The 51,837-nt window shown below is 32.2% G+C and overlaps 2 protein-coding genes and 1 long non-coding RNA gene across 5 annotated transcripts; 1 reads left to right on the forward strand and 2 right to left on the reverse strand.

The window, feature by feature from the left end:
• Nucleotides 1-266: 266 nt before the first annotated feature.
• Nucleotides 267-9,211, reverse strand: LOC143073612 (uncharacterized). Its single transcript, XM_076249281.1, has 2 exons — nt 9,153-9,211; nt 267-2,756 (listed from the first exon to the last, which is right to left on the reverse strand). The coding sequence occupies exon 2, from the start codon at nt 2,232-2,234 to the stop codon at nt 819-821; it is 1,416 nt and encodes a 471-aa protein (XP_076105396.1). The 5' UTR covers nt 2,235-2,756; nt 9,153-9,211; the 3' UTR covers nt 267-818.
• Nucleotides 9,212-19,080: 9,869 nt separating this feature from the next.
• On the forward strand, nt 19,081-22,580 carry LOC143073613 (uncharacterized). The gene is made up of 2 exons (XR_012977554.1): nt 19,081-19,459; nt 21,897-22,580. It is a non-coding gene; the product is annotated as an uncharacterized LOC143073613 (long non-coding RNA).
• A 2,433-nt stretch (nt 22,581-25,013) lies between these two features.
• LOC143073614 (uncharacterized) lies at nt 25,014-47,901 on the reverse strand. 3 transcript variants are annotated; one of them, XM_076249285.1, is made up of 11 exons: nt 47,749-47,901; nt 34,762-34,878; nt 33,584-33,691; nt 32,585-32,687; nt 31,847-31,949; nt 31,204-31,277; nt 30,413-30,579; nt 27,818-28,505; nt 27,464-27,527; nt 26,147-26,200; nt 25,014-25,544 (listed from the first exon to the last, which is right to left on the reverse strand). In XM_076249285.1, the coding sequence occupies exons 2-11, from the start codon at nt 34,820-34,822 to the stop codon at nt 25,347-25,349; spliced, it is 1,620 nt and encodes a 539-aa protein (XP_076105400.1). In that variant the 5' UTR covers nt 34,823-34,878; nt 47,749-47,901; the 3' UTR covers nt 25,014-25,346. The 3 variants fall into 3 exon arrangements, with proteins under 3 accessions (XP_076105400.1, XP_076105398.1, XP_076105397.1); XM_076249283.1 differs by lacking the exon at nt 47,749-47,901 and adding an exon at nt 47,581-47,735; XM_076249282.1 differs by lacking the exon at nt 47,749-47,901 and adding an exon at nt 47,570-47,727.
• Between the last annotated feature and the right edge of the window lie 3,936 nt (nt 47,902-51,837).

The raw sequence follows: 51,837 nt of genomic DNA on the forward strand, positions 1-51,837 counted from the left end.
TGTGTAGATGGTGTATAAATGTACACTGTGTAGATGGTGTATAAATGTACACTGTGTAGATGGTGTATAAATGTACACAGTGTAGATGGTGTATAAATGTACACAGTGTAGATGGTGTATAAATGTACACTGTGTAGGTGGTGTATAAATGTACACTGTGTAGGTGGTGTATAAATGTACACTGTGTAGGTGGTGTAAACAAACACCAACATATACTCAACATCACCTACAAATACAATGTTTATAAGGATTTTAAAAAAACAAAGAAAATCTAAATAATTTATTTCATAATTGCACATAACACTGACTTTCTATTTCTAAAATCATTTTATAATGTTTACTTCCACAGTCAATGCTAACTTACTAAGCTATAAAGTATTTGAAAAAAAATGATTTCAATAATTATCATTTACAGCTTTTTAGGAACTAATATATATGTAATTAAGAACATTTAAAATATATGTATTATGATAAACTGATAAATTTGCATGGACTTTTTAACCTTAAATTACACCAGAGTACATGTACTACTTTAAATGTAAATCTGAAAAATAGTTGTTCATGCAATTGTAATGACAATTTTGATTCTACTTAATTTCACCATTTTATTTCATTTAAATTTTTTATATATAACATTTGTATATATACTAATCTATAAAGGCTGGTAACAATGGATAAGCACCTTCACTTTCTATTGTTTAATATTCTAGATAGTGAAAAAAAAATATTATTACAAAAGATATTATTATATCATGTATTTGACTAGTTGAATTGCAGGTTAATTGAAAGAAAATAAAGTTATTTTCTGAAATGTAAATTTAAGGGGGTTCAGTTTTTATCAGAAATTGTTCATTCTTTTGAATCAATTCTTTAATACTTTCTGTTAATTCATCATCTGCTGTAGTTTTAACATGTTTAACATTGCTTTTAACCTTTTTTAATCTTGGTGCCCGTGACCATGTTTTGGGTATAGATTTCTCATGATAAATAAGGGAATGTTTTTGGTAAGTTGCACCATGTACAAATTTGACACCACATATTTCACAAGTATATTTAGTTTCTTTCTTAGACACATTAGAATTGGGTTGAACAAAGTCATCTGATGTACGATTTGAGTCTGGCAGGTGTTGCCAGTCTGTTGGTACAGATGGATGAAATGTCCGCATGTGCTTCCGGAAACCTGAAGTCTGAACGAATCTACTACCACACACATCACATGCATATGGCTTCTCACCAGTGTGTTTTTTCATGTGCTGGTGTAAGTGATGATTACGACTAAAACATTTACTACACACCTCACACTTAAAACGTTTCACACCTGTATGTATAACTGAATGGTTGTGTAGTTCTCCGTTAGAAAAGAAAGCTTTATTACACACGGGACAGGGAAATGGCGCCTCTCCTGTGTGGATTCTCTGATGTCTCTTTAATGTGTTTCCGTACCTAAACTTCTTACCACAGAGATCACACTGATAGGGTCGCTGACCAGTGTGAATTAGAATATGTTTGGCCAGATTTCCTGCATCAAAGAATGGTTTATCACAATAATCACAGGAGTAGGGTTTTATACCAGAATGTAGTACCATGTGTTTTTTCAGATTACATTTCTCGGAAAACTGTCGTTTACAAATTTCACATTCATGCGGTTTCTCCCCAGTGTGACGTTTCATGTGATCTTTTAATGTACAAGCATGATTAAAACTTTTCCCACATATACCACACGTGTGTTTCTTCTCCCCGCCATGTGTATTGTGATGTCTCATCAGATTCCCCTTCTTGTTAAACTTTTTGTCACAAATATCACAAGAAAATGGCTGTTCTCCACTGTGTATTATCAAATGTTCTTTCAGACTGCTCTTACTTGAGAAATCTTTACTACAGAACTGACAAATATAGTCCAAATATTGAGTTGGTATCTTGACGAGGATTACATTCTGTTGGTTAGGCAACACAGTTTTGTTAGTTGCACTATCTTCTCTTATTTCTTTACAGGATTGGTCTTTCTGCAAGGGGAATTCCGTTCTTTCTATAGTTGTAAATTGACCGTCACCTGTGTAAATCTCTTGTGATTTTTTCATCATTTCATTCAAATGTTTTTCTACCATTTCATTTGATACTACACTTTCATCATTCTTTTCAATATTACTATTCGATATTGCATGGATTGCCATTTCCTTGACTGAATTTTCAGCTACACATACATGTTTGTCATTTATTTCAGGGTTGCAATCCATGACCGATATTAATCTAAGTTTGATTAACTATAAGATAATTTTGCTGACTTTTCAGAATCTGTATACAATTCTGTTGTCGTGGATACTTGTGAATCATTTGAATACTCAGGATTTAGCCGGGTTTAAAGTGTAATTGTCTGACGACGGTTCAGGATCTGCATTGTTTTGAAATATACCTGTTCTATAAGAGATAAAGTATCGTGTTCTCAACTGTCTGTGTCAAGAATGTTCAAAATCCAATATGTTTTTTAGTGTTCTTTTTTGTTGAGAAAGTTTTTAAATTTATCCCGTTGCAAATACATGTAGTCAGATTTCTTATCATAATTTTCTATTGATTCATTTTCTAATTATATTGCTGATATTTTTGGTCCTTTTCAGAAGGGCTTCACTAAATCCTAGTGTAGGTCATTGTATATTTATTTTGTGTGACTTTTACTTCCATTGTGCTGTATGTTAATCTATTATTGACTCATTAATGGTCAGACATGTCATATAACTGCAACATTCTCTTGACATCATGATCTATAAAAGAAAGAAGCAGCTAATTAATAACATTCAATTGTCAATTTCAATTAGTATACATTTATTTGATTTCAGTGAGGCATGGAAAACTTTTACACATTATTGTTTTTTCGAAATGAAAATTTGGTTTACTTAATTCCAATGTATTTCTGCTTTAAAAAGATAAGATTCGCTGTCAATAATGAATTTTTAAGTCTCAGTCTGTTCCAAATTGATCATCTATAATAAATGTTTTGGATATTTTATTTGATGTTTCCCTCAGTTTTAGTTTGTAACCAGGATTTGTTTTTTTCTTAATCGATTTATTAATTTAGAACAGCGGTAAACTACTGTTGAAGATTAATAAATGATACATGTTTAAAGATTGATAATTTGCCTATCATACATTGTACATTTATCAGGGACATGTAGTTCAAAAGATGTGCAACTGTAATTGTTGGCCATATATCTTTATTGATATATGTCATACAGCACTCTCATTATTTTTCCATGTTCTGACATATTCCTTCTCTTAAATTAACTTCTCATTTTTAGAATTTTTTAGTAATGTTTGAAATCTATTTTAAGCAAACAAAAGAATCTTCTAAAATAAAGAATGAATATATATATACTACAAAAAATAAAATTTTACATCAATATATTGAAAAGTCATGGAGCCAGAAAAAATACCTGTTAGAATATTTTTTGTGCCGGTTTTTGAAAAGTTTACAGCAATCTAGTGTTTTGATTTCATCTTCAAAACTATAAAAAGTGATAGAACTTAAAAATGTCTTATGTACACAAATTCACAATATACAAAAGTACCAAACATTTGTACATAGAATGAAATTCAAAACAGTGTGGCTGTGGCCATTGATTGACACATTAAATTCATCCATTGACTGGGACAATTTAGGTGAACGTTTGTATGTAACGACCACTGCTCACTATGTACTTCTTAAAGACACTTAAACTATGGGGTCACCAAAGGTTCTCAACACCTTAATAAAGTAATTCGAAAAATTAATCAGAAATAACACGATGTTTTGATTGATATCAATTATATAAATCAAAACATAAAGGTTATTCCTGATTAATTTTTCGAATTATTTTATAATTAAAGGCGTTAAGAAACCTTTGCTGACCCCACAGTTTAAATGTCTATCGTAGGTACGTCGTGAACAGTGGTCGTTACAGACAAATGTTCATGTAAATTGTCCCAGTCAATGGATGAATTTAATGTGTCAATCAATGGCCACAGCCACACTGTTTTAAATTTCATTCTACAATGTATGTCATCATGTACATCATTTAACTTTATATAATTAGAAATCATGGTAATGATTTAAAATTGCAATGCAATATATTGGCCTGTTTTGGTGTTTTTTTCTTATTAACTTTGTCATTCAGAATCTTTGTCATTCAGAATCTTTCTATAGATCTTTCTGGGAAGCAGAATGGTTGGTTTTGGATATTTACATACATTTGACATGAAGCCTTTTGTTCTAAAGATAAAAACATGCAAAAGGTGAAGTATGCTTTTTTTTTTAGTTTTAGATCATTTATATGTTTAAGAGTTTAGTATGACTTCTATTTTCACTGAATTAGTACTAGTGCACATTTTTGTTTAGGGGCCAGCGGAGGTCTTCTTCTGGGTGCAGGTTTTTCTTACTGTGTTGAAGACCCATTGGAGGCCTTTGGTTGTTTTTTTACTCTTTGGTCAAGTTGTTGTCTCTTTGACAGATTCAGCATTTCTATTCTCTATTTTTATTTTATCAGAATTTAAAATTCATATGGTCAAACAAGATTGATAGTAAGTTTATAAATTTTATTTCAAGTCAGCATAAATGAACACGTACAAAATTTAACACCCTGTTCCTGTATGTTCAGTTCATGTTTTTCATAATTAAGTTTTAGAATCTGCATAAACAACTTTATAAAAGTTCTTAAATGTAAGATAATAGCAAAAGTGTGTGACATAGGTAATTTATGGGAAAGTGCATGGAATTGAAAGTCATCTTAGTATACAATGAAAATAAAATTTTAAATATGTCATCCTCTTTCACAGGTATCATCTACCTCATTCATTTTGTCATTTTAGTTTGACAGTATTAAAAATGATATTTTGGTGCACAAATTTATATAACTAGATCCTTCCATTATTCAAAGAGCTGCAAGGGAACACTACAATCTGTATACACTCTGTATACACTCCCAATCCTGATTAATAGAGATGTGTCTCCAACTTATTTACTGTAAAATTTTAAAACAATGTTCACATGGGCAATGCACACCCAACACAAAATGAGTGCTAGATCACCAGCAAAAACAAAAACATTCAAATGCCCATAACAGGCAGAAACCCGGTTGAAATAGAACAAAAGAATCGAAGCTCTTTGTTAGAGAAATGCTTACCATGCTTACTGTAGTGTTTACTAAAGTAACAAAAAAATTAAAAGTTAAAGGGATAATTCGCGATTTTTCACTTTTCATCTTATTATGTTCATAATACCATAAAACACATATTCACCGAGTTTTATTTTGATATGAAATCTAATAAAGAAGAAAATTGGGAATTATTAATTTTATTTTTTGAAACTTCCTGACTTATGTGACGTAGTTTAAGTCTTTGATGCATGCCGGGAGTGAAAATATCTCATTTAAGTCTTGTTCGTTAACCATCTAATAACGCGATTTAAAGCGCATCGACGACTTTTGGTGTAGCTATTAACCAACGAAAAATAAGTGATAGCCATGCAACTTTTAAAATTAGATCGTGTGGATTTTTTAAAACGAATTTTAATAATAAAAGTAAATCATACAATAGAACATTTTTATGATTTGTTTTCTAAAAATACTTTAAACAAACATGAAACTGACATGATCGATAGTGTATTGAAAATACATGTTTGTATTCTGACCTTTTCGCTTCATTCCAGCAATCATTTTCACTTGCTTGTACGGTGGAAACAATAAAATGTGTATTGTTTTGTGACACCTAAAGAATGTGGAATGCGTAGTTTAACTCAAGGTAATCAAAAGATTAGCATTATGTAATTCTAATCTTTTGATCCTCATTCAGTGAAATCTAGGCGTCACGGTTCACTGGCATTTCAGGTGCGAACAACATTTCGTATCAATTGTAAACGGGAGTCAGACAAAATTTCAGACACATGAATGTAAAAAAAAAATAATTAAAATTAATTAACGGGAATAATTAGATCGCACAATAACTGGATAGCTGTTGTATATTTTTATATTTTGCATAAGATCACTTTTAATGAATTATGACTTTTGATTACTTTAGAAACGATAAAATACTGAATTATTTTAATTGAAGTATTTATAAATAAAAATAGCCTTCTAAACACGAGTTTATGAACTAAAAATTGTACTTTTTCAAATTAGGATCGGCAGCCTTAAATGTTTCAAACAGATCATTAACAATAGCAATTATATATTTTATTCCATCCAAAGTAAATCTCACAACACATGAATACTTCAGATATTTGAAAAAAAATGTTTTAAAAAATTGACAGGAAATTACAGGATCTAATTGGAATGGAATCGACAAATTACGAACAGATATGCTTTTCAAGTGTGAAAAACATCAACAAAATTTATACATAATCGGGAATGTCCTTCTTAAAATACTCTTCGTCTCACACCGTAACTTTATGTAATACTTTAGCTATTTGACCAACGATGTATAAAAAAAAGACAACGAATTTAATGTCATCTTTCCCTATTTTTTAATGTTATTATAAGTCTGTTTCAACTGGCAAGAATACCACTAAAGCGGACAAGCAGTTTCTTTAAATTGCTGTCATTGAATATCAAGAGAGAAAATAAATCCCGAAATTGATTTGAAACTTTGATACTCTATAGTTTTCCTGGAAAATATTCACATCCCTCGGTATAAGTGTACTTCCAGTTGCGTATATATTACATGCATGTCGGAACAATTGTGATGAAGACGAATTTCTTCCTTTTTTCGAGAACAATCTAATTGATATATAAATGTCCATAACTTCTGGTATACAATAGTCTATCGACATTTGATGATTACACACTGTTGGCATACGTGGACTTGTCATTTTACAAAACTTTTACCCCAATTTACGCAAAATGTATGTTTCTTTCTTATGTTCTATGTATACATGTATATATTTTAATTTGCGCTATAGTTCCATAACTTATAATCCAGGCGTATATACGAATGGTCGACAAGTGCGTACTTTTTTAAAATCAATATTTCTGGTATGTTCCAATCTGTCCTTCACCATTGACAACGAGTATATATTAGATTTTACCAAATTTACCCTTGAAAAAAATACGTATATAGATTTTTATTTCATCAGATCTGTTTGTTTGTTTTTTTTTGGTATTATTTATTTTTTTTATAAATAATTTTCTTTTCACCAGAAATGTTATTCGTAAACAAGCGTATGAGTTTAGTAATGACTATATATTACATCACTTTCGGACACTCAAGATAGAGATGTATATTATACACCTAAAGTAATAGTTTAAAATGGAAAGTTATAAGTTATCGGCCGTGTACACTTATCAATACACTAAGAAGTGAAACGATGCATGAATTTGCAAACTCGACAGGAAATCGCTTGAATACCTGGACGTGTCACCTCACACCCCCTACAATACCTTTGGGAGTAATACCTTTAGCCATGCGGGTGATCAGTGGAGCGAAGATCCTAATTTATTTGAATAAAGTTTATTACATAAAAGAATTATGAACTAATTAGATTTCCGAAAACAATTCAAGTTTCACGGAAGACTGTATGATTTGAAATTTTGACTTTTTCACTAATTCCTATATTATCAGTCTAAAAATAACTCATGGTAAAAAAAAAAAAGAAAATTTTCCGTATCAAGTTAACTAGTCGGATAAAACAACCGTACGATTGACGAGATATCGACACGCAATTACGACTACATCGGGTTACTGTAGTTCTGGTCCTTAGACATATCGTGAGTGCAAATCGGACAAGGTGACAAAATGGCTGACCGCAGAGAATTGATACTCTAAATTTAAAATCGATGGTGATCTCTTATCTAGCAGAATAAAACTTTAATATCTATGAATTTGAGCATTTTTATACAGAATAAACATAATATCAATTTTTGATTTTTTTGCGAAGTTTCCCTTTAATAGAAACAAATCAAATGACAATTTTCTTTTCAATAATGAAGTGTTCTGTTTTAAAAACGCCATTTGCATAAGGTTTCAATTTATCTATTACATAGTTAAGCAGAACAATTAGATATCAAGTGGACGACATGGGTATCTATCAAGTTGGATGTAGAAAATGCATAACCTCTGATTTTTTTTTTTTTAAATACCACGGACGGAAAACATATCAATCTATAAGTTCAGTAATTTTAGCATCTGCCCTTCCATTATGTGACTCGATCAAGAAAAAATTCTAAAAAATGGGTAACAATTGTATCGAAAAGAGAAAATAGAGTGCACCTTTTTATGTTAGAGCATGTTTGAGTTGAATATTTTGTCTTGAAAAAATACAAAGCAAGAATATTTGATACATCATCTCGCTTCAGATTCTATCATTTTTATATATCAAAGCTACAGGTTGACTTTAAATGTATAACGTAAAAAATATATGGGTCAAGTGAAATACCTATCTAATGAATCATAAAAACAGAGTAGGTGTGTTCGAATAGCTATTTTGTTTACTAAAAGTACTTGACGACAGTCTTTCAAGTTGGATGAAGAAAATGCATATCTTCGAAAATTAATAATTGTGTGTGTGTGATAACTAAGGTTTACAGTCTTCAACCACTAAAAAAATCTAGTCTGCCCTTCCACTATATTTAATTAGAATTTTTTAAAATATTTATGAATTTTCAAAAATTCCACATGACAACCGATTTAATAGACAATAATTTTAAGTTGAATCAATGCAAACAAGATCATTAACTGATGCTCATTAGCTAGTAGATACATTTGTCTTTTAAAATACAACTGACATAAAAGGATCGTAATGGCGCTAATTTAGATAAATTTGTCGGTTTCCATTTCTACGATTTTAAAAATTAACTGGCGTAATGGGGAGATAATTTTGACGAAGTAGAATCCTGACTGATAAGAGCTACATGGTTCCACACCAACTCTCAAAAATATGCACATATATAATCATATTATATTCAGAGGGCATCAGGGGATATTAGTATCGTACTAACTGATTTTACCCTCTTTAAATAAAGGATTTATTATTATTATTATTATATTTTTTTTTTTTAATTCTGAAATCTGTAGTCTAGAGCTTTTTACCGAAAGTTGTTCATTTGACTCTCTTAAACTTGAACTTGTGGCAAACTTGGCTAAAAGAAATGTGTGCTACTTGGGTATGACTTTACTGTGTTACGTTTTTATACCATGAAGCCATTTCTGTATGCTTTATTATGAACTTTTCTTGCATTGTTAGAAGTTTCCGGAAGTAGTTTAACGTATGTTAAAATATTCACGTACCGGTACGAGTGTGACCTATAATCCGCGCAGCACCTTCTCTATACTGACTGACGTCTATACTATTGGCTCGACTATTGGAGATTTTAAACTGCTGCATACGGCAGTTGAGGACGTTGAGTAATGGATCCTCATTTTTTCTAAATATTTTTGTTGGGGTTTTTTTTTTTCCTTTTTTTTCTGAATTCCTAAATATCGCTGATGAATTATGTATTTGCAAGTGAATAATTCGATCTCATTGTTGAATCCGTATTCATGTGACCTTTGATTTAACCCCTTAGCTGGACAGAGATGTATAGATAAGATTAGCTAAGAAAATTTATTTTAAGTCGGGTTACATGAAATACGACAAACATAAGCTCTGTAGAGCTTTTTGTCGACATTTATAACAATAACAACTGGTATACAATATTAAAGACATATACAACATATACAACACACACAATAGACAATATACAGGGACAGCTATATTGCATGAGTATAAGCAAAGTTCATATATATAAAAGCAAGCACAAGCAATTAAAGCACTAAACCAGATTATAAGCCCATGCAAAGCAGACAAATAAATAAGCTAAACTAGTTCTAAAAGTAGCATGAAAAACATAAAAAAAAAAAATCAAAATTCAAAAGCTTTAAGATTTGAAAGAGCCACATCTGCATGAGTTGTTGATCATACTTTTAAACTGGTTCAAGTTCGACTGCGCACGTATCGCGTCAGGCAACTGATTCCAGAGTGTAGCTCCAGCATACCTTAAGGAGTGAAGCCCAAATTGTGTTGTTCTCACCTGTGGTACTTCAACCGTCTATTGCTTTCTAAAAGAGTAAGGTACATTTTTAAAATAATTAATATCATGGAGATATACTGGTGACTCTTTGAGTAATATTTTAAAAACTTCTATTGCCATTATACGTAGACGTTTTGTTTTTACTAAGGTAAACCAGATTTGAACAAAAGAGTTTCATAGTCACTACTAACATCTTCATATATGAACCTCAGGCACGTTCTTGTATTTTTTCCATTTTTTTAGTGTTACCCTCCCCACAAAAATGCCAAACAACAGGACAATAGTTGAAATTTGACATAATATATGAATGATAAATAGTTAACCTTCCCAATTTAGATAGATGTTTCCCAATTCTTTTTAGTACATTTAACTGCCTTGATGCTTTTTTACAAATTTCAGAAATATCTATAATACTAAAATTACGAGGTCCAATTTGTCAGCCGTCATCACGTAAAAACGACGAATCAAAAAATTCAACTTTATATATAACTAATATAGTACAAAGGTGTAGATTAAAAATTACACCCCTCCAGGCCCTTTTGTTTTCCACGTAATTTAGTACTGCAACTGACATCGAAAAAGACGCTTAGTTAACGAGTTTAATGGTCCGGAATAACACACGGCTGAAAATTGTTTTAAATGATAGAATAATATCTATATTTTAATTTCCGTCGGGTCGTAAAAAGTTTCTATGGTCACATTTTTGTATTTTATCCCGTTAATGGGGGTACCCCTCAATTTACGGTTTTGGGTAGTTACCTTAAAATCCAAAAATATATTTTTTGGTTAAATTTCCCGCTATTTTCGTAAATATTTTCTATGCACATATCATCAAGGATCATCGGAATGATGAAGACATAAATATAATACCATCTCCAAGTAAAACTTTCAAACTTAAAGTTGGCTGATTTTTTAGATAGAAATTTAACGCGTTTTTCTTTGAAAACGAGAAAACATATGATTCAAAAACAGTATTTGACATTTTAGAGGACAAAACATATTATTGCGATACTGCATGCAAATTTTGTTGGGCAAATTCCAAACAATTTTGTCAAAAACTCAAAAATAAAAACATCATTTGTACCTTTTTTAATTACGGAAATTTCCTATCCGTCAATCAGCTCCACCATTTATTTTTTCCTTCACAATCAATTTGATAGTTTCGATGTGATTATGTAGATTTTGTAGAAGTTAATTTATTTTTGAGTGATTTGAATATATATAGTAGTTCTTTCGTGTATTTTCTGTAAAAAAGTTATATTTGTGTTAATAAAATTTTGACTTTATATGAAAGTTAACCAAATCCTTCGGATAAGAGGTTTTTCCAGATAATGACTATAGTTGACATTGTGTGAAAATACATTGTATGTCAATGTTTAACCTCAGAGCAATTAGTATGCATGCAAGTGGTCGGGGGAAAAGTACTATTGAAGTTTCTCAGAGATTTGGTGTGTGACAAGGTGATGCTAAAACCAACTTCTCTTGATATTCTGCGTTCCGTGGGCGAATCATCAGTGATGTTATGAGACTTGCACCAGAAGGCAAACTTGGTGTGCATCTTTAAATTAGATTGATTGATTGATTGATTGTTGGTTGCTTAACGTCCAGTGGCAAATATTTCATGCATGTTCAGGATGAGAACAAGTTAACAATAAAAACAATAGGTTGGTTTTGTCATAATAGACGCCATTCGGGATGATGATCGGGAAAATTTAGACTGCCAATGGAAAATGATGGTATATTGGATTGGGACAGAAATTGTCCATTGCAACATGCCACCTACGGACCCCTGAAAGAGTTGATGCAAGGGTTTTTAAAGTGCAAAGAACGTCCCCATTCTGACCGGACGTGACTGCGAACTTTATACATCACGCACCGCCCCACTTCGTTTTACTGCCGGTCGGGGGAAGACCAAGTGACCATATTTCGTTTCCCCAGTCACCCTTGGGGAACTTTAAATTAGAAACAACAGAAATCCATGTATGTGATCAAACTAATCGACATGTATCCTCACAACCTGACACTTTTATACGATCTCGCGCTCAGTTTCTTCCTTGTAGTTTGGATATGAAAACAGGGTTTTTGTGTAAAAGAAAAACCTTTAAAAAACAGAAAACTACGCAAAACTGAGTCCTTTAAACGTGTTGACAGTCTTTTAAGTTGTGCTTATTAATGTGAGTAATCATTTATCCATGCATAACCAAGTACTTATTGAAGTCAACACCTGTTCAATTAAGTAAAACAGTTACTGAAAAATTAGAATTTGAACTTGCTGTCAGTTCATTAATAACGATTGTTAGTGATGTGATTTGTTCTTCCATAAGAAAAAGCCTTTCTCATGTAGCACATCCTCTATATATACCGATCAATTTTATCCAAGATTGTCTCTGATGCTTACCAAACTGCCAAACTCCAGAACTAACTAGATATTGTGACACCTTATAATTCCGACACAGTGGGGCCAAGGGATATGAAATAGTTTAGCTCTGAACTCAATTTAGGGGATGCCATATCTGCTGCAGGAAAATTGAAGTCTATGTTAAGACTTTCAGAATTACACCAAGGTGTGTCTGAAAATATCAAGGATACATTAAAAGAAGAACAATTACTTCACCCTGCCACCAGTGCTCTTATGAGCTATGTCCTCGTTTTGGTATTTCTATGGAAATGATGCCCGCATACCTTGTTAATAAATATAGGAAGATGTGATATGAGTGCCAATGCTACCATTAAAGGTCACGGTCCGGTCTTCAACACGGAGCCTAGGCTCAAAAATTCATTTGTTAGTTAATTGATGAAAAATAACACAAAGGCGCTTCTGAACCGTATAATGTCCCTAAAGATAACAAAAATTCGTAAACGTATGGCTATTACAAACTCAATCGTTTCTGTAGCAACATTCGCCCCATTACATTTGGGATTGGCAGTGCAGATACATCATGCATATGCATATGGGAATATGGGTCACGAACATTGTTCGAAACTTTGTACTCACATTTCTTTTGTGTTTCCTATGCAAAGGTAAGACTATATCTGACGAGTTTGACCGAATCATGACGGTATTTACGCTCCAGATAGCATTTGTACTCAAAAACTGTGTTTGCTTTGAACAAACTCTGTCCTGCGCCTAACTTATAAAAAAGGGACCTCGCATTCGCCTCGGGTGACTATAGTATATTATGTGTTATAACTGCTCTGTCCAGACTTTGCAAAAACACAATATGTATTTATCTATATCTAGATACTAATTTTCACAAAATTCACAACCTTTAAGATGCAAAATTAAAAACACTGTTTCAGCGCTTGAATTTTGTTTTTTTCAAAGATAGAAAAAATATTGAAATAGTTTGATAAAGTGGTGTTTTAAACTTTAGAAAATAATTCTGTAATATACTATAGTGAAATACTATACACAATATGAAAGTTTATGGATGTGAAAAGGTCAAGGCCACTTCTTCGTTTGTTATGTCTTAAAAATGGAAAAAAATCAGAAGGTTCCAAATCAACGCCATTTTGTAATGACAGCTCTTCATATAAGTAGTTAAATTTGTCGTTTTAACATCGTTTATAGCATATGCTTATGATTGAATCGTTTTTGTAGCATTCTATTGAATAAATATCAGAATACTTCTCCTTTTTATCCTTGTGGTTGAAATATTGATATTTTTAGGTCTGACCTTTGACCTCAATTTCACAAAATTGTGACCACTCTGGATTTTTACGACCCAACTTTTCTTATTGTACACGTTTTCCTCTTTCCATCGATATATAATTTAGGTGTGTGTTCTTCCGGACCATTAAAGTTATAAAAAATGAACTCTGGTTGCAGTACTAATTAATATTGCCAATAATTAAGAAGTTCCGGGTCGAGTCCGATACCGATACCAATAGTATATTCACCTGCTACCGATTACCTTATCTGTACGTTTCGCATCTGACAGGCGCACCACCAAACGGTGTATTCAGGATTAATATGCTATATAGTATTACACGGGTCATAATCACTACTTAATTGTCAAATTGTTACCTATTGTAATATTTTAATCAGTTAGACTTTCTAAGATAATAATACGAATACTAAAAATCTGGACTAACATAAGGCGTATAGGTACAGTTTTCAATTTGTTAGCGGGCATGACGTAAAACAGCGAATCAAAGAATTCAATATTTATAACTAATATATGACAATGCTGTTGATTAAAAAATACTCCATTCCAGGACCTTTTGTTTTCCAAATAATTAATATTATCAATAATTGATAAGTTCCAGTTCGACAGGTTCAAACAGAAAGATTTGAAAGCAGAGAAAACTGTGTATCTTATAATCGGCATGACTTTATCAGATGACAATACTAATTACTAAAATAAGGCTTGCGCATAGTTATATACTTTAATTCAGTCACGGACCCGCGATATACGGGTGTGTTCTAGTGTGTTTTAAACTTGAGTTGAGAATCTATTGTCACTCTCAGGAGCTTTACCTCAGAGTCACATGAAATTTCATTCCCATCCAAATTGAATTTAATATCCCCACTTTTAGATTTATTGCCAATGGCAATAGCTTGAAGTTTATCCGGATCAGCTTTCATTTTGTTATTAGCAAACCAATCTATTAAAACTGCACTTTCCTTTTCCAAAGATTTAACTAATCCGTTTAGATCTGGTCCTGAGTGTGACAATGTATTGTCATCTGCATAGTTGTACAACTCATTTTCATCTGCATAGTTGTACAACACATTTTCATTTACAAAATTGAAAATGTCGTTTATAAAAATATTGAAAAGCACAGGATCCAATATTGAGCCCTGCGGTACACCTTTATAAATGTTTTGCCAGGTGCTAAAATATGCACCCACTTTAACACATTGTTTTCTGTTCGACAGATAGTTGTCGATAAGTTTAAGTGCCTCCTTTAACAGGCCATATGCCTTCAACTTTAATAACAGTAAGTTATGAGGTAGGCAGTCAAAGACCTTCGAAAGGTCCATAAGAACAGCCGCAAAATATAAATCTTTGTCGACTGCTTTTTTTCCAGTCCTCAATGGCTTTTAGAAGTGCTGTATTACAGCCATATCCAGGTCTAAAAGCTGACAAAGAAGGATGGAAAATCTTACTAAAATATTCTATAATTTGCTGGTGTATGGCCCTTTCGAAGAACTTTGGTAGTATGCTAACAGGTCTGTAGTTTCCTGCCTCTAGCTGACTATTTTTCTTATTCAATGGGACAACCTGTGCTTCCTTTGTATTACGAATGTAAGCTAAAAGGAAAAGAATGTCAATATTGAAAGTGAAACAAGGATGACCATTTGGTTGACTGATTCAATCTACAAAAAAAACATTCTTGTACAAAACGATGACAAACATATTTTTAACTGACAACATGAAATCAAACAGACCTATATTTTAGATGGTCACAATCTGTTTATGTTTATATGTATGTTTATATCGGGTTTTATGACCGTCGGCAGTCTTCGGAGGTCATCTCCATGTTAATTAGATGAGGCCTAGGTAAAAAAAAATTGTGTCTGTCTAACATGAATTTGACAGCTAATGCCCCTTTAACCTATTTTCACCTGGGAATAGCCTTTACTATTCCAATCATTTTCACAATGGATTTGTATTTAATTGTCTCATTTTACAAAGTAAAAGGTATAAAAAAAGGAGCTCTTTTAAAGAATTGGTGTCACTAATGTTCATATTTGACATCTAGGACTCTCTCCATCATTATAGGCGAAACAATAATTCATGGTATAAATATATGTTTTGTTGATCTTGTATTACAGATCATTTATTGTCTTTAGTTTCCCTCTATCTTCTTCAGTTTTTATTCGAAACACAAACGAGGGTTCATAAAATTATCATTAAAGGTAAATCAATTATATATATCAAAGAGTGACAGCCTACAAACTATACCATTTTTTATGGAAATATTCTTTATAAATCACAAAAATGTCAGTATTCACCTCAGAAACTAACGAAACCTTTAAATAGACTTATTAAGAAGGGGTATAGTTACGATAGTGACCCAGGGGCGTAGCTACCCGGAGGCACGACAGCACGTGCATCCACGTCGTTTTCACACACACACAAAAAAACAGAAGAGAAGAGAGAGAGATGAATTGGTCAATCGGAATCGGACAGCGTAATGCATGTATTATCTAAGACTATTATGATTATGATGTTTCACGTTGAAGACTGTTGGTGTCTTTTCCGTCCATCCCAGGTATTAGTTTGACAACCTAGTTACAAGTGTTGATGTAGCTGTTCGAGTCATGCAGAAAAAGATCGTAGTTCCCTATACGCTAACACGCAGTTGCGTGCACATTGATTCGGCATGCAAAAAAGAAATGGCAAAATAATAATTCATGAATTGAATGTTAAAGGAAACACCTATCTTGTCACTTTTTTAATTGATGAAATATCATTAAATAACGAAATTTGGTTTCAAAATAAAAAAAATATTGGAGATTATGACAAAATCGGAAGGTAACTTGTATCTTTTACAAGATTTGAATTTGTAATACTCAGTCTAAGACATGTAGTTTTGGAGCACATTTTACAGTGTACAGTTCATCAGTTTGGAATGAGATGTACCAATCGGCATTATAATTATCAGATCCCTTCGATATCGTTGAAAATATGCCAGGGCGATGTGTTCGATAGACTACGGGAGACAATCACCCTGCAACCACGCCAAAACAGTATTGGAAATCTCATTATTTTTTGCGTTCATAGACCAGATGATAAGGGAACTGGAGAGAGGAGTCGCGTCAGGTATTATCAGAAAATCGCTTCTTTGCAATGTATCTGCTTCATCGTGTTGTAGGAAATATCACAAACGAACAAATCTCAATATTGTCTGAGACATACGAAGTTGACATGGCATGTAATTTTGACGAATTCAATTGGGAGGTCGCTCGATGCTGAACCGACTGGTTTATAACATCTCGCGAGTGCTACCATGCCATGATGGAGATCTATCAGTAACGGTACTACGTATGTAATTGAAAACAAATGTACGATCAACAATGAACAACGACAGTTACATAGCATTACTGCATATTCATCGGGATTTCAGTGTGAATATTGACAAAGTAATAGAGAAGTTTGTTTCTGCCCAGACCCGAAGAGCAGATTTTGGACAATTTTGAGTAAATTCTGTATCACAAATATGTGTTGCTTATGTATTACTCTATTCAGAAGATTTATTAATAAGTTTTACATTCATAAATTGTTATCTCCTCTTTTAACCGTCCTCTGACCGAAAATCGAAAAAAAAAAAATTTCTGCATAATGGGATCCCAAAATTTTAAGTAGTTGCTTCCACATCGTTTCAGTCTAGCTACGCCCCCTGGATACTATTGTCAGGTCATTAAAGATTGCATATTTTGGCGTTAATATTGATTTACTTATAGGGTCTTTGCATCGGAACTAAACACATTTATTAAAAAAAAAACAGTTGTTGGCATGGCACGGGTTATGTTCTTCTCATATATGTTATGATGGTATGGTACTAAACCCCTAACGGGAAGGATTGTGCCTGATATTCATATGATGAAATCATAATCTTTCAATCAGTTTAATTGAAGTCTGGAGCTGGCATGTCAGTTAACTGCTAGAAGTCTGTTGTTATTTATGTATTATTGTCATTTTGTTTATTTTCTTTGGTTACATCTTCTGATATCCGACTCGGACTTCTCTTGAACACAATTTTAATGTGCGTATTGTTATGCGTTTACTTTTCTACATTGGCTAGAGGTATAGGGGGATGGTTGAGATCTCATAAACATGTTTAACCCCGCCGCATTTTTGCGCTTGTCCCAAGTCAGGAGCCTCTGACCTTTGTTAGTCTTGTATTATTTTAATTTTAGTTTCTTGAGTACAATTTGGAGTTTAGTATGGCGTTCATTATCACTGAACTAGTATATATTTGTTTAGGGGCCAGCTGAAGGACGCCTCCGGGTGCGGGAATTTCTCGCTACATTGAAGACCTGTTGGTGACCTTCTGCTGTTGTTTTTTCTATGGTCGGGTTGTTGTCTCTTTGACACATTCCCAATTTCCATTCTTAATTTTATACCGACAAAAATTGAACTTGTGACTGAGTAGATCTTGTCTTGCTGATATTTTTTTGAGCCATATACCGGTAATGTGTCTGTTTATCTTTGAGCCATATACCGGTAATGTGTCTGTTTATCTTTAAGTCATATACCGGTAATGTGTCTGTTTATCTTTGAGCCATATACCGGTAATGTGTCTGTTTATCTTTGAGCCATATACCGGTAATGTGTCTGTTTATCTTTGAGCCATATACCGGTAATGTGTCTGTTTATCTTTGAGCCATATACCGGTAATGTGTCTGTTTATCTATTATAGATTTTATAATTTAAGGCAAATAGCAACAACAAAAAAACACGGTAAAATCGCCTTTACAGGGCAACAATTTCCACCATACTGGATTTACGCAATTATAGCTAGAATCAATGTAATCATTAAATACCCATGAATTATTTGAAATTATCTTTCGCTTACACTTTAGATCTAATATTATACTATTTAAAGTGAATTTGATTAACAACAATTGGAACTTTAAAAGTTTTTATAGGCTCGGATAATCTTAAGAAATATTTCAAATATGTGTGTCCGTTTTAAATTGGTTCCATTTAAAGTTGATATTTATTTTATTTTAATTAATATCTGATTCAAAAATAGAATTGAATTTTTTAGAAAGTTGAATAAATAAGACATATTTACCGAAAAAGCCAATTCTTATAATACTTAACTACAAACTGCCAATAGTTTTCTGTTATATATGAAACAAACTTAAATACAAGCACCAATAGATTCCTTATATGTTAATCTCTTTCTACAAATTGTACACTTAGTTATTTAGCAACCTCTTTACGCCAATTAGCTGTATTGTAAAGTGACAGTTATCCCTCTAAGGTCACACCAAACAATACAAAACTGCTACTATTGTCACATTGAGATATGTTTCATTTATTACATATTATGGATATGTTTTATACTTGATTAAATGCCCAAATCTCTTATGTTTGTCTGTTGGCCTTTGCTTAATCTTTTATAAAAATATTTAACACGACAAGCCTTTGTGTTACTACAAAAGACTTTCAATTAAAGGGTATGATTACATAAAAATGGCGTAAACGATTCAATTGTTACCTTTTGTTAAACAGACAATGTCTGAATCAAACTGTAGAAATTAATTATTGCTGGATTTGTTTGAGATCGTAACGTTACGTAATCATAGGGATTAATAAATAAAGCTATGTTTTGGCCATTGACAAAATATCGGACCATTGACAACATTCGACATAACTTCACATTCGAGGTGTCCAGCATGAGAGTTTGACGAACAGAAATTTAATAAAACGGAGAAAATATTCTGCAAGGAAAAACAAACAGTATAAAAGGTAAGAAATTATATATATTTTTTATATATATATATAATTATATATATGTTTTTTTCTTTCTTAAGGAATTTACATGTATTTACATATACTTATCTCATGCAGGGATCTGTTTAGTAAATCTTACTATACAAACCTATGTCTCATGGTACAATAACCATTATTATTATTTTAATTATTCATTTGATATAAATAATTGTCAATGCGAGTTACGTTGTATAACATGTATACTATATTGATGACATAACATTTTAAGTCTATCGGCATAACAAAATGGAAAATATAGACAAGACATGAAATATGCAATCATGATTGAAATCGAGGATTTATATCATAAGACTTACTGTACAAATTTTTCTTGAATTCGATTAGTTTTCAAAACACAAATTCTTCAAGATACCACGGTACATCATGACAATTAAATATAAAACTGGTAAAATTTCTTTTAAATTTTTCCGAAATCGTAGATAATTTAATAATCCTTTCGAACATCTAGGAAACTTTTATATTCATCTTTATATAAAGACCTCAATAAAAAAGATTAAATAGAATACAAGATTTAGCAAACTGTCGAACTATAAAATTATGTAGTATTAATATATAGATAGGGTTAACGTTATTTCAGAAATATTGGCGCATATCGTCCTTAGTACATTTTTATAATGCACTTCTTCTTCAAGGGACATTACTGACATATATATATAGTCACGTATAACAATTTTATTCAATAGCAATGCTTGAATAATTATCAAAAGTACCAGGATTATAATTTTATACGCCAGACGCGCGTTTCGTCTACATAAGACTCATCAGTGACGCTCAGATCAAAATAGTTAAAAAAGCCAAATAAATACAAAGTTGAAGAGCATTGAGGACCCAAAATTCCAAAAAGTTGTGCCAAATACGGCTAAGGTAATCTACTCCTGGGGTAAGAAAATCCTTAGTTTTTCGAAAAATTCAAAGTTTTGGAAACAGAAAATTTATAAAAATGACCATATAATTGATATTCATGTCAACACCAAAGTGCTGACTACTGGGCTGGTGATACCCTCGGGGACGAAACGTCCACCAGCAGTGGCATCGACCCAGTGGTGTTGAAAACCTGATTAATAAAAAAAATGTTTCATATAATTAACCTCTCAATTTTAATTTTCTATAACCTTTAGTGTTTGCGAACTACACAGGCAAGTTTCACTCACATCAATTTTACGTGAAATTACATTCATGTAAATCTCACGTAAAATTCACCCCAAACGAGCTTATACGGGAAACCCACGTGAAATCAGTTTATGTGAGTTTCCCATGAATTTCATGTGATTTTAACTCATGTGATTTTTTGTTCAACTGAAATTCACATGAATTTATAAATTAAAGTAATTCAAACAACATCTTAATTTTCAAATTAAAGTAATTCAAACAACATCTTAATTTTCAAATTTATCATTAAAATCATGAAAAATACCAATTATGTTTTGGAAAATTTCACATGAATTCATGTGAAAGAATTCACGTGAGAATCCTGTGAATCTCTATTCATTTGAAATTCACATGAAAATTTGCACGTGAGTTTCATGTATAAGCTCGTTTGAGGTGAATCTCACGTGCAATTTTTCACGTGAATTTCATGCAGATTTATGCGAAATTCACGTGAGCAAATTTTGCCTGTGTAGGGATCTAGTGGCTATGACATTAGTCACTAAGAGACCTACTCAAAGTCAACACACGTGTATGTGGACGATTTTATTCTGCAATAACAGATTAACAGTTTTGCGCATACCCCGATCTTAAAATATGTTTTTAAAATATATTTTAATAATTTAGCAATTTGACTCATCTGCATTAAGTACAAGTAGGGACTTCCCTTTAAGCACCGACTCTTGGTGCTTTCTGCAGATAAGTCATATTAAATATCCTTTATTAAATATACTTGTTATTTGCAGTATACCTCATAGTCAAATTTGCGAGTGCTTAATTGTTTTTTTTTGTTGTTGTTATATTTTTTGTGTTTTTTATATTGAGATTTCTCAGCACAAACTACTAATGCCTCATGTTTGTCTTTTCAAAGTGAAAATGCACTTACCGGGTGCACTTGAGTCAATGTCAACATAGTATTCATTGAATAATAATACATTGCTACTATTTTGTTGAGTGTATTTTCTGTGGTATATTATTTTATTTTATTATTTTTATAACACTTGTTACATATCTTTTATTGTTTGTGTATTGCATATGTTATTGTTTATAATAATATTGTCTGTATGCTATATGCCCTCCTGGGGCCCTAATTTGGTGAATAAAAATATTCTATTCTATTCTATTCTGTATACGAGATTCGCCTATCTCTCTTTCTAAAGCTCACGCAGGTTAATGTAATACATTACTACATAGTACAAACATCATGTCATCCATATAGTTTATTAATTATCTGTATTAATTTCAGGTAGTCATGTCTTTCCTAAAGAATGTGTTTTCGTCAAAGCCAGAGATAAGTGCCTCCTCACCAACAGTATCAAAGAGTTCTAGGTTAAACGGAATTCTTCGCAAAGAAAGTACTTCGGATAGCAGTAGTTTAGCTGACACTTTCGATTCAAGATGTTCTATCTGTACAGAAACTCAAAGTGTTAACATATCAAATTCTGAAAACTCTAGTGACGATTCAGACTCTTGTATTGACTGTGGCAGTAAACTAGGAAAACATAACTCTAAAATCAACCCTAAGAGAGTGTCATTCAACGCACAAGTGAAAAGGCGGGTATTTCTGTCAGACGCCAGTGAAAGAACACGTGATAAAACAAATCAAAATGCAGTAAGACATTCAATGCATATCAATCCACACAACCATTCAATCCATGTCAATCCACAATACCATAGGCATTCAATCCATGTCAAACCAAATCATCACAGACATTCACTGCAGACATCAGGATATGTTATGTATGTTCCTGGTCATCCGGGTTCTTCGTACCAAATAACAAATAAAGGAACACTGTATTTCAGAATTATATGAACTTACCTTTTGAATTTGTACACCATGTCAATAAGTCTGTAGCAAAGTGCAATAACACGCAAATGTGTCAGAAATGATCAATTATTGTTGAGTTAATAAAAATATTTTGTTTTCAAATATGTACATTGTATACGTATTTTCATATAAATTAAGTATTTCTCTTTAGAAAAAATGCATACATTAGAATAGTAAAACGAAACTGTGCATGTCGCCATAGTTTAGCTTCAAAAGAAACACATTTCCATAAAACAATCCGTTTGAATGAGAAACCTATATATCTCATCAAATCTGTTAAGTTGTGATCAGTTGTGTTGGTATTCTGAGGCATGACAATAACTTCGGATTAGAACAATACAAACAATAATGTGTCTACAGTACACGCATGTCCCACTTGCACTATCATTACTACCACCTTTTATGTTCAGTTGACAGTGAAAATGGGGGCCCAAACCCATTAGAAACATGTGTACTAAGTTTCAAGTTCATTGAACTTCAACTTCATCAAAAACTACCTAGGCTAAAACGTTTTAACGTTAGCCTGAAGCGAAATAAGACAGACGGACGAACAAACGAACGCACAACCAGAAAAACATAATGCTCCTTAGTGCGGCATAACAATTGGATTTGACCCATTAAGAATTAAATAAATAGGAAACAAATGGCAATATAAAAAAAAACTAGCGCTGGGAGCTAACGAGCAATTATCTTTTTGAGTCTCACTGCTTATCATTATCAGTTTCAAAAATACAAGTAAGAAGTAGATGAAGCGTGTGTCCTATAGTTGCTTACATCCTGGAAATTTGATCTATTGGAGATGCTTGTTTTTTTTGGGAAATCATACCACACCATCCTACTTGTATAGAATCAAACCACACTATCTTACTTTTATAATAACATATCTATTTGACTTATAATCTTTTTACTGATGTTATTTGATAGCTAAGATATTAAGATTATGTATATCATCATTAGTATTAAATCTAAACAGTAGGATGGTCACTAAATCTAAACAGTATGATTGTTACTAAATAACACATATAAACACTAAACAAAACAAATATGTAACATCGACAAAAACATAGTTACGTTTTTATTTTTTAAGACTTGCGCCGATTTAGTATTTAATTTGTTACTTGTTTTTTTTTTCGTATTAAATAATAATAACACTCGACTATTTAAAACTTTTATGTTAATTCATTTAATTAGTGTTTTGTTTTTAATTTTCAACATCAATTTTCAGGTCTATCCTAAGTTCGTCAATATAGTCAGGATGTAGACTACAATTCACAAAACATTGATTTGGCGGCAATTACATTTACAGCGCTCTTTCGCTTTGATTTGTGTATGTAACCAACAGTTACAACTTTACGTGCGATGTTGTTTTGAAGTTTTATATCACTTTTCATGGTAAAACAAGTTTTTTGTCAAATTCATTTTATTACTCATACAAAATAAGAAAGACATAAGTTATAGAATGAAATTCAAAACAGTGTGGCTGTGGCTATTGATTGACACATTAAATTCATCCATTGACTGGGACAATTTAGGTGAACGTTTGTATGTAACGACCACTGTTCACGACGTACCTACGATAGAGATTTAAACTGTGGGGTCACCAAAGGTTTCTTAACGCCTTTAATTATAAAATAATTCGAAAAATTAATCAGGAATAACCTTTATGTTTTGATTTATATAATTGATATAAATCAAAACATCGTGTTATTTCTGATTAATTTTTCGAATTACTTTATTAAGGTGTTGAAAACCTTTGGTGACCCCATATTTTAAGTGCCTTTAAAAAGTACATAGTGAGCAGTGGTCGTTACATACAAACGTTCACCTAAATTGTCACAGTCAATGGATGAATGTAATGTGTCAATCAATTGCCACAGCCACACTGTTTTGAATTTCATTCTATCAATATACATTCACGACTTTTTCTTATATGCAACATATTGAAAAGCATTAGTAAAACTATAATGTACAGTATTACTTGCGAATCTAAAAAAAAGATATAAATATAAACAAACAAAAATTGAGTACAGTACTCAAGCGATTCTGGATTTCAATAAGCAATTCAATCATTTCAGTACGTAAAAATACTACAGAACTATTAAACAATCGAGATTTCCCAACTTGTGAATCTAATGAGAAAAAGTATACATTTAAAAAAAAGAAGATAAACGTTGATGAGTATATATATAGTACTCGAAGATTCTGGATAAATTCAATGAACGATTCACATACGATTCACATATGTCAGTATATAAAAAATACTACAGAACTATTAAACAATCTAGATTTCCCAACTTTTGAATCTAAATGAAATTAAGCATACTTAAAAAAAATGAAAAAAAAGTAGATAAAATATTTAGAAATATGTGGTATGAGTGCCAATGAGACAACTCTCCATCCAAGATAAGCATAGTATTATTTATTATTATTACAATTTTTCTATAGCGCTAAATCTAAAACAATATTACTCAAAGCGCTTTACATCACATATTAAACGAAACATACACACAGACAGTGATAAAAATATAAAACATGAACCCACAAAATACATAGTATTCGAGATTCTGGATAAATTAAACAGACTTTTAAATTATTTCGGAATGTAAAAATACAGCAGATTTACCGAACAATCAACATTACACAACTTGTGAATTTAATAAAAAATGTGTAACAATAAAAAAAAAAAAAAGGTTTATGAGAATAGAACTCGAGATTCTGGATAAATTCAATAAACTTTTCAATTATTTAAGTACATGTATGTAAGCGCTGAGACTACTATAACACATATAGTAGTCTCAGTGTTAACATACTGCAGGATTATCAAACAGTCAAGATTATCCCACTAATCATTGCATAGTACATTGTATATCACTTTTGTGATCGAACACTAAACAATGGTTGTCCAACGGGTTCGTAGTCGTCATCATCCGGTGCAGAACTTTGTTTGGCATTGTAACCCAGTCTTAAAGTCACACCTATATTTGGAAGGTTGTGTCTTTTATAATGCTCTAGAACTTCGTGAAGTGTACCGAACGTAACATTGGCTTCAATCATAAACTTTTCACCCTGAAATGGATAAAACAATACGTATCAAGATGTCACTTATATATATATATGTGATATTATGGGGAATACGTCATTAAATAAACACAACAGAATGGGTTATTAAGTAGTATTCTTATATATATGTGTAATATTATTGGGTAAATGTCAGTAAAAAGCACAACATGAGATTATCACATGTATTTTTACAAAACCAAATTTTTACAAGGCTAGACGAATTGCCAATGACACCAACAGAGACGAACAAAGGCATAGCTGAGGTGGAAAAGGGATAATAAATGACAAACCACTGACAATAACTGAGCAGTTTAAATATTCACTTATATATATATATATATATATAAGCCTCGACTGAATTTCATATTTATATATATATATATATAAAAAGAACGTCAATATTTGTAAACCAATACTTAATCATCGAAGTCCTTGTACACTGCGCATGGTCCATAACAAATCGTTTACAGATTATGAAGTCCTTGTACACTGCATGGTCCATAACAAATTGTTTACAGATTGGGGATTGTTTTGCCTTGTACAGAATTCAAAATGCAGCGGTTTTGTTAATAATAGTTGTTGCTACACCGAATTGACTAAACACTTACGTTTTTTTCTATTTTGTATGACTTAAGCCCAGCTTTGGTTTTCACGACTAAAACCTATAAAGAGAGAATAAATCAATTCTGAAATGAAATCAAATTGAGCAGACACCGAGCACATACTTTTGGTAATATAAGAAATTGATACTTCTAAAACACCATAAATATATAGTATACTAATTTACGATATCAACCACGAAATACAATATAGCAGTTTTACAAAATTGTTCAAATGTTAACTCCCAAGTCAGGAGCCTGTATATCCAGTGGTTGTCGTTTGTTTATGTGTTACATATTTGTTTTTCGTTCATTTTTTTACATAAATAAGGCCGTTATAGTTTTCTCGTTTGAATTGTTTTACATTGTCTTATCAGGGCCTTTTATAGCTGACTATGCGGTATGGGCTTTGCTCATTGTTGAAGGCCGTACGGTGACCTATAGTTGTTAATGTATGTGTCATTTTGGTCTTTTGTGGATAGTTGTCTCATTGGCAATCAAACGACATCTTCTTTTTTTATATTTTAGTTATATATTGGAAAGTATAATGCTTCTGCTACATAAATATGGGCTGTTTTTGACAATACAAATTAATGCACATGTATCGGGTAGAAGCATCATTAAGTCATACCAAATTTCTGAAATATTCACAACTTAATTTAGCATTTTAGTTAAATTTTAGACGGTTTCCCTCCTAGATGAAAGTGGCCGCATTTGTGTTCATTCTTTATATTGAAATGTTAGTTGTATTTGATAATAATATATAACACATATAAAGGTCGAGGATGAACACAAAAACGGCCACTTTCATTTTTGACAAAAACCAACTGAAAAGTGACATTTTTTGGCAAATTTGATAGATTTTTCAAGTTTAAGCTTGAATCGGAGCGTTTTTAATGAGTAAATCAGTTAAAACTGTTTAAAAAGTGTCCAAAATCTTTCGTCAGATGAACCTGAAATTTGAGGCAAAAATCGGCACTTACCGGACCTACTCCTTTGTATTTTCCGCTATTTTCTGATAATTAAAGGTCATATTTTGGGAGTTAAAGCAAAGACTGTTCAACTAAAGTTTCTGAAGTTATGACATATGTTTTTGTGGACGAGACCCCCGGGATCTATCACACTAAAAATCTGACTCGGTTGGTCTGCAAGATTTGTATGTATTCTGATATGATTTCTCAATCCACTCATCTGTACACTAGTCTCTTACATATAGGAAATCACACAGATTAAGAACTTGAACGTTCCAATAACTATAGTTCCTTTTTCCCGGAATCAGAAGAATGCATAGGCTATCAAAAAGAATGTTTCACGTATTGTAGTTACCTTTTTCCCTGGTTCAGAAGAATCTCTAACTAAAAAAGTTCGTTCTGCCAGCAATTCTAATTCCCTACAATATATTTAGATAAAATAAACAATTAAAAAGATTGTAGTTTTTCCGCCGACATCATTGTCGATAGATACATTGCATTTGGAATTATACGAGAATGGTCTATTCAACACATACATATGAAATACTTATTTCTTCTTGGCCAAATTCACTACAACTGAAGATAGATTACAGAAGTCTTTAAATAAACTGTTTAAAAACGCTATTATTTCGTTGAAATGTAATTTTAAACAACATTTATGTATTAATGAATATATTATTTTCAGTTTTCAGTTACTGTAGAATCTTACCGTGCACTGTCATCTCTGTTCCCGCCAAACAAATATTCTGACGCGGGATCAAGTCCGGGATCTGGCTGAACGTAGCCCGACTCTTCTGTCATATTTAGATAATTAGTACCTCCCGAATTGCTACGCTTTGCTAAAGACGGGGGTGATTTCCTTGGTGTTGGTAATTTTGGCTCTGGGGATCTCGACTGCTTATCACTTTCTTTGGATGACGGCCTAGAGCTTGAATCTGAAGATACTGGCAAGTTGAGTTCTGATGTTGGTGATTCGGTCCGTGAAGGAGATGGCAATGTGGAGCGTAAATTTGAGGCTGGTGAGTTTGTTCGTGAACGGGAGGCTGGTGCTGTCATTCGTAATTGCGATGTCGGTGATATTGTCCTTGGTTTAGATGATACAGGCGGATTTAATGAATTAATGTACATTTTTTGTTTTCCTGGTTTACCTGGTTTGGGTGCTACTTTTGGTTTTGGTTTTGTTTTAGTTTGCACTGAAGTAGAATCGACTGCGTCTACACTAGTATTTCCAGCATTAAAGTTCACGGTACCCTCAGAAAAACTCCTTTGTTTTGTGGTTTCATTCGGCGGCGAGGCAGCATCTTCATAAGTCTCTCGTTGTTCTGAAACGGATTTTTGTATTCTTTTAGATTTCGGCTCTTTTGGGATGGTGCCAGTTGTTGATACGCATTTCGTAGCTAGCAAGAGAAAAAAACTGAAAAATTATTATTTTCCCCCCAATTTTTGATAGGGGAATGTGGAAAAACTTTTCAAAATTTTTCATCTTTTGAACACAAGAGAAAATATACAAAAGATTCTATAGACAATAAAACATGGTGTATATTTTGGATTGAAAAATCAATTGCAATTTAAAATTCAGAAGTTATTTACATGAAATCGTTAATATACTAGTCTAATTAAAATGTTAAACAACATGTAGCACATAAATAAATGACCTAACAAGTAAACTTGGTGAAATACTGTGGCCAGCCGTTCTCGTCAAAACTATGTTTAAAACCTTTCTTATACTCGTCAAAGCATACATAACTATAAATGAGATTAGTTTTCCCATTTAAAAATAGCAACATATGTCCAACTTTAAACGTTCGACTGTTTTGCGGAAAGGAATATGGATAAAATTGCAAAATCGTGAAAAAAGTGGAAATGTTTTAAAAGTTTTTCTAACAAAAGATAAAAAGATAAAATGGCGGCCTTATTCATCAATACATGTAACTCAGTGGTTGTCATTTGTTGCTGTGTTGATTAATAGTTTTTCGTTTATTTTTTGTACATTAATTTGGCCGTTAGTGTTCTCGTTTGAACTGTTTTACATCTGTGATTTCGGAGCCTTTTATAGCTGACTATGCAATACGGGCTTTACTCATTGTTGAAGGATGTACGGTGACCTATAGTTGTAAATTTCTGTGTCATTTAATCTCTTGTCTAGAGTTGTCTCATTGGCAAAATATCACCGTTTTTTTTATCTGACGCATCATTTACTCACTTGGATCAGGCTCATATTTATTACTCTATCTGACGCATCATTTACTCACTTGGATCAGGCTCATATTTATTACTCTATCTGACGCATCATTTACTCACTTGGATCAGGCTCATATTTATTACTCTATCTGACGCATCATTTACTCACTTGGATCAGGCTCATATTTATACTTGGATCAGGCTCATATTTATTACTCTATCTGACGCATCATTTACTCACTTGGATCAGGCTCATATTTATTACTCTATCTGACGCATCATTTACTCACTTGGATCAGGCTCATATTTATTACTCTATCTGACGCATCATTTACTCACTTGGATCAGGCTCATATTTATTACTCTATCTGACGCATCATTTACTCACTTGGATCAGGCTCATATTTATTACTCTATCTGACGCATCATTTACTCACTTGGAATAGGCTCATATTTATTACTCTATCTGACGCATCATTTACTTACTTGGATCAGGCTCATATTTATTACTCTATCTGACGCATCATTTACTTACTTGGAATAGGCTCATATTTACTACTCTATCTGACGCATCATTTACTCACTTGGATCAGGCTCATATTTATTACTCTATCTGACGCATCATTTACTCACTTGGATCAGGCTCATATTTATTACTCTATCTGACGCATCATTTACTTACTTGGATCAGGCTCATATTTATTACTCTATCTGACGCATCATTTACTCACTTGGATCAGGGTCATATTTATTACTCTATCTGACGCATCATTTACTTACTTGGATCAGGCTCATATTTATTACTCTATCTGACGCATCATTTACTCACTTGGATCAGGCTCATATTCATTACTCTATCTGACGCATCATTTACTTACTTGGATCAGGCTCATATTTATTACTCTATCTGACGCATCATTTACTTACTTGGATCAGGCTCATATTTATAACTCTATCTGACGCATCATTTACTCACTTGGATCAGGCTCATATTTATTACTCTATCTGACGCATTATTTACTTACTTGGATCAGGCTCATATTTATAACTCTATCTGACGCATCATTTACTTACTTGGATCAGGCTCATATTTATAACTCTATCTGACGCATCATTTACTTACTTGGATCAGGCTCATATTTATTACTCTTCAACAGAGATTCATCAGGTTTGTCATAATTGTCATCTGACGACTCGTCATCGTCATCGTCTATCTCATAAAGCTTTGCTGCAGACGGAGAGGCACCGACGGTTGATTCCAGAAGATTATATTCATCGGATTTTTTAAGTCTGTTATAAAGATATCAATAATATTGAGAATGGAAATGGTATTATAGTTTGAATAAAGGTATGATTAATTCATTCATTAAACACCTAAACACATTCATCTTTTAAAATAATATGGAAAACCTCAATGAACCCCCGATTATTTTATTATTATTCATGATCAGAATCGAGATTTTACTCTGTCTCTACGTAAAAAAAACAACGAGTGCGTTTGCCAGAATTACATTTTTAATTACTTTTATAACTATATCTTTACATGTGCTGCAATTCTAAGAATTTGAACTATGCTTTTAATTTTCGAAGAGGGATGACACTAGTTTACACCTTTAGGAATAATCAAAGTACTGAATTACTGTTTACTCATATGACCTCTAGATCTTATGGCCGAATTTCAATCTCACAGTAAACCTGAGAAGACTAAATTGATATACCACTTATATTTATAATCCTTTTCCAATCTAGATTGCTGCTTAGTATTTTATCAATATTCTTATAACATTGTGGAATTACATAATAGGCAATTGTTCATTTTTATGTTTTCGTATTCTCTCGGTTAGTTTTCCTGTTTATCTATTTGTTTGTCTGTCTTTATACAGCTGTTGAGCACTTACCATACTTGCTACTTACTTTGTGTGTTCATCGTCTGGTAAGGATTCTTTATGAACAACAAGCATCGATACATATATAGCTCTCATCCATTCCTAACAAACAGACAATACACATAGATATCGTACAATAGATATAAGAACATGTGGTATGAGTGCCAGTGAGACTTCTCTCCATCCAAGTCACAATTTGTAAAAGTAAACCATTATAGATCAAAGTACGGTCTTCAACACGGAGCATTGGCTCACAGCGAACAACAAGCTATAAAGGCCCCCAAAAATGACTAATGTAAAACCCTTCGAACGGGAAAACCAACGGTCTAGTCTATTTTAAAAGAAATGAGAAACGAGAAACACTTATCTGAAACAATCGTGTAATATCACAACATAAAAAGACACACTTTCAAATATCAATTGAAATGGCTAACGCAATCAAAATACATAATAACACGTCTAGTGAACACACACTGAACGCATATATCTATTGGACATCTTATTCTTGGATATTTTGCACTTAAAATCTAACTAAAAGATATACGGGTTAGTTATAAGAGCTGCAAGATGTTCTTATTCAACAATATTCAAGTAAATTAAGAAAGCCATAAAGTATTTGGACATGAAATGCACCATTTCGTATTCTAAGAATTAATTTATGTGTTACATACCAGCCTCTCTGTATCTGTTGCACAACTGAATTTGTAGACTTTGCCCTCTGACGAACATGGAAAAATTTCAAAGCAGTGGGGTATACTAAAATTCCTTCGTAATCTAAAATACACAAATGTTTAATTGAGTTTATTAAAAGTTGTGTAAGAATTTCCTTTCGACTCTATTTTATTAAGTATTCAACGGTACAACGGATTTTTTTTTCGATTTTGAGTGAAGTAAGTCTTGTCTCAGTTAAATAAGCACCATCTTCCAAAACATTTTTGTCATAGCCATGAACTGCTTCATCAAATTATCAGAACGAGACTTGGTGCATTATGGTCTTATTTTAAACAATTAACTCGTTTGTTTAACTTTAAGGTGAAGAAACAGTTTTCATGACGCAGACAATCATCGTCTTAGATATTGCTTGGGTTACCTGTTGTTAAATGTAAGGATTTTCTATTCAATTTGCTTAGGGTTACGCATGGCACATGGAATCCTCTTGTTGTTGTTATTTAAAAAATAATCTGTTTGTGAGATATCAAGAGGCTATGATTTGTGCTCCTTACTTATTATCAATACGATATATCAGGACACTGAAAATCATCATATATGCCACTAATTCAAGATGACTTAAGTTGAAAGATACCGAATAATTTTCACTATATCTTAATAAGATACCCCAACTAAAAAAAAAGTTCTATGAAAGTTAAATGAGATACCATTAATGTGCAATACATAATTCGTATACTTACTTGTGATAATTCATAAGAGAGAAGTGAACTTTTGGAGATGCTGAATGATCATCATGAAAAACGTAAACACAACCTTGAGATAGCACAACAAAATATTGTCTCCCTGAAAAAATATATTAATGTCATTACGAGAATGGAATGTGGAATTTAACAGTCATGTCGAGTAACTTGCTTCCGAAGATTTCGAATCTTTTCTCACTCATCTGTTTATCCTCCGGAGAATTTGGTGTTGAAGGTATATCTTTCATGGACTATCTCTTAGATTTTTGTTAAATTTAGTGTTGATTGTATGTTGATTATTAATCTACTGTCGTTGTGTTGCTGTCTTATTGACATGCATCCAATATATTTTTTATTATATAAATAATAATTTATATAATAAATGTGAATTTATCAAAAGAAGACTTCCACTGAACACGTTTAACTGCAAACATAACAACTATTTCCAATCAACCAGTTGTGCCACAGAATTGGTTATAATAAGTTGCAGTTCTAGTCGAAATGTTTTCACAATTACTTTTTAAAATACTGTGCTCAAATAGGACAGTTCTTTCCAAATTTAAATGCAGAAACAAATTGAACAATTCTTTCTAAATTTAAATGCAGCTCTAGTTTAAAAGAACAGATGTATTGGGGTATTTTGTTTCGTCAGGTTGTGGTCGTCTTGATGCATACCCAACATTCCCTTTTCTTAATACCCTGCAAACCACAATATCAACTTTACAGTGAGGTCAATGCATTATGTAGTCGAGTATTCATATGACCCTAACAATGCTTGCAAGGAAATTTTGTAACTTTAAAGAGAGGACAATGGATAACCAGTCAGGACAGGCGCGGATCCCCAGTCTTAAAAGGGGGTTTCCAACACATGCAAGTCATATAAAAGGAGGGTCAAACCATATGTTCCCATACAAAAACAAAATTGTCAAAAAAGGGAGTCCCCCGCCCCTCCCTCTTTTTGGCTTTGTGCAAGTTATATATGTTGATAATTCTCCTTACACTGAAGACTTGCGAGGGGTCCAAGTTTCTTTAATCCACGTTCCAGTTGTCCCTCTTTCCTCACTAAACCTTTCCAGTTAGCCTCTACAGTAATAAGATCTTGAGCTCCTGTGTACAGATCAGATAAAACAGACTAGTATTTAAATCATATATTTCTGACATGCAAATATAATTCAATAATATTTTGCATACTTGAAAGCACAAGGAAGCGTTTTATCTATATAAAAACATAAACAACGTATGACCAATCGAGATATGCCCATTATATAATTGTATTGAACAATTCATAAGAATGTTCTTCCTTTTTATCCTACACTAAAATAAAAATCAAGTGGCCTAAGTAGGATAAGACAAAAGTAATGATAGTCCTTTAAATATGCAATGATTTATAATAGTTAAATAATATGTGCATATTTGCAATATATGATAAATGAACAAAATTCGTCAACATACACATTCGTCTTAAATATTTTTTACTATCTCCCAATTATGTCAATATATGACATGCCGATTTGAAATAAACATTACTGCTTTGAACAATCGATGTTACCTGCGTGCTAAATCGCAAAGTAAAAAAAAATATTGCGCGCTTGAGATATTTCAATCTAACTCAAAGTCTCCCAGTCTTTCTGCTTAACTAGATGCATTGTACTTTTTGGAAAAGACGATATTGAACGTAATGTACATGTGACAATAAAAAAAAACCAGTCCTATAACTATATTTACGAAATACACGTAATATAGAGCGAAAAACTATAATTTAAGTCAGTATTTGTGTTCTGTAAAGGCAGCAGTAGTATATCGGTGTTTAAAAAGTCATAAAATAATTGAGAGAAAGCAAATCTGGGTTACAAAATTGAAACTGAAGAAAATACATGTACAACAACTGTAAAAAAAACCCACCAACAATACAAAAGCCAACATACATATAAACGCCTGGACCAAGTTAGTCTAATGTGTTTTTAAAACATAATATTGGTTCATTTATATGTTTCGGGGTTTAGTGTTGCGTCTCGTTTGCTAAACAGTATACACTTTTGTTTAGGGGAACATCGCCTTGATTCAAAGTTACTTATTACTAAACTCTAAAGCAAATAATACTGCAGTTTCAAATATCTATTATAGTACGTAATATTAAAATATGTTGCTCTTTATTAACAAGTCATTAATTCACATACCTATATTAACAAAAGGGGTGTCTTTAACTTGTGAAGGCTTCAGATCTTTATAGCTGGACATGTCGGGTCATCTTTGATACCCTGTTTAAGTTGCTACACGTTCTTCTGAAAATCTATCTAAATATTAAAAAAAATCATTCTTGTATTTATATTAATATAGTAACTTGCCTAATTACATATCCTAATATTTATACAAATAAATAATTATGGATACAGTGAAATGTATTATGATACCATATACGTACTATAGAGATAGGCATTGGCCCTGCATAGCCTGCTATACAATGTGTGTTTTGCTGTTTTTGAAGGCCAAACAATGACATGTAAGTGGACATTTATTTGTGTTTTGTCCTTTAGTGGATATAGTTATCAAAGGTACCAGGATTATAATTTTATACACAGACGCGCGTTTCATCTTCGTAAGATTCATCAGTGACGCTCAGATCAAAACAGTTATAAAGTCAAACAGATGTCTTAATGGCGATAAATCTACATCTGTTTATTTCTATACTGACTTCAAACTTCAAACTGTTTAGTAAATGAAAAACCGATAAAATTATAAAAATACCGAACTCCAAGAGAAATTCAAAACGAGAAGTCCTTTCCGGCCCAGTAGTCAGCACTTTTTGTGCTGATATGAATTATCATTGATATGGTTACATTTATAAATTAACTGTTTACAAAATATTGAATTCTTGAAATACTAAGGCTTAAAATTTCTACCTCAGGCATAAATTACCTTAGCTGAATTTGGCAAAACTTTTAGGAATTTTGGTCCTTAATGCTCTTCAACTTCGTACTTTATTAGGGCCTTTTAACTTTTTTGGATTCGAGCGTCACTGATGAGTCTTTTGTAGACGAAACGCGCGTCTGGCGTATATACAAAATTTAGTCCTGGTATCTATGATGAGTTTATTTCCAAAATGGCTAAACAAAAATCTCTAACACATGCTCTTCATCCGTACTTTATTTGGCCTTTTTAACTTTTTGGGTTTCGAGTGTCACTGATAAATCTTTTGTAGACAAAACGCGCGTCGTCTGGCGCAAATATAAAATTTAATCCTGGTGTCTATAATGAGTTTATATCAAACGAATTGAAAACATCTGTCATATTCCTGACTTGGATTCAAGCATTTCCTGATGTATAAACAGGTGGATTAAACCTGGTTTTATTATAGCCATCTAAACCTCTCAATTGGATGACAAAATTGGGGAACAGCAGTCAACATTGTAATATAATCTTAATCGTTATATAAAAAAATAAGAATTAACAAAGAAAAATAAAATGGCACATAGAAAAAGAACATAAGCAAAAACTCAAAACTAACGACAGGATGATGGGTTGTATAAGCCACGCCAAAAGTATATCACAAAAACATGTACAAGGAAAAATAAAAAGAACACGTACACGTAATAAACAATGTCAGTACCTAGAATCTATACTTCAAGACCATCATGTATTATTTGTACCTAGAATCTATACTTCAAGACCATCATGTATTATTTGTACCTAGAATCTATACTTCAAGACCATCATGTATTATTTGTACCTAGAATCTATACTTCAAGACCATCATGTATTATTTGTACCTAGAATCTATACTTCAAGACCATCATGTATTATTTGTACCTAGAATCTATACTTCAAGACCATCATGTATTATTTGTACCTAGAATCTATACTTCAAGACCATCATGTATTATTTGTACCTAGAATCTATACTTCAAGACCATCATGTATTATTTGTACCTAGAATCTATACTTCAGGACCATCATGTATTATTTGTACCTAGAATCTATACTTCAAGACCATCATGTATTATTTGTACCTAGAATCTATACTTCAAGACCATCATGTATTATTTGTACCTAGAATCTATACTTCAAGACCATCATGTATTATTTGTACCTAGAATCTATACTTCAGGACCATCATGTATTATTTGTACCTAGAATCTATACTTCAGGACCATCATGTATTATTTGTACCTAGAATCTATACTTCAAGACCATCATGTATTATTTGTACCTAGAATCTATACTTCAAGACCATCATGTATTTTTTGTACCTAGAATCTATACTTCAAGACCATCATGTATTATTTGTACCTAGAATCTATACTTCAAGACCATCATGTATTATTTGTACCTAGAATCTATACTTCAAGACCATCATGTATTATTTGTACCTAGAATCTATACTTCAGGACCATCATGTATTATTTGTACCTAGAATCTATACTTCAGGACCATCATGTATTATTTGTACCTAGAATCTATACTTCAGGACCATCATGTATTATTTGTACCTAGAATCTATACTTCAAGACCATCATGTATTATTTGTACCTAGAATCTATACTTCAGGACCATCATGTATTATTTGTACCTAGAATCTATACTTCAGGACCATCATGTATTATTTGTACCTAGAATCTATACTTCAGGACCATCATGTATTATTTGTACCTAGAATCTATACTTCAAGACCATCATGTATTATTTGTACCTAGAATCTATACTTCAAGACCATCATGCATTATTTGTACCTATAATCTATACTTCAGGACCATCATGCATTATTTGTACCTAGAATCTATACTTCAGGACCATCATGTATTATTTGTACCTAGAATCTATACTTCAAGACCATCATGTATTATTTATACCTAGAATCTATACTTCAAGACCATCATGTATTATTTGTACCTAGAATCTATACTTCAGGACCATCATGTATTATTTGTACCTAGAATCTATACTTCAGGACCATCATGTATTATTTGTACCTAGAATCTATACTTCAGGACCATCATGTATTATTTGTACCTAGAATCTATACTTCAAGACCACCATGTATTATTTGTACCTAGAATCTATACTTCAAGACCACCATGTATTATTTGTACCTAGAATCTATACTTCAAGACCATCATGTATTATTTGTACCTAGAATCTATACTTCAAGACCATCATGTATTATTTGTACCTAGAATCTATACTTCAAGACCATCATGTATTATTTGTACCTAGAATCTATACTTCAAGACCATCATGTATTATTTGTACCTAGAATCTATACTTCAAGACCATCATGTATTATTTGTGATGTTGGTTTAAGTAATCTTGTCTTTAATATTTGCTGATATTCTTGGTCGTTTAAGAAACGAGAAACGAGAAACACTTATCTGAAACAATAGTGTAATATCACAACAAAAAAAGACACACTTTCAAATATCAATTGAAATGGCTAACGCAATCAAAATACATAATAACACGTCTAGTGAACACACACTGAACGAATACATTTGATCTATGATACAATGTAAATACAAAATCAATAAAATAAGGGGTGAATGAATAAAGGCAACAGTGTCAGTACCTATAATCTATACTTCAGGACCACCGTTTAAACACGTTATTAAGATGATAACAACGTCAGTATCCAGAATCTATACTTCAGGACCATCATGTATTATTTGTACCTAGAATCTACACTTCAGGACCATCATGTATTATTTGAACCTAGAATCTACACTTCAGGACCATCATGTATTATTTGTACCTAGAATCTACACTTCAGGACCATCATGTATTATTTGTACCTAGAATCTACACTTCAGGACCATCATGTATTATTTGTACCTAGAATCTACACTTCTGGACCATCATGTATTATTTGTACCTAGAATCTACACTTCAGGACCATCATGTATTATTTGTACCTAGAATCTACACTTCAGGACCATCATGTATTATTTGTACCTAGAATCTACACTTCAAGACCATCATGTATTATGTGTACCTAGAATCTACACTTCAGGACCATCATGTATTATTTGTACCTAGAATCTACACTTCAGGACCATCATGTATTATTTGTACCTAGAATCTATACTTCAGGACCATCATGTATTATTTGTACCTAGAATCTACACTTCAGGACCATCATGTATTATTTGTACCTAGAATCTATACTTCAAGACCATCATGTATTATTTGTACCTAGAATCTACACTTCAGGACCATCATGTATTATTTGTACCTAGAATCTATACTTCAAGACCATCATGTATTATTTGTACCTAGAATCTACACTTCAGGACCATCATGTATTATTTGTACCTAGAATCTACACTTCAGGACCATCATGTATTATTTGTACCTAGAATCTACACTTCAGGACCATCATGTATTATTTGTGATGTTGGTTTGAGTATTCTTGTCTTTAATGTTTGCTGATATTCTTGGTCTTTGTGCTATTTTGTTCTTCTTTGTTACATATAAAAAAGAAGATGTGGTATGATTGCTAATGAGACAACTCTCCACAAGAGACCAAAATGACACAGAAATTAACAACTATAGGTAACCGTACGGCCTTCATCAATGAACAAAGCTCATACCACATAGTCAGCTATAAAAGACCCCAAAATGATAATGTAAAACAATTCAAACGAGAAAACTAGCGGCCTTATTTAAGTACAAAAAATGACCAAGAAATTCCTGGCTACGGGCCTGAGCGGGATCCCAACCCCCCTCTTAACCTGGGACAGTGGTATAACAGTACGACATGAGAACGAACTATAAAAATCAGTTGAAAAAGGCTTAACTCATCAGATGGACAAAAATACAAGTGGAGGTTGCCGGGTACTTGTACACCCCAACAACAAAAAGACACTAGGTACAGATCAGAGAGTACTTGCAGTTAACTGACAGCTAGTTCAAAGCCACTAACAACTAATAAAAAATTCATGCATCTAAGACTAAATTATCAATCCATACACACCCAACATCTATTGGATTTAGTGTAAAGACATAAACAGTCAGAGAAAAACATGACCTTGCGCAATGCCAAGATACAGGTATCGACAAATTGTAGATCCATGAATGTGTATATGTATATAACATACTAGTAATATTTAGTTTGCTTTTAATTTACTGATAACAAAATCAATATTTATAACAATAAAAACAATATTCAATGATCTAATTACAGTTTTGAATACGTAACTTTTAAATTTGCTTTTCTTTTGTAGTGATTTAGTGATTTAGATAACAAAACAATTTTGACTGCTGTATCCCTATTTTTGACATTTTTACCTATTATGTCTCTTTGTTTTGTTCACATATCGTTGTCAATATAATTTGATGCGACTGTCATACAAGTGACAGGTTTATTTAGCTTTAAAACCAGGTTTAATCCACCATTTTTACACATAAAAAATGCCTGTACAAAGTCAGGAATAGCACAGTTGTTATCCATTCTTTAAATGTGTTTGAGCTTTCGATTTTGTTATTTAATAAGTGTCTTTCCTTTTTGAATTTTCCTCGGAGTTCAGTATTTTTGTGACTTTACCTTTTAGTACGGACTATTTATCTACAAGGTCTTGGTATCTTGAAATGAACTTTTTAAGAAAAGGGATGAGACGTTCTTTCACAAAACATTGGATACACAACTTTCTTCTAAGACACTGGTGACGTTTAATAAAGTCCGAGTAGCAGCTGCAAGCTGTTCAATACTGAATGAGTTGTGAAATTGCTTCTAAATGGGGAAAATTTATAATTCGAAAACTGAAATCGCCTCGCTTTACTGATTCTAGTACTAAGATGATCATTTATGTCAAATTCGAAGTATAGTAAACAAATGAGGCAGATAATGCCATATCTATGGCAAGCCGTTTTACTATTTATTCGAATTTCAAGATATCTCCTATAATATATAAGATATCTTATATACAATCATTCTTATAAGATATCTTATAAAAAATATAATTTTTATAAGATATCTCATATATTATAAGATATCTTTAATGTTATATGAGATATCTTTAATGTTATATAAGATATATTCAATGCTATATAAGATATCTCATATATTATATAAGATATCTTATATAATATAATTTTTATAAGATATCACATATATTATATAAGATATCTTTAATGTTATATGAGATATCTTTAATGTTATATAAGATATTTTTAATTCTATATAAGATATCTCATAAAGTTTATATGATATCTTATATAATTAATAAGATATTTTATAAAGTATATGAGATATCTTATAAACAATTGTTATCTAAGATATCTTATATATAATTAATAAGATATCTTATATAGTTTATAAAATATCTTATATAGTTTATAAACTATCTCATATAGTTTATAAAATATCTTATATAGTTTATGAGATATCTTATAAAGACAATTATAAAAGATATCTGATAAACTATATAAGATATCTTATAAACTTTAGGAGATATCTTATAAACTTTAAGAGATATCTTAAAAACTAAATAAGATATCTCCTATAATATATAAGATATCTCCTTATATATTCTATAATATATAAGATATCTCCTATAAAATATAAGATATCTTATATAATTTCATTTTTATGAGAAATCTTATATATTATATGAGATATCTTGTATAGTCTATAAGATATCTTATTAATATAGTTTAAAAGATATCTTATATAGTTTATGAGATATCTTAGAAAGACAATTATATAAGATATTTGAAACATTAAATGAGATATCTTATAAACTATACAAGATATCTTATAAACTATATGAGATATCTTATAAACTATATAAGATATCTTATAAACTATATAAGATATCTTTTAAACTATATAAGATATCTAATAAAGTTTATGAGATATCTTGAAGTAAGAATAAATAGCAAAACGGCTTGCATACATATCGGTTGTTTTTTCAATTTCAAGTTCTGGAGGATATATTAATGAAACCAAATCAGAAAAGATTGGATTGGTAATGAAAAGAACATCATCAATATATATTTGAATGCGAAATTTAATTATCTCATCTTATTCTTTTTGACAAGTGTCTGAAGGAACTCCAACTTATATGAAAATAAGAAAAGGTCGACAAGGAGAGGCGCACAGTTCGTTCATATAGGAAACTAGAGGAATGAAAAAAAAAAATACCGCATCTTCATTCAAGTTTACACAATTTTATACCCTTCAATACAAAAAATGTACACTTGAAATCAGCTCTAACCGATCTCAATGACACATAACAATATGATAAACTTTTATTTTTATTTTATCGTGATGATTATCTAATGTCAGCGTGTCCACACTTTTAGATGATCTAAGTCTACATGGTCTATAGAAACAAACTTTAAATAAACACGGAAATGCAATTGACACAAATCATATTAAAATATACTTGACTTTGGTCCCTCTTTAACGAATCATACAATCATAGCACGATTTGCCCCGAAATCATTGTAAATTCAAATGCATATGACATTGGAAACTTCACGCAAAACAGGATTTTTATGAATAACAAAAACTGATTCATTGATATAAGTAATATTTACACTGATTTTTAGCTGATACATTAATTTTACATAAACAAGCTTGTTTTACAAGTATAATGATGACAATGGCCCTTGAGATAAGTGGAAGAAGCCACATATGGCATGTCGACTTTATATTCACAAGTTACAATACAAAACAGCAAACACTTTTCATATAACTTCATCTAACTTCCTTAAACCTAATCTAAGAATATTTGATCAAAATAACAATCAGAGTAAATATAACTATTAGATTCGGAAATTGATTGTGGAGAAAACAATTGATAAAATGAATATCTTGTGAAAATCAGGTTCAATAGATTTAACTAAATAAATATTAAACTTACACCAAAACACAAAAAAAAAACCCAACCCAACACAGCATACAAATTAAAGCCCAACTGACGACAATTACCGCTATCTAAACATTTGTTACAATTATTCTTCATGTTCAAGCCGGCATTGTTTAAATCAAATAATGTAATTCTTTTTCGTGATTTCATTTATGAGCTGAAGTACTTACACATGAATCCTGTTTGATTTATTTAAGAAGACGCAAGTGCTTGGTACAGTGAAGGGAATTCAAGTGATTGCAGCTCGGTATTGCAAAGTGTATGCAACGCTTATTGACTTGTAAAGAGAGGTGTAATAACTTGTCGATATAGTTAAGGTTAGACCCGCTATTGCGGAATGGGTATACTGACAATATTGTCAAGTGAATGCATATATTTAGTGTAAGATATAGTGAAATGGGTACAAGCGTTTAGTAATTGATATAGTGATTTGTATGTATGTGATCACTGCTGGTTAACATCAATTGTAATTAACACTGCAATTAAAGCGGGAGGTTTGGCATGCCACAAAACCAGGTTCAACCCACCATTTTTTCATAAAATGCCCTTTACCAAGTCAGGAAAATGGCTGTTGTTACATTATAGTTCGTTTCTGTGTGTGTTACATTTCGATGTTGTGTCTCTGTTGTGTCGTAGTTCTCTTATATTTGATACGTTTCCCTCAGTTTTAGATTGTAACTCGGATTTGTTTTTTTCTCTATCGATTTATGAATTTTGAACAGCGGTATACTACTGTTGCCTTTATGTGTTGAGCTGCTTTCGGTTTAGTATAGTGAAAGTGAGATCTGCCTAAAAATAAGCATTTTAGCATATTGAAATCTGACTGCCATGCCGGGGTATCTCGAACTGTACACTACTCATCGCATTTATGACTAATTTCTTTTCAATACTTAGTATATACAAATTAGAAGATGTGGTATGATTGCCAATGAGACAACTCTCCACCAAATGGCATAGAAGTTATCACCTATATAGTAAAGTGTTATAGTATTCTTGTATTTGTCTTTTTGAATATTACTTTTACTTTTTAACATATTTATGTGTTTAAAAGTGATTATTATTATAACATAATATTGAATGCTGTACCCCTATATTTTGACATTTTTACCTATTATGTCTGGTTTTGTTTACACAAATGTTGTCAACATAATGGCATTTTATGCGACTGTCATACATAAAGGTAACAGTAGTATACATACACGTGTGAGGTTTAGATGTTCAATTATTCGAAAGTTCACAAATTGTCACACGAGCACGTGATCGTATGGTCATATTTTTATTCTTGAGGAGTATGATTCCTGGTGGTGAATGAATTCCTACCAACGTAGGGGTGAAATTCAATCTTTTTTTTTTCTAAGTCTTTTTACACTGTTAAATTTTCCTTAGCTATACAAGGTTATTAATTAATTTCAGGATACATGTATCAGCGTAATTAATGTAATACATGTACAAATGTCAAATGTGATTATAGAACAACATATATAGTCGATTAATGAAGTGCACATTTGTCTATATAATCTGTATTGTTCGAATCCAAATTTTGTTACATGTTTGTACAAAACAATAAACGACAAAGCAAACATGTTATACAGCAGCAAATGACATCTACCGAAATACAGGCTCCTGATTTGAGACAGGAGCATACATAAGGTGGCAGGGTTATACAGGCTCCTGATTGGAGACAGGAGCATACATAAGGTGGCAGGGTTATACAGGCTCCTGATTGGAGACAGGAGCATACATAAGGTGGCAGGGTTATACAGGCTCCTGATTTGAGACAGGAGCATACATAAGGGGGCAGGGTTATACAGGCTCCTGATTAGAGACAGGAGCATACATAAGGTGGCAAGGTTATACATGTTTGCTGGTGCCAAACCCTCCCCTAACCTGAGACAGTAGTGTTACAGCACAAAATAAGAACAAACTATACAAATCAGCTGAAAAGGGTGGAACTCATTAGACCAATACAAGGCATAAAAAGCGTGATAAGTACAATATAGACCCTAAATACAGATCTGAGAGTATTCACACCACCAGAGACCTGAACACAATTAAAAAACAATTTATTTCAAGGTGCACCGTATACCCCGCGCATTAAAAGCGAATAAGTAACGAATAGGTAACAGGTTATTTACCGAGCGCTGGAACGGGTATATGCGCTCTAATGGGGTCATTCATCTCTAAGAACACATTGTTACCACCAGACATGAACACAATTAAAACACGATTTATTTCAAGTTGCAGCGTATACCCCGCGCATTAAAAGCGAATAGGTAACGAATAGGTAACAAGATTATTTACCGAGCACTGGAACGGGTACATGAGCGCTAATAGGGTAATTTCATCTCTAAGAACACATTGTTACCACCTGAGACATGGACATGATTGAAAATCCTTTTCTAACAGGTGAAACGTATAAAAAAATGTATTATAAGCGAATAGGTAACGAATAGGTAACGAATAGGTAACAGGGTATTAACCGAGCGCTGGAACGGGTACATGCGCGCTAATAGGGTAATTTCATCTCTAAGAACACATTCTTACCACCAGAGACCTGAACACAATTAAAAAACGATTTATTTCAAGGTGCACCGTATACCCCGCGCATTAAAAGCGAATAAGTAACGAATAGGTAACAGGTTATTTACCGAGCGCTGGAACGGGTACATGCGCTCTAATGGGGTCATTTCATCTCTAAGAACACATTCTTACCACCAGACATGAAAACAATTGAAACACGATTTATTTCAAGTTGCAGCGTATACCCCGCGCATTAAAAGCGAATAGATAACGAATAGGTAACAGGTTATTTACCGAGCGCTGGAACGGGTACATGCGCTCTAATGGGGTCATTTCATCTCTAAGAACACATTGTTACCGTCTGAGACCTGGACATAATTGAAAATCCTTTTCTAACAGGTGCAACGTATAAAAAAATGTATTATAAGCGAATAGGTAACGAATAGGTAACGAATAGGTAACAGGGTATTAACCGAGCGCTGGAACGGGTACATGCGCGCTAATAGGGTAATTTCATCTCTAAGAACACATTCTCACCACCAGAGACCTGAACACAATTAAAAAACGATTTATTTCAAGGTGCACCGTATACCCCGCGCATTAAAAGCGAATAAGTAACGAATAGGTAACAGGTTATTTACCGAGCGCTGGAACGGGTACATGCGCTCTAATGGGGTCATTTCATCTCTAAGAACACATTGTTACCACCAGAGATATGAATTTAATTGAAAATCCTTTTCTAAAAGGTGCAACGTACAACAAACGTACTATAAGTGAATAGGTAACGAATAGGTAACGAATAGGTAACGAATAGGTAACAGGGTATTAACCGATCGCTGGAACGAGTACATATGCGCTTATAGGGGTATTTCATCTATAAGAACACATTATAACCACCAGAGATATGAACACAATTGGAAATCCTTTTCTAAAAGGTGCAACGTACAACAAACTTTTTAAAAGCGAATTAGTAAGCGAGTGATGGAAAGAATTAAACAAGGTAATAGCATGCTCCGAAACGATGTACACCCTGCTTACATGTTTAACTCTACCACATTATGTAAGTATGTGCCTGTCCCTAGACAAGAGCCTGAAATTAAGTAGTTATCGTTTGTTTTTGTGTTACATATTTCCGTTTATTTTTTTGTATATGAAATACGGCCGTCAGTTTTGTTGTTTGAATTGTATGAGGTTGTCATGTCTGGGCCTTTTATAGGTGACCACACGGTTTGGGCTATGCTCATTGTTGAAGGCCGTACAGTGAACTATAGTTGATAATTTCTGTGTCATTTTGGTCTAATGTGGAGTGTTGTCTCATTGGCAATCATACCACATCTTCGTTTTTACGCAAGCGCTAACACGGTGATTTCATCCCGTCGAACCAAGATCCATCTTCAAACATACGGACATAAAGCAGTTAAAAGGTAGAACGTATAAAAAACAAGTAAGGAACAAATGCGTATCGAACATGAAGTAAAAGGATCGGTTGAGCACAAACACATATTAATAGGTCATAAAAAGATCATTTTACCTCAACCAATTCAGAACTATTACCATATGTAAGACTATTAACAACTAGATTTGTAACTGCTAGCAATAACGGAAGGCACCCCTTCCCCCTATTACCAGGTGAGCGGCAGCCATTTTGACAATTCCAAAGTCAAAGAGAGCATCTACAGATGTCTAGTAACATTTTTGCAAAGTTTCATTAAGTTTGAACATTTTGAATTTTTGATATTTTTGCTGTTTCCATGGTTACGGCGGCCATTTTGAAAATTCTAACTTCAAAATCCAACTCTGCCTATGCCAGTTACCATTCCTGTAAAGTTTCATCCAGTTTGCGGAAAATTCTTATTTTTGAAATTTTTGACCTTTTTGCATTGTTTCCATGGTAACAAGACCTATTTTGGAAATTCCAACTCCAATGTTGCTCATCATTACTGTGAAGTTTCATGAAGTTTTGAGCATTTTTAGAATTTTGAAAATTTTGGTGTAGTTTCCATGGCAACATAGTAGTTCCAATGATCGCCAAAATCATCCAACACCTGTATATAGTGGGCACCTACATTGTTTTAAAATATGATGATTCTGAGTTGAAGCATATCCAAACAGTTCACCAAAAACCAAAAGCTCATTTTTTTCACAATTGTGCCGTTTCCATGGTAACGGCAGCCATATTAAACTATTCCATGCCATAATTAAAAAGGGGGAAGGATATTAAAAATCAAATAAGTAACGAATAGGAAACGAATAGGGAATAGGGAATAGGTAACGAAATGGTAACGAATAGGGAATAGGGAATATGTAACGAATAGGCAACGAATAGGGAATAGGGAATAGGTAACGAATAGGTAACGAATAGGGAATAGGGAATAGGTAACGAATAGGTAACGAATAGGGAATAGGGAATAGGTAACGAATAGGCAACGAATAGGGAATAGGGAATAGGTAACGAATAGGGAATAGGGAATAGGTAACCAACTCGACGCCCATCTGGTCATATACATATACAATGCAAAGAATAAATAAGCCTAGACATAATTTAACAACGCAGTTTCACTTTCATTCATGATTTACAAAATCATTTAAATAATATGTATACCGTTTACTCACTCATGATTGTCTTTTTTAGAAATCCATTTAAAACATTCGAAAATATCCTTGTGAAAATCACCAACTTAGTAATGCGGAAGATAAACCCAAGTATAAACACTTGATGGGTCACAATTTCTTAATCCAAAAATAAATACACAATTGTATACCGAATATGTTATAGCCTACCTGTGTATCGTTTAGTATTCACCTCTAGATCTTTCCGCTACATACTCGATTTGTAAAGTATTTTCTTACACATTAAACTCACTGCACAATTTTTGTACTGAAGTCCTTTGTAAACTTTTAAAAACAAAGTTAACGTTATATGGGAAATCCAATTAAGTATGAGACTGAACACATGAATGACCTATTTAACAAAATAGGAAAGGGTTTGTCATATGTTAACAGTATTCGGAAAGTTTCAGTATCTTTTTTATATCTAGACACTGTCAAACACTAAAACCTGCATGCTTACACATGAATGCTACGCGAACGGGGCAGGTAGTGACCTTATACTATAAACAAAAGAATTTCGTATCATGGGCACTTCATAAATATGTAAAAGATGTTTTAAAAAGTTTGAAATATCATAACTCAGTTTGTCGATCTGGCAAACAATGCGTTTGTTTGTATACAGCAATTGGTATTCTATCAGACAGTATAATAGAAAGTGCCGATCATAATAAACACTATGTTGTCCGAGACTTAAATGTTAATCAGATTACCTCACAGATTTTTTGTTAAATTTTAAAAGCAGGCACTAAAACAAAAACAATCAATTATTAAGAGGCATCATTTTAGTTCTGATATAATCACCCTCCACTAGTTAAATAGTCTACGTGCTTAGATTCCGAAGATACAGATAATTCGAGTCTAAATTTTTGACGATTTTTTAGTTGAACTCTCTAAAACAAGCCACAAAGGAGACTTAAATACATAGGAGATCATCTACTCATAGCCAACATTTTTAGATGTTTTGCTAAGTCTAGACCTAATTTTGGACATGTAGAATGTCTTTAAGAAATAGATTTACACTGGTTGTGCTAAATGACATTCCACCTGCATTTCTCCTTCAAAGGCAATGTCCATTTAACATATTTAATGACAAAAACTCTGTTCGCAGTGAAAGAAGGTCTTTACTGTGAACCTTTTTACTGATGAGTCTTTTGTAGACGAAACGCGAGTCTGGCATAAATATGAAATTTAATCCTGGTATCTATGATGAGTTTATTTACAACCACTGGGTCGATATCACTGCTGGTGGAGTATTAAATCCCCGAGCGTATCACCAGCCCAGTAGTCAGCACTTCTGTGCTGACATGAATTATCATTGATATGGTCGTATTTATAAATTAACTGTTTAAAAAACATTTGAATTTTTGGAATACTATAGACTATTCTCCCTCAGAAATACATTATCTTAGCTGTATTTGGAAAACATTTTGGAATTTTGGTCCTCAATGCTCTTCAACTTCGTACTTTATTTGACCTTTTAAACTTTTTTGGATTCGAGCGTCACTGATGAGTCTTTTGTAGACGAAACGCACGTCGGGCGTAAATATAAAATTTAATCATGGCATCTATGATGAGTCTATTTACTCGTGTAGAGAAATTAACCATTAATGGATTCTTTAATCGATAAAGAACTTCTGGATGATTTCAAATCGCGATATTTCTCTGTAATTATATTTATCAACCCTGTAACAAATAAAATCTCAAAAATACTGAACTCCAAGGAAATTTCAAAACAGAAAGTGACTAATCACATGTAATATATGTTGTTAATTTTGCCATAGCATATCTATGCTTTGCAATAAAGATTCATTCATTCATTCATAAATCAAATGGCAAAATCAAAAGCTGAAACACATCAAACGAATAGATAACAACTGTTTTATTCCTGACTTGGTACGAGCATTTTGTTATACTAGTATAACAAAAAGAATTAAAAAAAATACGTGTACACAATGCAAATTTCTGTTTATTTAGTAGAAGGTATTTACGACATTTGTTTTCTTTTTTGTTCTAAACTAAAGTCAGAGAACCCAACAAATACTTAAAATTATGAATAAATATCTGTTCATCAAAATTTAGCAATTACGCAAAAGTTTCTTACTTTCATGCTAAATAAAGACAACAGTAGTTTACTGCTGTTCGAAAGTCATAAATCGATTGAGAGAAAGCAAGTTCGGTTTACAAACTGAAACCGACTATCAACTTTAAGAGGAAAAAAACGAAACAAGAGAAACACTTAAGTGCAACAAAAAAACAAACAACAATGTAACACACACAGAAACGAACTATAATATAACAATTGCCATTTTCCTGACTTGGTACAGGACATTAAAAAAAATGGTGGATTGAACCTTGTTTTGTGGCTAGCCAAACCTCGCGCTTTAATGGCAATGTTAAATATAATACCAAAATTACAACATTACATGACAGTATAAAACAGTATAAACTGAATATTGATATTTATGCTTTACCATGATAAATTCTGTTTACGCGCCAAGTTTGTTTTCATTATAAATGCAGCATAAGACTCTTTTTTCAGGTTTTGTTTTAATATGAAATATATTTTATTCATTAAATATAACTAAACTTTTGGATATTTTATAAAAAGCATATCAACAATATTATCAACAAATATATATATATATATATATATATATATATATTTTGCATCGTTAGTTGTTGGCTTCCCTTTCCTGAGAGGTAATATAGGAAACACCAGTATGTGTGGTCATAATTATCTTCACATAAGAAATGTGATGTGAGATAATCATATTGTACTTAAATCAACTCATTCAGATATTCTGACATGATGCTCATAATCCTCAATGCTCTTCAACTTTGTACTTGTTAGGCTTTATAAATATTTTGATATGAGCGTCACTGATGAGTCTTATGTAGACGAAACGCGCGTCTGGCGTACTAAATTATAATCCTGGTACCTTTGATAACTATGATGCTTGTGGTCATTCATCCTAAGGAAACCATCACATTGTTCAATACCAAGAAAGTATAAATTTGAAGAACATAAATATCTCCAAACTTCATGAATTAACTGTAAATAATGTTGTAAAGTCATCTGCACTCCATTTTATCGGTTCAAATCTTAATGAAGAAAATAGAAAACTGATTAATAAAATATCATTCACATAGTACACTGTATAAGACATCCCATACTTTAAATAATATCTTTATAGTTTTTTAGATGGCATATAGTTTATTAGATGCCATATAGTTTTTATGATATATCATATAATTTATATTAAGATATCTAACGAAGAAAATTATATCAAATATATGAGATATCTTATGAATTATAGTGGATAGTTGTCTAATTGGCAATCGTACCACATCTGCGTATTTTTAAAGTAAAACTTATATATAAACAAGGACAAAATAATGATAGAACACCATAAAAGTAGATATTCATAATAAAAGTAAGGAAATAATTAAAATCTTTATATTTAATTATAGTCCTTATATACTATTTTCAATTTCCTGCATATCCAGCTTCAAAGGGAAAATACTTCTTCTTGAGTCCACTAGAATAAGCAATATTAATCACGGAAGGTGAAAATGTAAGAGGCATTATTGTAATAGAATCTATAGTTGCGTGGTATTCAATCATAAAGAAATTTGTTTATTATTACTTCTCTTGAAAGACATTACACAACAAAAAGTTTAAATATAGAAATATCTCATACAGTGTATTAATATAAAACATTGGTGTAACATCTTTCCATTGTTGTTCCCGTTATTAATATAAAAAAAGACGTTTTAAAGATATCTTATAAGGAAATTATACGAGACATATCGTCATTTGTATAAGATATCGCATAATTTATATCAGATATCTCATAATTTATATAAGATATCTCATAATGTATAAATATCTGATAACTAAAATGTAACATATCACAAAGAAAAATCTTTATTTTTTTTAAGATATTTCATTTTGTGTTTCTTTGGTTCTTATAACGTGACTCTGTACTTTAAAAGATCCCGTCATTATTTTACTGTTCTATTATATGTCATTATGTTACAGTTCTATTGTTAATTAGAAAATACTTTGAACTTTTTTTTAACTTTTTGAACTACAAACGATAAAACTATTTAAATCGTGTAGTGGTATTTACAATTTGTCGATTCTTAAAAATTCTAAAGAACTTCTGGACTATTTTAAATCTCGGTCTATTTCTGAAATTAATTCTAACATACTTTTGATTTTTTTAACTCTTTATGCCAACATTCCCCATGTGAAAA

This window comes from Mytilus galloprovincialis, chromosome 4 (genome assembly GCF_965363235.1).
Source record: "Mytilus galloprovincialis chromosome 4, xbMytGall1.hap1.1, whole genome shotgun sequence".
Classification (NCBI taxonomy): domain Eukaryota; kingdom Metazoa; phylum Mollusca; class Bivalvia; order Mytilida; family Mytilidae; genus Mytilus; species Mytilus galloprovincialis.

Coding starts and splice junctions, on each gene's coding strand:
- LOC143073614 (XM_076249285.1), bottom strand. CDS start 34,822: ATGTCCAGCTATAAAGATCTGAAGCCTTCACAAGTTAAAGACACCCCT. Junction 32,688..33,583: donor ACCCCTCGCAAGTCTTCAGT/GTAAGGAGAATT, acceptor ATATTTTTTCAG/GGAGACAATATTTTGTTGTG. Junction 27,528..27,817: donor AACAGAGATGACAGTGCACG/GTAAGATTCTAC, acceptor AATATATTGTAG/GGAATTAGAATTGCTGGCAG.
- LOC143073612 (XM_076249281.1), bottom strand. CDS start 2,234: ATGGATTGCAACCCTGAAATAAATGACAAACATGTATGTGTAGCTGAA.